At 36.2% G+C, this 60,948-nt stretch overlaps 2 protein-coding genes and 3 pseudogenes across 5 annotated transcripts; all 5 read left to right on the plus strand.

The window, feature by feature from the left end:
* Window positions 1-5,173: 5,173 nt before the first annotated feature.
* LOC309840103 (olfactory receptor 52N4-like) lies at window positions 5,174-6,139 on the plus strand (the record flags this gene model as incomplete). The annotated part of the gene is made up of 1 exon (XM_082682171.1): window positions 5,174-6,139. One exon carries the CDS (start codon window positions 5,174-5,176, stop codon window positions 6,137-6,139), a length of 966 nt encoding a protein of 321 aa, XP_082538297.1.
* Window positions 6,140-25,220: 19,081 nt separating this feature from the next.
* LOC309840117 (olfactory receptor 52N4-like) lies at window positions 25,221-26,177 on the plus strand (annotated as a pseudogene). The gene has a single exon. The product of its transcript is annotated as an olfactory receptor 52N4-like (transcript).
* Window positions 26,178-47,956: 21,779 nt separating this feature from the next.
* On the plus strand, window positions 47,957-48,916 carry LOC309840108 (olfactory receptor 56B2-like; the record flags this gene model as incomplete). The annotated part of the gene is made up of 1 exon (XM_082682176.1): window positions 47,957-48,916. One exon carries the CDS (start codon window positions 47,957-47,959, stop codon window positions 48,914-48,916), a length of 960 nt encoding a protein of 319 aa, XP_082538302.1.
* A 5,293-nt stretch (window positions 48,917-54,209) lies between these two features.
* LOC309840229 (protein DDI1 homolog 2 pseudogene) lies at window positions 54,210-55,388 on the plus strand (annotated as a pseudogene). The gene has a single exon. The product of its transcript is annotated as a protein DDI1 homolog 2 pseudogene (transcript).
* Window positions 55,387-57,314, plus strand: LOC309873699 (regulatory solute carrier protein family 1 member 1 pseudogene; annotated as a pseudogene). The gene has a single exon. The product of its transcript is annotated as a regulatory solute carrier protein family 1 member 1 pseudogene (transcript).
* The last annotated feature ends 3,634 nt before the right edge of the window (window positions 57,315-60,948 follow it).

Consider the following 60,948-nt stretch of genomic DNA (forward strand, 5'->3'; position numbering starts at 1 on the left):
GAGCCACCCAGGCACCCCGGACATTTTTCTTAAACACCCAGTACACTAGTACAGGTATCATGGGACTTAGAAATTAAGGGTTGTGCATGTACATATAGCCTATGCTTTTGAACTAAGATCCTGAACACCTGGACCAGATCGTATTCAGCTCACTGTCTGCTCTCCAGAAACCAAGGTATTAAAGGAACACAAAAGGGACACTAGACACAGAATTTTTTCTTTTCTTTTCTTTTCTTTTTTTTAGACATAAAGATAAAGTAGAGGCTTTGAATGTATATGAATTGTTTATGGCATTCTCAGAAATACAGACTTGAGTCCACTCACCATGTTTGAAGACAGGAGTGTTGTGGGAGGCTTGGAGGATACAAAATGCTTGTTTCCCCAATTCTCAGATTGCGGTTCAGTGTAACTTTCCATCATGATTATGAGTATCTGTGTCATTTCCCTAACAAAGTGGGAATCACTGGTTCTGTTGTACTGGAAGTCAGGTATGAATCATGCCCAGAATAAGAAGAAAAGGGGGAGAACTAGGTGAATAGTTCTCAGTCATGGCCAGAACACTCTTGATTCTTACCTGCCCTCCCCTTGTTCTCAGAAAGAGAACCCAATTTTTCTTGATTCATTTCTAGAGAGATTTAGTTAAGACTGTATTTAATCCATTTTAGATAACAGCCCTTGCCTGGAGGGACCCACTGCTATATAAGAGAAGACCATGGGTTTTAGAGATTTTGAACAGTCTAAGGAGAAAACAGGCTTGTTTTATGGGGTTTGGAAATGACAATAGACAAAATATGATATTAAATTGTGCTTTACAAATAATAGACATGTATTAATGTTACTATTCCAAAATACCTACCTACACCCCTGACATGATATTAGTTAATTTTCCTTGCTAGAACAATTAAGTTGTGATGTATTGAAATCACTTAAATCTATTTTGGAAATTTCCTTAGTTATTTTGTGGTTAGTACTATATTACCTCTGTATAAGCATGGACCCCTGAGAGCTTTGCAAATGTATTAAGGATGAGACCTGAAATTATTCTGTAACATGAAAGTTAGTTTTAGTAGTTAAAATATATATATAAAAAGAAGGCACAAGAGATATATGTAGGATATTTATTTCATATTTAGGAAAGATATTCTGTAGAACACAGCACAAGGAATCTCAGAAATATATTGCCTATTTTAAAATTATAGATACCTATATTTTTTTCTAAATTAATCTCCTTCTATTGTACAGATAAATAAAGACCTGAGTATTTTAATGTATTAAGGAGAACTGAGTAGTGATACTATTTTTTCTACAACATACGAAAATTTATTGTATACTAGCCAAATATTTATCAAAAGAATTTCAGTATCTATTTCATTTTAATAGAAAACATATATAGATGGATAGATGGATAAACATATATGCACTTATATAGATATATATTATTTTTATAGTTTAAAAATTTCCATTCATGGTATATCTGAAATTCATGAAAAATATTGTTGTATTCAAATATAAAGTACACACTTACAAGCCTGACAGAAGGAAACTTGATGGCATAATTATTCTTCATGAAAACACAACTCTTACTTTAGAAAACACATAGTGTTCTTTTTTGAAAATGCAAACTGTAATGCTTTTGTTAGCCTTGTGTTTCCAGTTGAAGGTCACACCAGTGACACTATAATAAGAAACTAAGAAGCAGTTAATAAGCTGTGATATAATTTCAGAATCTTGTTTGATTATTTACTTACTTACTTACTTACTATCTTACTTTTAAGTGTCTCATTTTAAAAATCTGTGCACTAACAAAGTGAGCCAGAGAATTATATCAACACTGTGCAATGTTTTGGTTGTGGAGAAACTTTGCCAAAACTACAGAGAAAGCAATGTGGTGTATCACCTCTCATTGCACTGTGTCAAGGCTTTCTTTGACTTTTGTTCAGTATGATCTTGATCCAATATTTGCTTGCTTTTATTTCTGCATTGTCTGAGTGTAATATTGTATCCAAAATTTTTGGTGTGTATTGTTATTTTGGTTATTTGATATGTTTTCTGTTTACAAAACAAAAGTCTCTGCATACTTTGAGTATGGTACACTTTCTAATACACTGCTTCTTAAAACAGTACTTTTAACAGATGCCCTTATAGGCAACTCTCTCAGGATCCCTCTCACTCCTGAGAGCTTTTTCTGTATACTTGCTTAATAAGCTTCTATTGTTTTACTCAATAAATATATATATACATATATAGATGTATGTATATATATATTCTTTTAAAAATCACTTTGAGCGGCGCCTGGGTGGCTCAGTGGGTTAAGCCTCTGCCTTTGGCTCAGGTCAGGGTCCTGGGATGGAGCCCTGCATCGGGCTCTCTCTGAGCCGGAAGCCTGCTTCCCTTCCTCTCTCCCTGCCTGCCTCTCTGCCTACTTGAGATCTCTGTCTGTAAAATAAATAAATAAAATCTTTTAAAGATTTTAAAAGGCAGGCAGGGAGAGAAGAAGGGAAGCAGGCTCCCTGCTCAGCAGAGAGCCCTGCTGCCTCTCTGCCTACTTGTGATCTCTGTCTGTCAAATAAATAAATAAAATCTTTTAAAGATTTTAGAAGGCAGGCAGGGAGAGAGGAAGGGAAGCAGGCTCCCTGCTCAGCAGAGAGCCCGAAGCAGGTCTCCATCCCAGGACCCTGAGACCATGACCTGAGCCGAAGGCAGAGGTTTAACCCACTGAGCCATCCAGGTGCCCCTAAATAAATAAAATCTTTAAAAAAAAATCACTTTGAGACCAATTTGTAGTGTGGTTTACATAGCTGATCTTTATTTCCCAGACCAATATATTTACTTTTCCTAGCACATAACTTTTTTCTGCTTCCTTGGATATCCTTTGTTTTCTCTATTTCAGGATTTTTTTGAAATTTGTAATTTCTGGTGATTTATGAAGTAAACAATCTGGTTTTGTTTCTTCTGGTGGTTCATTTGTGCTCTCCAAGCAATAATATTTATACTACAGCATTTAATTTAATCTATGATTTTTGTAATGCCATAGAAGGAATATTTGAAGAGCACTGTTCTAAACATGCTCATCCTATGTCACTTTATTATTTCCAAAAAAGTTGTCTTTTGAAGTACCTAATCTGCCATCCCATGGTGCAGATATATAAAGATAAAACATAGGTGTAGGTAGAAAAACTGAATGAAGAACAACTTGATATCTCTAATTCTTCCACTATCCTAAATAATGTTAATTATCCTCTTATGTGACTAGAAGTATATTCTAGAAAGAAACTGCAACTAATAATATGAATGTGTATAAAAGGTGTGATGAAGGCCAAGGATGAAGATTCATAAAAAAAAAAAAAATGAGATAATTGAATTGAGTAGTCTTATTTTAATGTGAGTTCCTCAGTACCCTTCTACTCCTTAACTCCAAGACCATTGGCAGCCAACCATGAAATCCTCCAGGATATAGACTTTCTGCAAAAATCAGAAGTCCCTGAGGAAAAAAGCTATGAACAGTGATTACTAAGAATGCCTCCAAGGGAGTAGAGATCCCTGCTAGAGCACTCTAAGTAAATCCTACCGATTGATGAAATTCACTCATCACCTGGTATTTCAAATCAGCTCTCTATAGCCTCTTTCTTAAGTGTGAACTAACATTAAAAAATTACCAGATATATGAGAAACTCCTCCAAAGTAAAAGACGAAAGCTACAAAAATAAATAACTGAAACTTAGATGATAACAGAAATTATATATGAAGCATTACCTATGTACACATGTATATTACTGTCAGAGTCACAAGATTTGGAAGAAACTGGGTTGTTGGAAATTTGTAATATTAGACAACAAAAAATGCCGAGACACCTGGGTTATAGAATTCAGGAATTTTTATAGAAAATAGATTAAAAAATCAAGAGATACAATATAAAATTTTTAAAAGAAAAAAATGAAAAGAAGGGAATTAGACCAGAGGATTCCATATGTAACTAAAAGTGATAGTAATAAAATAACAAGGACACAGTTAGGATGATATTATCAAAAGTTAATACAACACATAAAAAAAAAGAACTACAAAAAACAGAAATATATATATATATATATATATATATATATATAATTGTCTTCAATCTTTAAAATAAATATTAATACCAGAAAGTTTTTAAAACCAAAGGTCACAGATTTCCAGACCCAAGAAGACCCAATAAATGCCTGCACAATAAATGACATACATCCACACATACACCTCTATCATCACCATTACCAGCATTGAATGTGAAAGCATAGAAGTTTTAAAATGTTCTTAAGTATTTCAGGACCAGAAAACAAATAAATTAAGAAAAGCAAAGAAGAGTAGTTCATGTAAAAATTATCAACAATCCTCTTAATATCTATACCTTAAACTAAGAGGTTGAGAATGCCTTTGAAATTCAGACATAAGAAACCTCATCTACACGGAACCTCCATTTATTCAATAATAAAGTGTAGATTAATAAAAATGCATCCTGGGCATCTATCTAGTGAGGATGAGATGAGTTAACGTATATAAACTTCTTAGAACTTTACCTAGTACATGTTAAGTATAAATATGAATTATTATTAAAAATAAGAACAATAAAAAATAAAAATAAGAACAATAACAAATACATCCTAATTATATCTGTTGCACCACTGGTGAGGTAATCAATGAGTTCTACCTTAAGAAATACCCAAATGGAGAGGTCATAATAATTAATATTTAAATAAGATATTATAACAAGTATCAATTTGAGAGATCATAATGACACAAATCATAAGTGTAACACAATTATACTTGATTCTTAGTTTATGGGGATTGTATCTATATCTTTTTGTTTTAAAGTAATAGAGACAACAATATCTGTGATAAAACCTGACATAGAGTAGGTGTGAAGTATATATTATTAAAGGAACTGATAAATTAATGAATTAACAAACAATGGCTTAAACTTAGTTTAAACAATGTATAAATAAATATGCATGGGCATTTAAAATGTTTGTTTTCTTGTTATTACAATACAATATTTAACAGAGAGAAGAGACAGAGGGAGCACAACAAAGATTTTTTTTTCTTTTTTAATTTTTCTAAATCTCAGAGGGTCAAAAAATGAAACAAAACAAAAATAAAACTTCAACCCTTCAAGCTTTTTAATTTTTATACCAGCTTAATTATGGTAATTCTGAACCAAACAGATGTAACGCCAGCCTCATTCATTCTTAATGGGATCCCAGGACTAGAGAACATGCACATGTGGATTTCCTTCCCATTCTGCTCCATGTATGTGGTGGCCATGGTAGGGAATTGTGGACTCCTCTACCTCATCTGCTATGAGGACTCCTTGCACAGGTCCATGTATTATTTTTTGGCCATGCTTTCCCTTACTGACCTTGTCATGTGCTCTAGTACAATCCCTAAAGCTCTCTGCATCTTCTGGTTTCATCTCAAGGAAATTAGCTTTGAAGAATGCCTAGTCCAGATGTTCTTCATCCATACCTTCACAGGGATGGAGTCTGGGGTACTCATGCTTATGGCCCTAGACCGATATGTAGCCATCTGTTACCCTCTGCGCTACTCAACTATCCTCACCAATCCTGTCATTGCAAAGGTTGGGCTTGCTACTTTCCTGAGAGCAGTGTTGCTCATCATTCCCTTGATTTTCTTCACCAAGAGACTACCCTATTGCAAGGGCAATATAATCCACCATACCTATTGTGACCAGCTATCTGTAGCTAAGTTATCCTGTGGAAATATCAAGGCCAATGTTATCTATGGTCTGATGGCTGCCCTCCTGATTGGGGGCTTTGACATCCTGTGCATCACAGTCTCCTACACCATGATCCTCCGAGCAGTGATCAATCTCTCTTCTGCAGATGCTCGACAGAAGGCCTTCAGCACCTGCACTGCCCACATCTGTGCCATTGTTTTCTCCTACAGTCCAGCCTTCTTCTGCTTCTTTTTTAATCGTTTTGGGAGCCATGCAATCCCTCCATCTTGCCACATCATTGTGGCCAATATTTATCTGCTCTTGCCTCCCACTATGAACCCTATTGTGTATGGGGTGAAAACAAAGCAGATACGAGACTGTGTCATAAAGATCTTTTCAGTTTCTAAGAACATCAAATCACATAGCATATAAAGGAGACATTTTTCATGGAAGAGATGAAGGGGAAGGAAAATAATACTCCGTTGGCTATTTAGTCAGGCTGTTTAGTCTTAAAAAGATGCCTTTTTAAGATTTCTTTTCTGTTCTTGACAAGAGATGAATCTGAGGGGACATTAAATGTTTTCAGAATCCCAAAGCCACTGATATGGCCCCCACACACCCTGAGTTATTCACCTCCTCACCCCTGTGGAGAAAGAGTCTCATCATAAACCCAAGTTCCCATGAGCAAAACACAATGGGAAGTTGAGAAATTTATCAAAAAAATGAATAATTCAGAAAGTGATAATCTGCTGCTAGGTGCCAGTTTGTCTTGTTTTCAAGTAGTGGTTAGAATTTCTAGTTTGAAAAACAGTTGTTACTTACCTCTGGAAAATATGGTCTATATTTTTTACATCATTTCCAGAATTTCTCTATTTTCTCAATATCACCCTCTTGATGGAGAAACTAGTAAGTATACTATGGGGTCCTTAGTCTACTGGGATTTCAGCCTCTGTACTATAATTTGGGAGTAAGTTATCTGACTATGTATCCTCTAGAAGACTCCTAAATTGCCAAAGAAATTTATCTAGTAATTACATAAAATAAGAAACTCTGGAATCTGGAAAGAAGAAAAAATAAAGTAAGAAAAAAAATGATACATTAATCTTCTCATCTTTAATTTTCTAAACTATGTTTGACTATTGAAGGAAAACTTCTAACTATGTTGATGTGGTTCCCAATTTGTTTAAGCTAACTTACAAATGAGATAGGGTAAAGAGATTTAAAGGAAAGTGAAGTTTTATACTTCACTTGAACTGGCGAAATGATGACATCAGGAGACTATGATGCTATGTATATAAATATAAAACAAAATAACTACTAATGAATCATGCAAACAGATACAGTGTGAAAATACTATAAATAAATAATAAATGGGCTTCTAAAAATACAAAATGGACCTATGGAATGGCATAAATGTTACATCCTTCTGACTATTTGACCCTGTTATCATTGTCCAATGTCCGTCTTTGTCTCTTGTGATAGTTTGACTGAAAGTTTATTTTGTCAGATGGAAGTATGGACTTCCCTGCTCTTTTTTGGTTACCATTTGCAGAAATATTTTTTTCCATCCTTTTCCCTTCAACTTGTTTATATCTTTATATCTAAAATCTTTTGTAAACAGCATATAGTTGGATCTTACATTTTTAATCTACACAGTTACTCCATGTCTTTTTTTTTTTTTTTAAGATTTTATTTATTTATTTGTCAGAGAGAGGGAGGGAGCACAAGCAGAGAAAATGGCAAACAGAGGGAGAAACAGGCTCCCTGCTAAGAGGGAGCCTGATGTGGGACTCAATCCCAGTACCCTGGGATCATGACCTGAACCGAAGGCAAACACTTAACTGAGTGAGCCACCTGGGCGTCCCCACTCCATGTCTTTTGATTATGATGTATATTTAATCCATTTACATTTTAAGTATTAATGTTATGTAAGGACTTGCCATTCTTATTTTGTTCATTGTTTTCAGTTTGTCTCTTAATTATTTTGTCTTTTTCCTCTATTTCTGTTCTTTGTGTTTAATTAACTTCTTTGTTGTAACATGCTTTGATTTCTTTCTTATTTCTGTTATGTACCTTATATAGATATTTTCTTTGTGGCTACAGTGAGGACTGCATAAAATTTATAATTATTTATACTACATTATGACATAAACTATTTAAATGCTACTCCTGTACATGTCTTCTAACCTCACTTTCTGTTAGCAATGTCACAAATTACATTATTTTATATTTTGTACCATTAGCATAGTCTCATGGTTATTTTTTATGCCTTTATCTTTTAAATTTGACACTGGAATTAGGTGATTTATGTACGGCTATTACAATATTACATATGTTATATGTATTCTGTATATACCTGGTTTTTACCAAAAAGCTTTGTATTTTCATGATTCCATGTTGCCGTCTAATGTCCTCTTGTTTCAAACTCATGTCCCTGTAGCAATTCTTACAAGGTAGATCTAATATTGATGAATCCTTCAGTTTTTGTTTATCTGTAAAAGTCTTTATTTCTCCTTCATCTTTTTAAAAAGACTTATTCATTTGAAATATATATATATATATATAGAGAGAGAGAGAGAGAGAGAGAGAGCGCGCACACGTGCACGCAAGCATCATGTGCACATGAGATGGGGTGGACAGATGGAGAAGCATGCTCCATCCTGAGCAGGGAGCTTAGCATGGAGCTCAACTCCAGGACCCTGGAGTCCAAAGCACATGCTTAAGCCACACAGGCACCCCCTCCTTCATTTTTGATAGAAAGTTTTGCCAGATAGTAATCTTGGTCAGCAGCGTTTTTTGTTTTTGTTTTTGTTTTTGTTTTTTCCCTTTCAGCACTTTGAATATATCATCTAACAGTTTTATGGCCTATAAGCTTTCTGCTGAAAATTGACTGCTGATTTTGCAAGAGCTCATCTGTGTGCCATGAGTCGCTTTTCTCTTGCTTCTTTTGAGATTCTCTGTCTTCACTTCTGACAATTTGTTTATAATGCATTTCTAGACCTCTTTGGGTTTATTCTAGTTGGAATCCTTTAAGCTTTTTGAAGTTAGTGGTCTATTTTCCTCCTCAGATTTGGGAATTTGAGGTGATTATTTCTTCATATAAATTCACTGTCTCTTTCTCTTCTTCTTGTCCCTCTAAGACTCCCACAATGCATATGTTGATTTTTCTTGCTGATTTCCCATAAATATCTTAGGTTTTCTGTACTTTTTAAAAAAAAATATCCCTTTTTCCTTTTGTTCCTCTGGCTCAGTAATACCAAATGATATGTTTTAAGGTTCACTGTTTTTCTTTCTTACTTTTTCTACATGACCAAAACTGATGTTTATGCTTTATAGTAGATTTTTTTTTAAAACTGCATTATTGCATTCTTAAAATCCACAATATTTTGTGGTTCCCTTTTAAGTTTCTTTTTGTTGATATTCTCATTCTGTTCAAGCAGCTTTTCCCCAATTTTGTTTAGTTGCATCTTTGTGTTCTTTTCTAGTGCATAGAGCTTATTTATAATGATTATTTTGAATACTTTATCAGGTAATGCATAGATCTCCATTTCTTTACAGTCAGATTTTGCAGATTTATTTTGTTCTGGTGCCTTGTTATTTTTGTTGTTGTGATTTGCGCATCTGAGAAAACTTTTCCCACTGTTCATGAACTTTCTTTGTATAGTGAAGACCTTCACCAATCAGCCTGAAAAGAAATTCTGATGGTCTCTCAAACCTTTTACGGGAATGCATTTCCTGGGTTTGGGTATGTAATTTCTCAGTTATAGAGGTCAGATCGTCTCTTTTTCAAGAACTTGTAATTTCTTGCTCCCTCTGGTATCAGTCTGTGTGAGACATACTCAGACACTGCAATAAACAACCGAGTTCTCTTTTATTTTCAGAAGCCCCCAGAAATCCAAAGTATTCTGAATCTGTCAGTGTTCTAAGTCAGGAAAGAAATACCAGTCTCTTAGACAGCCTTCTGAAAAGCCAGACTATTTGACATACATTTCACTCTTTTTGTTTTCCTCCCAAAGAGGGAAGTTATGAACTGAACACTTTCTTATGATTGTGCTGACTAGTACTAGTTTTTGTCTACAGTATTACAAGTTTTCTGAAACTGCAACAAGAAATTGAGTTCTCTGTTGTTTTGGTTGCTCCCAGGCATCCAAAGTATGCTGGTTCTGACAAAAATACTGATTCAAAGGGACACATGCACCCCAATGTTTATAGTAACATTATCAACTAATAGCCACATCATAGAAAGAGTCCAAATGTCCGTTGACTGAAGAATGGATCATGAAGATGTGACATGGGTTGATCTATAGTGGAATATTACTCAGTCATCAAAAAGAATAAAATCTTCCCATTTGCAATGATGTGGATGGAGCTAGATTGTATTATGTTAAACAAAACAAGAGAGTCAGAGAAACAAAAATACCATATAATTTCACTCACATGTGGAATTTAAGAAACAAAACAGATGAACATAGAGGAAGAGGGAATTTTTAAAAAGAGAGAGAAGGAGGCAAACCATAAGAGACTCTTAACTATAGAGAACAAGCTGAGGGGAGATAAGTGGATGATAAACTAAGTGGGCAATGGATATTAAGGAGGATACTTGTTGTGATGAGCACTGGGTGTTATATGTACATGATGAATCACTACATTCTATTCCTGAAAAAAATATTGCACTAAATATTAATTAACTCTAATTTAAATAAAAACTTGAAACAAAAAAATTAAAATTAAAAAGTAAAGAAACATAAAAGAAATAAAACATATTTTTATTTTTTGCAATGCAGCTGTTTTTGGCTTTGGGTTTCCATGGGGTATTGTGACATCTTAAGTAGATTCTAGAGTTCTTCTAGAACTTTTTGGGAACATATATTGTTGTCTAGTCATTGTATCTAGAAGCAAATGAAGTCTGGGCTTTCTATTTTTTTATCTTGCTGGTGTCCTTAGTATTTATTCATGATCCTTAAAAAAATCCCTTAATAATAAGAATAGAGTAAAATGTTCTCAATTTGATTAATATCATCTATGAGTCTCCTAAAACTAATATTATTCTTAACAATGAAAGGTAGGATGTTTTCCCCCAATACTGAGAACATAGCAAGGATATTTGGTCTCACCACTATTCAACATAGTGCTTGAAATTCTGACCAGTGCAATAAGGCAAGAAAAGAAAAGACACAAGTTAGAAAGCAGGAGATTATAATGTCCCTATTTGCAGATGTTATGATTCTCTATGAAGAAACTACCAATAACGTGGCAAATGGTATTTACACATGTGGTGAGCATAGCATAGCACATAGAATTGTTAAATCATTATGTTACAAACCTGAAACTAATGTAGCTTTGTGTGTCAACTATACTTTAATAAAAAACAAAAAGAAGAAGAAGAAGAAAGAAAGAAAGGACTCCTGGGTGGCCAGTCAGTTAAGCGTCTGCCTTCAATTCAGCTCAGGTCATGATCCCAGGACCCTGGGATTGAGTACCACTTTGGGCTCCTTGCTCAGGAGGGAGCCTTCCTCTCCCCCTGCCTGTCATTCCCACTGCTTGTGTGCATTTTCTCTCTCTCTGTGACAAATAAATAAATACAATCTTAAAAAAAAAAGAAAGAAAAGAAACCACCAAGGAATCCACACACAAAAAAATCAGTGTTTTTTCTCCAGGAAAGAAGATACATATACAAAATCAATTGTAGTTTTATAATCTAGTAATAAAAAATAAATTGAAAATTCAATTACAGTTGCTGAATAAAAGAAAATATTTAGAGGTAAACCTCAGAGACTTTTACAGGACATTTATACTAAACACTACAAAGTCTTGAGGAGAGAAATCAAAGAAAATCTAGGTAAATGGAGAGGTACACCATGTTTACTGATGTACAGACATTAATTCTTCCCACACTGACACAGAAGTTTAGTGTAATTCCTACAAAAAGTCAAACAAGACTTTTTGTTTATATTGAACAAGATTATTTTAAAATGTGTATGTATCTATGTAATATATACATATAAAACATATATATAGTACATATAGTATATAAAGTATATATACAGATATATATATATAGAGAAAGAGAATATCAAATAACTATAATAACTAATTAAAAATAATGAAAACAAAAAAAGAACAGTCTTCTCAATTTCAAGATTTATTATATAGCCATTGTAATAAAGACAGTGTGGTATTGGCAGAGAATAGACACATAGATCAATGCAACAGAAAAGAGAACTCATAAATAGAAAAAAAAAAAAAACGAGAAACACCAAAAACTCTACCCAACTCTTACAGTTGTACTTACACAAAAATGAACTGAAAGTAGTTCATGTAATTAAAAAAAAAAAGCGTGGTTCATGTAAAATGTAAAGCTCAAGAACAGTTTTTTAAATTATGCGCAAAATCTTTAGGATCTAGAGCTAAGCAATGGACTTGACACCAAAATAACAATCCTTAAAAAAAAAAAACCTGATAAATATGTCTTCACAAAAATAAAAAGTTTGCTTTGCAAAGGTATATAGGCCAACCTATGTCTGGGAAATATATTTACAAATCACACACCTGAGAACAGGACTAGTCTGTGTGTGCATGTGTGTGTGTGTGTGTGTATTCAACACTGAAACAAAAAAATCCCAACCATGTAGAAAATAGACAAAAAATGTATTTCACTGAAAATGATGCGCATTTGAAAGAGATACATAAAAGAAAATTTAATATGGTTAGTCATTAGTTACATGAAAATTGAAATCATAATGGTATATTATTACATAACTACAACAATGGCTAAAATAAAAAATAGTCGTAATATTAATGCTAATAAGGATACAAAGTAACTGGGTAACTCATACACTGTTATTATTGCTGGTGGAAATTAAAAATTATATAGCCATGCTAGAAAATAATTTGATGGTTTCATAAAACCTAAATACACAATACCATAAAACATATCAATGGCATCCTTGAACATTTATCCCAGAAAAATGAATACTTATGTTCTCACAAAAACCTGTAAGCAGTCATGACAAGAGCCAAATGGCAAAGCTGAAACTGCAAAATTCTGTCTTTAACAAAAGCAATGAACAATTGTAATAATTTTCTCAGAACTCTCATTATTAATCAGAGGCTTACAGAAATTAGAAAAACACTTTTTTAATTTATTTTTACTTTTTATTTACTTTTTAAATTTCTTTTCAGTGTTCCAGAATTCATTGTTTGTGCACCACACCTAGTGCTCCATGCAATACATGCCTTCCACAATACCCACCACCAGGCTCACCCAACCTCCCACCCACCAGAAATTAGAAAAACACTTAAGAAAAAAGAGCTGAATCTCAATAAGTGATCTTTGTGATACTTTTTTAAAAATTTAAATTCAATTAGCCAACTTAAATAATACACCACTAGTTTTAGAGGCAGTGTTCAATAATTTATGTTTTGTATAACACCCGGTGCTTATCACATCACATGCCCTCCTTAATGATCATCAACCAATTACCCCATCCCCCCACCTGCCTCCTCTCCAGCAGCCCTCAGTTTGTTTCCTATAGTCAAGGATCTCTCATGGTTTTTCTCCTCTCTGATGACTTTCCATTCTGTTTTCCCTCTCCCATTTGGTCCTTTGCCCTGTTTCATATGCTTCACATATGAGAGAAACTGTATTTTTATTGTCTGTCTCTGACTGACTTATTTGGCTCAGCATAATAACCTCCAGTTCCTTTTTAATAGTGGTAAATTTCTCCCAACGTAAAACTATTTTAATAATTTCAAAGTGTACAATTGAATGCTGTTAGTACATTAACAATATTATACAACTATCACCACTTACCAGAGCATTTCCATTACCCCAAAAGGAAACCTTGAACCCATTAATCAGTTACTCCTGTTTTCTCCTCCATGATGTTTTCTCCTCCTCATGTTTTCCCCTAAGGTTTGACAACCATTAATTTGCCTTTTATTCTACAAATTTGCTTATTCTGAATATTTTATAAAAATAGGATGACACAGAGAAAGACAACTATCATATGATCTCCCTGATATGAGGAAGTGGTGATGCAACATGGAGGCTTAAGTGGGTAGTAGAAGAATAAATGAAACAAGATGGGATTGGGAGGGAGACAAACCATAAGTGACTCTTAATCTCACAAAACAAACTGAGGGTTGCTGGGGGGAGGGGGTTTGGGAGAAGGGGGTGGGATTATGGACATTGGGGAGGGTATGTGCTTTGGTGAGTGCTGTGAGGTGTGTAAACCTGGTGATTCACAGACCAGTACCCCTGGGGATAAAAATATATGTTTATAAAAGGCAAAAAAAAAAAAAAAAAGATTTTTAAATCAGCATTCTATTACAGCTGAAAACAGGAGTTTACATTTTTGTCTTTCATACTGAATTGAATGTCACTGTGTTTTTTAGATTTGTGATTCATATTAATTTCATTAAACAAATGTTTTATATAAAAAAAATAGGATGACACAATTCATGGTTGTTTGATTTCCTTGCATAACATTTTCAAAATGTATCCATGCTGTAGCTTGGATTAGTACTTCATTCCTTTTTGAGGTTAAATAATATCCCATTGTATGTATACCAGATTTTATTTATCAATTTATCCATTAGGTTGTTAATACATTTTGGCTCTCATGAATAGTATTGATATGAAAATCTATGCCCATATTTTTTGGGAAGATCTGATTTTAATTCTCTATACTTGTCAGAGGAGTTGATCAGTTATATTATAATTTTGTTTTACTTTTTGCAGAACTGCTAAACTGTTTTCCACAATGACTATATTATTTTACATCACCACTAGCAAAGTTTTTTACATTTTATATAAATCTTCACTGACACTAGTTATTTTCTGGTACTAGTCCATGCAGTAATGCATATGTATTTTGAAAACATGCAAAAGGGAAAAAGTCAGAAACAAAAAGACATATATTGTATGATTCCATTTATATGAAATGTGTAGAATAAGTAAGTCCATAGAAATAGACAGCAAATTACTTGTTGCCAGGGGCTGAGGGATGGGGTAATAATGAGTGACTACTTAATGATGGAGGGTGGTTCTTTTTGAGGTAGGGGAAATGTTCTGTAATTATATAGTGGTAATATTTGCACTGCATTGTTGATGTTCTAAAAGTCACTCAATTTCATGTTATCAAATGATTAAAGGGTTAACTGTATATCATGTGAAATTAACCTCAATTTTAAAAAACATCCGATGAAGTTAAAATATTCTCAACATACATACTATTGTATTTTTGTATAAAAAACTCTTATTCAATCATAATAACACTAAATCATCCTTGTTAGAATGGACTAATTATATAATGTCATTGAAAATACCAAATTTATGTTTTAATATGCTATAATCAATATTTTTGCCAAAAATACATATAGCTAGCATGGGTGTTATATGTAAATAAATATATATATATACATATATATATATGTATATACATATTCACACACAGTAGCTATATATGTGTGTGCAATCTATACTTTTAATGCCATTCTGATCAAAATTCCACCGTATTCTTCAAAGAGCTGAAGCAAATAATCCAAAATTTGTATGGAATCAGAAGAGATGCCGAATCACTAAGGAAATGTTGAAAAACAAAAATAAAACTGGGAGCATCACGTCACCTGATTTCAAGCTTTATTACAAAGCTGTGATCACCAAGACAGCATGGTACTGGCATAAAAACAGACACATAGACCAGTGGAACAGAGTAGAGAGCCCAGATATAAACCCTCAACTCTATGGGCAAATCATCTTCGACAAAACAGGAAAAAATATATGGTGGAAAAAAGTCTCTTCAATAAATGGTGCTGGGAAAACTGGGCAGCTATATGTAGAAAAATGAAACTCAACCATTCTCTTACACTGTACACAATGATAAACTCAAAATGCATAGAAGACCTCAACGTGAGACACGAATCCATCAGAATCCTAGAGGAGAACATAGACAGTAATCTCTTTGATATCAGCCACAGCAACTTCTTTCAAGATATGTCTCCAAAGGCAAAAGAAACAAAAGTGAAAATAAACTTTTGGGACTTTATCAAGATCAAAAGCTTCTGCACAGCAAAGGAAACAATAAAGAAAACAAAGAGGCAACCCACGGAATGGGAGAAGATGTTTGCAAATGACAGTACAGACAAAAGGTTGATATCCAGGATCTATAAAGAACTCCTCAAACTCAACACACACAAAACAGATAATCATATAAAAAAATGGGCAGATATGAACAGACACTTCTCCAATGAAGACATACAAATGGTTATAAGACACATGAAAAAATGTTCATCATCACTAGCCCTCAGGGAGATTCAAATTAAAACCACATTAAGATATCACCTTACACCAGTTAGAACGGCCAAAATTAGCAAGACAGGAAACAACATGTGTTGGAGGAGATGTGTAGAAAGGGGAATCCTCTTCCACTGTTGGTGGGAAGGCAAGTTGGTGCAGCTGCTTTGGGGAACAGTGTAGAGATTCCTCAAGAAATTAAAAATAGAACTTCCCTATGACCCTGCAATTGCACTCCTAGGTATTTACCCCCAAAATACAGATGTAGTAAAAAGAAGGGCCATCGGTACCTCAATGTTTATAGCAGCAATGGCCACAGTTGCCAAACTGCGGAAGGAACCAAGATGCCCTTCAATGGACGAATGATAAGGAAGATGTGGTCCATATACACTATGGAGTATTATGCCTCCATCAGAAAGGATGAATATCCAACTTTTGTAGCAACATGGATGGGACTGGAAGAGATTATGCTGAGTGAAATCAGTCAAGCAGAGAGAGTCAATTATCATATGGTTTCACTTATTTGTGGAGCATAACAAATAGCATGGAGGACTGGGGAGTTAGGAGAAGGGAGTTGGGGTAAATTGGAAGGGGAGGTGAATCATGAGAAACTATGGACTCTGAAAAACAATCTGAGGGGAGGGGTTTGAAGAGGCAGGGGTGGGAGGTTGGGGGAACCAGGTGGTGGGTATTATAGAGGGCACGGATTGCATGGAGCACTGGGTGTGGTGCAAAAATAATAAATACTTATGCTGAATTATGAATACTTATAAATTCTTATTGAAATTATGAATACTTATGCTGAAAATTAATAAAAAATAAGTTTAAAAATACATATAGCTAGCATGGGTGTATATATGTAAATGAATATATTTGTATTTATTCACACACAGTAGCTATATATGTGTGTGTATATATATCTATATCTATATATATATATATATATATAAATCAAATAAAGTATCATAAGTTAACTCTATATTAGCAATTTAAGAAAGCTATTTATCTCCTTCCAAATATTTGTTTTTCAAAATCAAGCAAAATAAACAACCATATTTTTTAAAAAATCAACTTTGTTAAATATGATTTATAGACAATAAACTGTATTCATTTAAAGTATGTAATTTTATGAATTTTGACATATGTATCCACTCATGGAACTACTATCAAAATCAAAATACAAAACATGTCCCTCACCTCAAAGATTTTTGTATAAAAAGTGAAATTTTTATACCAAGATTTTATTTAAAAAAATGAAATTGCAGTTCATGCCTCCTTTTACCCTGGATCCACACAACCACCAGTTTACTCTCTGTCACTATAGATTAAGTTGAATTTTCTAATGGATCAGTTCTGAGATTCATTTGAGTTTTATATATTAGTAGTTCCTTCCTTTTTATTACTGAATAGTATTCTATTATATGAATGTACAATATTTTGTTTATGAGTTCACCTGATAATGAGCATTTAGGTTTTTTCCAATTTTGCTATTTAAAGGAACATGAAACTAGAATCAGTAACCATTTTTTAATTGTTGCTACTCTTACCATCATCATTTTTATGTCAAAATGTAGGCAGCTAATTATTCCTAACATAATATGTATGCATAATAAACCTGAACTTTTGATGATTTTCTAGAATGCTATAATATTCACTATCTATGTTAGTAGAATGTAAAATTCTTTAAAACTATGACACCTCACCTATTATCTGATTTTTTTTATAGTTCTTAGCTTAACTTGGGAACTACTCAATATTCAATGATGTTATTTAATTACACACACAAAAATATAAACAAATAAAAGAAGTGGATGGATGTGTGTGAATGACTGAAACATTCTGCACTTAAGTGTTTTTAATTTGTGTCCTACAAATCTTGTACATAGAAAGAGACAACTCTGCAAAAAGTATTAAAATCACTAATATTAATTTTTAAAAGTTTATTTTCATCTCTACCCACATATACATGTTCACACAAACACACAACATATAAAATTATTCCTTATTTACCCAATATTATATAGTTAGTAAGCATGAAAAGTTTCCTTTACTTTTGATCTTCTCCAAGGGGTAGACTTGACTCTCACATCAGCACCTGTTGTCTCTAATGTTCTTAAATATTCTCTTGAGATATATACAATTTTCTCCCATTGAGAAAAACACAATGTTTCTTTAAATGCTCAGTTCAATAGTACAGATATCAAAGGATTTAGAATTTAGTGCTGTACATGTATATATAGTGTAGAATAGTGATGTTTTGTGACCAACATCCTGAACACCTGGAACAGATTGCATTCAGTTTATAAAAGCCAAGGTATTAAAGGAAATACAAAAATGGGAATAGAGGGGTGCCTGGGTGACTCACTCAGTTGAAGTATGACTGATTTAAGCTCAGGGTATGATCTCAGGTCATGAGATTGACCCCCCTCCCCTTGGGCTCTGTATTCAGCATAGAGTCTGCTTGAGATTCTCTCTTTCCCTCTCCCTCTGCCCCTGTCCCTGCTCACACATTCTCTCTCTAAATAAATAAAGAAAACCTTTTTTAAAAAGTGGAACTAGTGACAGGTTTTTAAAAAAATTTTATAGGCAGTAAATAAAGAAGAGAGAATATGTGTATGTGTGTGTGTGTGTGTGTGTGTGTGTGTGTGTGTGTATACCCAATTGATTATTATATTCCCAGCAACACAGGTTTGATTCCATCCACCCATTTGAAGGCAGAACTGTTGTGAAGAATTGGGTTTTCTTATAAAAAGGTTTATTTATCTATTTTTCAGATTGCAACTCAGTGTAACTTACCATCAGGATTATGAATATCTGTGTTATCTTCCTAACTAAATAGGAATCAGTGGTACTGTTCAGGTATGAGTCAGCCCCATCACAAGATGAAATGGCAGAGAGCTAGAGAATAGTTCTCAGTCCTGGTCAGAACACTCTTACTTTTCACCTGCTCTCATTATGTTCTCAGAATGAGAACCTAATTTCCTTGCTTTATTCCTAGAGGAATGTATTTATGACTGTATTCATTTCAGATGGCAAAACCTATTTAGAGAAACCCATCATCATATTGAGAGAAAAACTTTTTTTTTGTTGTTGTTGTTGTTGTTGTTGTTTGTTTGTTTTAATTGAGGACAGTCTAGTAAGGGAATGAATTTGTGATCTACGGGTTTGGGGAGTAAAAATAGACAACAGATGACATAAAAATGATCTTTATAAGTGGTGCTATTCTGGTGTTGATGTTACTACTTCAGTATAACCTGCCCATGCATAGCATGAGTCCATCTTCCCTGTAGGAAAAATTAGATTGTAAGGTATGAAAATAACTTTAAATTTGTTTTGGAGAAGTAATTTAAATTGTGATTAATATTATATCACTTGGTGGGTCTTTAAGAGTTTTGCAAATGCATAGGTGTAACATGTAGCAATAAAGCTAGTTTTATTAATTGACACTAGAATTACAAAAAGAAACACAAGGGGCATAAATATGATATTTGTCTCATATTTAGGATGTATGTTCTTAAATACAGAGCACAAATCTCTGAGTTATATTTCCCATTTTCAGTTTATGGGCCTCTGTGCTTTCCCTAATTTCTCTACTTGGTTTCTACTGCATGGATACATAAAATTAAGTTGATTCTTCAAATGTAATGAGATGAATAAATAAGTAGTGATACTATTTTTCAACAACCTGTGTGAGAATTTGGCATATACTGGCCAAATAAGTGAAATAAGTCAGTCAGAGAAAGACAAATACCATATGGTTTCACTCATGTGGAATTTAAGAAACAAATCTGATGACCATGGGGGAAACAAAAGAGAGAGAGAGACAAACCATAAAACAGACTCTATAGAGAACAAACAGAGTTGTTGGGGGAAAGGTGGGCAGTAGATGGGATAGATGGGTGATGTGTTTTAAGGAGGGCACTTGCTATGATGAGCACTGTGTGTTATATGTGATGAATCACTAAATTCTATTCCTGAAACTATTATTCTTTATGTTAACTAACTGAGATTTTAAAACCTTGAACCTAGTACACAGACACACACACACATACATATACATATATATCTCAAGGTTATCTTATTCTACAACAATCAATTGAGGTAAAACATATATAGACACATATTATATGTTTATGTTATAAGCATTAAAATATGTTTATATGTTTTATATATAGAGTGTTTATGTATGTGTATATATACATACATATAAATGTACATATATAAAATTGTTACAGCTTTTGTTATTTTTAATAATATCTGTAAAAGTAATCTGAAAAACATAATGCTGTGTGAAAAGCAGAATTTATACACTTTAAATTTATAAATATAAACAAATTTAAAATTTGTTACTTTAATAATATCTGTAAAAGTAATCTGAAAAACATAATGTTGTACAAAAAGTAGAATTTATACACATCAAGTTAGAAAAAAACTTGATGACAGTTTTGGTAATCAAGGAAATGCATTCTTGCATTATAAAAACATATTTTTTCTTTTATCCATAATACAAATTACAGGGCTCTTCTGTTAGCTTTGCAATTATTAGCTTAAGTTGATGTCAGTGATAATAACTAGGAAATTAAGGATTAGCTAATAGGTTGGCATTTAAGTGAATTCCCAAATTAAAAGTTTCTGCTCTGTAACAAATGGAGGAAAACAATTTCAGTGTTTCTATTATTTTGGTTGTGAAAAATCCTTGTCAAGCCTGGAGCTACAGTAATTTGGTATAAATTGGTCCAAATTTAATAGCTCTACTTTGAGGGGTGCCTGAGTGGTTCAATTGGTTAAATAGCTCTACTTCAAGTTTTTTTTTTTTTTTTTTTTTTTTAAAGATTTTATTTATTTATTTATTTGACAGGGAGAAATCACAAGTAGATGGAGAGGCAGGCAGAGAGAGAGAGAGGAGGAAGCAGGCTCCCTGCCAAGCAGAGAGCCCGATGCGGGACTCGATCCCAGGACCCTGAGATCATGACCTGAGCCGAAGGCAGCGGCTTAACCCACTGAGCCACCCAGGCGCCCCTACTTCAAGTTTTTTAATCTAATGTATCTCAAAAAGTCACTTTGACTCAACATTTAATAAAAATAAATGTAAATATGTATGTATATAAAATAAAAAGTTATATATATTCTTTATTTTTGATGGAGAATTTTATTTTTTAACTTTTAAAATATTTATTGTTTATTTGAGAGACAGAAAGAGAGAGTAAGAGATCATGGAGTGTGGCAGGAGGGGTAGGGTTAGAGAGAAAGGAAGAAAGTATCTCAAGCAGACACCGGACTGAACACAAAGCTTGACAGTGGGCTGAATCTCATGACTCTGAGTTCATGACCTGAGCCAAAAACCAAGAGTCATATGCTTAATTAACTGAGTCACCCAGGTGCCCAATGGAGAATTTTTTTGAAATGTATATATTTTGGTGACTGATGAATCAGATGTCATAGTTTTGTTTCTTCTGCTGGTTACTCATGCTTTCCAAGAAATAATATTTAGACTATAGTGCATTAACTCTTAAAGTCAAGTATGAAATTCCTCTTCCTTTATTCAAAACACTTATTGACATCTAAAATGTGCCTGGCATCTTGTTAGACACTTCAGATATGAAAATAAATACAGTCTGAGCAAATATTAAGAGTTTTATTACATTGAAGATGATTCAAGTATATAAATAAATTTTCAGAATACATGCTATTAAAATGATATAATAAATATATTCCATCAATAGTTTTTTTATTTATTTATTTTCAGCATAACAATATCATTATTTTTTCACCACACCCAGTGCTCCATGCAATCTGTGCCTTCTATAATACCCACCACCTGGTACCCCGACCTCCAACCTCCCCCCCGCCACTTCAAACCCATCAGATTGTTTTTCAGAGTCCATAGTCTCTCATGATTCACCTCCCCTTCCAATTTACCCCAACCCCCTTCTCTCTAACTCCCCCTTCTCTCTAACTCCCCATGTCCTCCATGCTTTTTGTTATGCTCCACAAATAAGTGAAACCATATGATAATTGATGCTCTCTGCTTGACTTATTTCACTCAGCATAATCTCTTCCAGTCCCATCCTGTTGCTACAAAAGTTGGGTATTCATCTTTTCTGATGGAGGCATAATACTCCATAGTGTATATGGACCACATCTTCCTTATCCATTCGTCCATTGAAGGGCATCTTGGTTCTTTCCACAGTTTGGCGACCGTGGCCATTGCTGCTATAAACATTGGGGTACAGATGGCCCTTCTCTTCACTACATCTATATCTTTAGGGTAAATACCCAGGAGTGCCATGGCAGGATCATAGAGAAGTTCTATTTTTAATTTCTTGAGGAATCTCCACACTGTTCTCCAAAGAGGCTGCACCAACTTGCATTCCCACCAACAGTGTGGAGAAAGGGGAACCCTCCATCAATAGTTTTATTCCTTACCTGTAAGCCTCCCACCTCTATAATTACTTCATATTAAAAGGACTTAGAGGATGGTGTTCTATCCTCTCCAAAAGAGAGTTGAATCAACCAGAAGAAATTGATAATTGAAGCTGGATTTGGTGGGAGGAATGGGACACAAATAGGATAAAAATTGTAAAATCACAAATCTAAAAATATCAGTATAATGGGAGTGAACAGCAACAGAATGGATCATGCTTCTGGTATAAGACAATTCACCTTTTCCTCTTTGAAAAATTTCCTGATCTCCTCCAAGATTTTGTTAAACTATGGTTTCTATCTACGCTTATGTGGCAGACACCAAGATTTTGTAAATATGTGAAAACCGGTCTTTGAAGAACACTTTTAATAACATACTCATCCCATGTTGCTTTGCTGTTTCTAAAAGAAGTTGCTTTTTATAGTATCTAATCTCTCATCCTTCAGTGAAAATACATAAAGATAAACATGGATGTAGATAGAAGAAAAATGGAATAAGGAACAACTTGATATCTTTGATTCATCCATCATCCTAAACAGTATTACCATTCCTATTACAATGACTGAAAATTTATTCTTAGAAGAAGCTAACAAATCCTACAAATGCTTAATGTCAGATGTGACAAAGGTCAAGCATGAGGAATCATAAAATATGTGAGGATTTAATCCATATTCATATTTAAGTGTGAGAACTGCAGTGTCCTTCTACTCAACTCCAAGAACACTGGTGGCCAATTAAATTTTTACTCCAAGAAATAGATTGGTGGCTTCTTTTGGAGAAATTGCAAGTCCCTGAAAAATACCTATAAATAATGACAACTAAGGATGTCAATAATGAAGCAAAGGGGTCCTAGAGAGGTTTTAAAGCAAATATTATCAATTGCTGAGACTCAATCATCACTAAGTCTAGAATTTAAAATTATAGATTAATAAAAGCATTTCTGTATTGATCTCCTAGCTTCTAGTGAGATATTAAGAGGACCATATCAGTTCTTGATCCTCTGTACATGAATTATTTACCACTGTCATTTTTTCATTTGTATTGCTTTTGCCCCTAAACTATTTAAGAACATTTAAAATTTTTTTATCATTGCCATTAAATTTCAGAACACAAAAATTTTAAAATGCTCTTAAATAGTTTAGGGCCAAAAGCAACACAAATGAAAAAATGTCAGTGGTAAAAGTCTGTAGGAATATAACAAGAAAAATGTTGGGAATAAATTATTAGAAGTTAAGAAAATTTCCAAAGTCAAAGGTGTTATATTTCCAGTGTCAGAAATCCCACGAATGCCTTCACAATTATTAATCTAGAATTTTAAATCTAGCCAAATGATTAATAGACTAAACTATATTCAGACAGTGATAGTCTCAAAAAATTTTTTTCCATGATATCCTGAAACATAGAATGAAGAAAAATGAGATCTACAAACCGATGTACAAAGAGTAGAGGAAGGGGAATTTCTGGATGAGAATTATGTGTCTGAGAAAAAACTATTTCAGAGAAACAGGACTTCTCAGAAACAGATCCTGTGAGAAGGACTAACATTGATAGATCATGTTTAACTATCAAGAAATAATAGTAAAAATATTTTATAGTTCTGAAAATAAGTATTTTTTTCAGATATCTACATCAAATACTAAGAAAAATTAAGTACTATCAAAATGAAAAATATTGAGTGGGGAAGAAAATATAGACATCATATCATGTGACCTAGCAAGGGATAATATCTATTTTATAATATAAATTAAACATGAAACAATAATTTTAACAAAAACAATTTCAAGAGAAATAGGACAAAAAAGCAGGCTAAACAAATTATTTAGAATTACAAAGGTCAATGTTAGTAGAGAACTAAAATAAGTAATTTTGACCAACTGTGGGAAGCTGGATTTCAACAGTTAGAAAGATGGATCTGGATATTTTTTAATTTCATTATTATCCTATAGTACTATTTCTAACACATATTTCTATGTTAAAATTTAGAAGAAATTTTTTTTTTTTAAATGGTCAGAGAAGGGCTCGGTTTTGGTATTGTATACCACCAACACAGATATGAAAAAGCCTCATCTAAATAGTGCCTCCATTTACTCAGTTAAAAAAGTGCAGATTAATACTTCCTGGGCTTGTAGTGAGGATCAAATTAGTCAATATTTGTAAAGTTCTTAGAACAGTATTTAGTATAGCACAAGTATGACTCAATAAACATAATAGCAACAATGAAAATTCCTAACCATATCTGTTAGGTCATTGGAGAAATGATCAGTGAAATTTTCCTTAAGAGAACATTAAAAGGGAGGTGTATATAGTAATTAACATTTAAATAAGATATTCTAACAAAAATATCATTAGAAATATCAAAAATTATTAGAAAAAAACATATAATTATCCTTCATTGTAAATTTATAAGTAATTTAATCTATTTCTTTCTGTTTCTATAGCGTAGACACAATATACATCATAGAACCTGGTAACTAGTGAGTGCTAAATATGTATTGTTGAATGATCAATAAATTAATGAATTAACAAATGACACATACTGGATTTGAACTATGTTTAAGTATTCTCTCATGTTTGAAATATTTGTTGTTTGATATTAAAATGCACACTTGACAGAGAGAGGGAGAATGAGAGGGAAAATATGGCTAAAATTTATCTTATTTTTTAAAAGATTTTTTCCATAATATTGGAGGATCAGAAAACAAAACAAACAAACAAACAAACAAAAAAAAAAAACAAGAAGTACACAAATATCAATAACCTGTCTTAACTATTATAAAAATCTGATCATACTAATGCTGAACCAAACAGACCTGACCCCAGTCTCATTCATTCTTAATGGGATCCCAGGACTGGAGAACATGCACATGTGGATTTCCTTCCCATTCTGCTCCATGTATGCTGTGGCTGTGATAGGTAATTGTGGTCTCCTCTACCTCATCTGCTGTGAAGACTCCTTGCACAGGTCCATGTACTACTTCTTGGCTATGCTTTCCCTAACTGACCTTGTCATGTGCACTACTACAATCCCTAAAGATCTCTGCCTCTTCTGGTTCTGTCTTAAGGAAATCAGCTTTAATGATTGCCTCGTCCAGATGTTCTTCATCTATACCTCAACAGGGATGGAATCTGGGGTTCTCATGCTTATGGCCCTAGACCGCTATGTGGCCATCTGCTACCCACTGCGCTACTCTACTATCCTCACTAATCCTGTCATTGCAAAAGTTGGGCTTGCTACTTTTCTGAGAGTTGTGTTGCTTGTCACTCCCTTGACTTTCATTATCAAGAGACTACCCTACTGTAGAGAGAATATATTATACCATACCTACTGTGACCACATGGCTGTAGCCAAGTTATCCTGTGGAAGTGTCAAAATCAATGTTATCTACGGTCTGACAGTTGCCCTCCTGATAGGGGGTTTTGACATCCTGTGCATCACAGTCTCCTACACCATGATCCTCTGAGCAGTGATCAATCTCTCTTCAGCAGATGCTCGACAGAAGGCCTTCAGTACCTGCATTGCCCACATCTGTGCCATTATTTTCTCCTACAGTCCAGCCTTCTGCTTCTTTTCCCACCGATTTGGGGGTCACAAGATCCCTCCATCTTGCCACATCATTGTGGCCAATATTTATCTGCTCTTGCCTCCCACTATGAACCCTATTGTGTATGGGGTGAAAACTAAGCAGATACGAGACTGTGTCATAAGGATCCTTTTGGGTTCTAAGGACATCAAATTCCACAGCATATGAAAAAGATATTTGTAAGGGAGGGGAAGAGAAGTGAAGGAGAAAACGAGTAAAGGGGAGAAAATGGGAAGAGAATCTATAGGAGGAAATAAAAGGAAAGGGATATTTCTGTTGACTAGTTAGAGTCTAATAGTGCCTTCCTGAGAGTGTTGGTTTTGTCCATGAAAAGGGATGGTGTTGAATGGTGCATTCCTGGTAAGTGTCTGCAGAATCCCAATATCACTGGCATCCCCACAACCTTTTCTGTGAGAATTTCATCTCCTCTATGAAAGATATCATTTACCAGGTTTCCACAAACAAAAGCGTAATGAGACTATTGAGGGACATGAAATCAGTTTGATGGATGCCTGATGGGAAGGCAATCATTTACAACCAGATGCCAGTTTGTCTTCTTTCCAAATGGTGACTGGAATGTCCAGTTTGAACAATTCTTTTACTTGTATTTGCTATATTTTAAATTAATTGTTATAATTTTTGCCATCATTACCAAAATTTCTCTACTTTCTCAATGTTGTCTTTCTGATGGAGAAGCTATGAAATGTCCATAAAGTGATTAGTTTGATGAAGTTTCAGCCTCCAAATTTCTAATTTGGAAATAAGTTAGGCAACACATCACATTTCTCCTAGCTCATCCCAACAAAACTGCTTCCCTACAGACTGGTGGAATATGCAGTTCTTTCCAAGATGGACTTCAAAAATACATCATCTGGACAGTTAGAAAAATCTGTTAATCAAATTAAGGAAGATAATAGTATGCATTATTTTATGAGCATAGGATTAGGGAAAAATAAAAATTACTTATTTTGTCTACTCTCCCTGTAGTTTGTCTTTCTTACCTATTATCCGAAATTAGTTTTGGTAATTCCACCACTGCATTCCAGGTTAAACTGAAAAGACCATTCTCTAATCTCGTCAAACATTACTTCTCAGAAATGTTGTAAATGTATAACCCAGAGTAGCTTAATTTTTCCTCATAACACTAAACAAAAACAAAAACAAATAATGACAACAACAACAAACACCTTGCTTTTACTCTACAAGCAGGGACACTCTTTGAGTTTCTACCTGAATCTGTGCTCCCTGAATTGCATTTCTTTGATCCAATATAAGTGCTTGTTTGCCTTTCAAAAACTATACATATTGAATTTAATTCATTTACTCCTGCTGTCCTGAAATACATTTTTTTTTTAAATTTCAGAAGGACAAAAAATTTCATGTTTTTCTCCACTTTGCTGAGCACTCTACAACCACTAGTATTATGGTGTGATACTGGATATCTTTGTCTTGCTCTTTCTTTTTCATATGAGGAGAGTGTTTATTTTGTTACCACAGGGAACAAACAAAACTACAAGAAATGTCTTCCAGATGATTGAGTTTACTGAATTTGGTAAAAACCTTATTCTGATGTGCTGATATGAAAATGATTCATCAGTAGCACTTAATGTTGGTAGGATGGAGTCTCTGTTGAGTATGAAATAAAGAAGGGTTGTTTTGTATGTATCTTTTATTAAGCCAGAAAGTTTTCATTTTTACTGTTTTATTATAACTTCATATAGAACCATATAAAATAATTTCCTATAATTTCTACAGATATTAAGATAATAATATGAACTTTCTTTTATCTTATAATAAGGTATATAATTTTGCTGAATCAAATCATTTATGTACCATGAGATAAACATTTCTTGATTATTATTTAGTTTTAATACACTATTATTAATTAACTAATCTCTTACTTACAATTTTTGTAAATAAATTCATGAAGAAACTATGTCTATAATTTTATGTCTTTATATTAACTCTATAGCACTTGCCTTTGAAATTAACATTATAAGTGTTTTGCAAAATGAATTGTACACCTTTACCTATGTTACTATTTTATGGTATACTTTGCATAATTAAAAAATAACCTGGGGCATTTGGGTGGCTCAGCTGTTAAGTATCCAACTCTTGATTTTGGCTCAGGACAGGATCCCTGATCTCAGGGTTATAAGAAGTTAATGAGATCAAACACCTGAGATTCTCTCTTTCTCTCTCCCTCTGCCTCTCCCCATTTTCACCCCCTTAAAAAACAAACAAACAAACAAACAAAAAAACCAGTCACTTGAAATTTGGGAAATTTGCTCTTCTGCTGTAAACAGAAAGAATATTGGCCTACTGTTTTATTTTTTTTTCAATTTATTTTTTATTTATTTACAGCATAACAGGATTCATTACTTTTGCACCACACCCAGTGCTCCATGCAATCCGTGCCCTCTATAATACCCACCACCTGGTACACCAACATCCCACCCCCCGCCACTTCAAACCCCTCAGATTGTTCTTCAGAGTCCATGGTCTCTCATGGTTCACCTCCGCTTCCAATTTCCACCAACTCCCTTCTCCTCTCTAACTCCCATGTCCTCCATGCTATTTGCTATGCTCCACAAATGAGTGAAACCATATGATAATTGACTCTCTTTGCTTGACTTATTTCACTCAGCATAATCTCTTCCAGTCCCGTCCATGTTGCTATAAAAGTTGGGTATCCGTCCTTTCTGGTGGAGGCATAATACTTCATAGTGTATATGGACCACATTTTCCTTGTCCATTCATCCGTTGAAAGGCATCTTGGTTCTTTCCACAGTTTGGCGACCGTGGCCATTGCTGCTATAAACATTGGAGTACAGATGGCCCTTCTTTTCATGACATCTGTATCTTTGGGGGTAAATACCGAGGAGTGAAATTGCAGGGTCATAGGGAAGTTCTATTTTTAATTTCTTGAGGAATCTCTACACTGTTCTCCAAAGAGGCTGCACCAACTTGCATTCCCACCAACAGTGGAAGAGGAATCCCCTTTCTCCACATCCCCTCCAACACATGTTGCTTCCTGTCTTGCTAATTTTGGCCATTCTAACTGGGGTAAGGTGATATCTCAATGTGGTTTTAATTTGAATCTCTCAAATAGCTAGTGATGATGAACATTTTTTCATGTGTCTGATAGCCATTTGTATGTCTTCATTGGAAAAGTGTCCATTCTTGTTTCATTTATTCTTCTCCTGATAGTTGTCTTTCTCTGCTTGACTTATTTCGCTAAGCATGATACACTCTAGTTCCATCAATGTTGTTGCAAATGGCAAGATTTCATTTCTTTTGATGGCTGCAAGATGGGATTGGGAGGGAGACAAACCATAAGTGACTCTTAATCTCACGAAACAAACTGAGGGTTGCTGGGGGGAGGGGGTTTGGGAGAAGGGGGTGGGATTATGGACATTGGGGAGGGTATGTGCTTTGGTGAGTGCTGTGAAGTGTGTAAGCCTGGTGATTCACAGACCTGTACCCCTGGGGATAAAAATATATGTTTATAAAAATAAAAAATTTAAAAAAAAGAAAGTTATATAAGTGGACTCATAACAACAACAACAAAAAGTGTCCGTTCATATATTCTGTCCATTTTTTGATATGATTATCTGTTTTGTGTGTGTTGAGTTTGTGGAGTTCTTTATAGATCCTGGATATCAACCTTTTGTCTGTACTGTCATTTGCAAACATCTTCTCCCATTCCGTGGGTTGCCTCTTTGTTTTCTTGGTTGTTTCCTTTGCTGTGCAGAAGCGTTTGATTTTGATGAAGTCCCACAAGTTTATTTTCGCTTTTGTTTCCTTTGCCTTTCAAGACAAATCTTGAAAGAAGTTGCTGTGGCTGATATCGAAGAGATTACTGCCTATGTTCTCCTCTAGGATTCTGATGGATTTGTGTTTTACCTTGAGGTCTTTTTTTTTTTTTTTTTAAGATTTTTATTTTTATTTTATTTTGTCAGAGAGAGAGGGAGAGAGAGCGAGTACAGGCGGACAGAATGGCAGGCAGAGGCAGAGGGAGAAGCAGGCTCCCTGCCAAGCAAGGAGCCCGATGCGGGACTCGATCCCAGGACGCTGGGATCATGACCTGAGCTGAAGGCAGCTGCTTAACCAACTGAGCCACCCAGGCGTCCCTACCTTGAGGTCTTTTATCCATTTTGAGTTTATCATTGTGTACGGTGTAAGAGAATGGTTGAGTTTCATTCTTCTACATATAGCTGTCCCGTTTTCCCAGCACCATTTCTTGAAGAGATTGTCTTTTTTCCACTGTATATCTTTTCCTGTTTTGTCGAAGATGATTTGCCCATAGAGTTGAGGGTCCATATCTGGGCTCTCTACTCTGTTCCAGTGGTCTATGTGTCTGTTTCTATGCCAGTACCATGCTGTCTTGGTGATCACAGCTTTGTAGTGAAGAGATACAGTAAAACAGATCAATGAAACTAGAAGCTGGTTTTTTGGGAGAATCAACAAGATCGATAAGCCATTGGCCACAGTAATCCAAAAGAAAAGAGAGAAAGCCCAAATTCATAAAATTATGAATGAAAAGGGAGAGATCACAACTAACACCAAGGAAGTAAAAGCAATCATCAGAAGTTATTATCAACAGTTATATGCCAATAAGCTTAGCAACCTAGATGAAATGGATGCATTCCTGGAAAACTATAAACTCCCAAAATTGAACCAGGAAGAAATCGACAACCTGAATAGATAGATATCTAGTAATGAGATTGAAGCAGTGATCAAAAACCTCCCAAAAAACAAGAGCCCAGGAGCTGATGGAGTCCCTGAGGAATTCTACCAAACTTTCAAAGAAGAAATAACACCTATTCTCCTGAAGCTGTTTCAAAAAATTGAAGCAATAGGAAAACTTCCAGACTCTTTCTATGAAGCCAACATTACCCTGATCCCCAAACCAGGCAAAGACCCTACCAAAAAGGAGAATTTCAGACCAATATCACTGATGAATATGGATGCTAAGTTTCTCAACAAGATCCTAGCAAACAGGATCCAACAGAACTTTAAAAAGATTATCCACCATGACCAGGTGGGATTCATCCCTGGGCTACAAGGATGGTTCAACATTTGCAAATCAATCAATGTGATAGAACAAATTAATAAGAGAAGAGAGAAGAACCACATGGTCCTCTCAATTGATGCAGAAAAAGCATTTGACAAAATCCAGCATCCCTTCCTGATTTTTTTTTAATTTATTTATTTTTTTATTTATATTTTTTTATTTTTTATAAACATATAATATATTTTTATGCCCGGGGTACAGGTCTGTGAATCGCCAGGTTTACACACTTCACAGCACTCACCAAAGCACATACCCTCCCCAATGTCCATAACCCCATCCCTCTTCTTCCAATCCCTCCCCCCAGCAGCCCTCAGTTTGTTTTATGAGATTAAGAATCACTAATGGTTTGCCTAAAGTATAGGGATAGAGGAAACATTCCTGAACTTCATCAAATCTATTTATGAAAGATCCACACAAATATCATCCTCAATGGGAAAAAGCTTGCAGCCTTCCCGTTGAGATCAGGAACATGACAAGGATGCCCACTTTCACCACTCTTGTTCAACATAGTGTTAGAAGTCCTAGCAACAGCAATCAGACAACAAAGGGAAATAAAAGGTATCGAAATTGGCAATGAAGAATTCAAACTCTCTCTCTTCACAAATGACATGATTCTTTATATGGAAAACCCAAAAGACTCCACCCCCAAACTACAAGAACTCATACAGCAATTCAGTAACATGGCTGGATACAAAGTCGATGTACAGAAATCAGTGGCTTTCTTATACACCAGCAATGAAAATACAGAAAGGGAAATTAGAGAATCAATTCCATTTACTATAGCACCAAGAACCATAAGATACCTCGTAATAAACCTAACAAAAGAGGTAAAGGATCTGTACTTGAGGAAATATTAATTTCTTTAATTTTGGGGTGCTTGGGTGCTTTAGTAGGCTAAAGTAGGCTAAAGCCTCTTCCTTTGGCTCAGGTCCCAGAGTCCTGTGCTTGAGCCCCACATCGGGCTCTCTGCTCAGTTGTGAGCCTGCTTCCTCCTCTCTCTGCCTGCCTCTCTGCCTACTTGTGATCTGTCAAATAAATAAACAAATAAAATCTTTTAAAAAAATTCTTTAATTTTGCCCTTTTACTTTTTTCAGTTCCTTTTTTTTTTCAAATTTGTTAGTATATAGTGTTTAAAATGTAAAAAGTATTTCAAATTGAGAGCATGTCACTTAGTTCTTGATCTCTTGGGGGGGTCCAAATTTGGCTTATTTGCATCTTATTTATAATTATTTTCCCTTAATCATATTTATAAGAAATGTATCTATCTCAATAATATTTTAGAATCATTTCTTCATTAATATTCTCTATTTTTCATAGTTTTTTCCTATTTTTATTGCATTAATTTCTTCCTTGGTCCTAATTATTTTCTTTTGTGACTTAATTCAGTTGCTCTTTATCTGTATTTCTGGTTTCCCTTTCTTTATTTTCATTGTTGATGTATAAGGAAGCAACTGATTTCTGTACATTGATTTTGTGTCCTGCCACCTTACTGAATTGCTGTATGAGTTCTAGTAGTTTGGGGGTGGAGTCTTTTGAGTTTTCCATATAAAGCATCACGTCATATGTGAAGAGAGAGTTTGACTTCTTCATTGCCAATTTGAATAGCTTTCATTTCCCTTTGTTGTCTGATTGCTGTTGCTAGGACTTCTAATACTATGTTGAACAAAAGTGGTGAGAGTAGGCATCCTTGTCATGTTCCTGATCTCAAAGGGAAGGCTGTCAGCTTTTTCTTATTGAGGATAATATTTGTTGTGGGTTTTTCATAGATAGATTTTATGAAGTTGAGGAATGTCCCCACTCTATACTTTGAAGCGTTTTAATCAGGAACGGACACTGTATTTTGTTGAATGTTTTTTCTTCATCAATTGAGAGGACCTTGTGGTTTTTCTCTCTTCTCTTATTGATTTATTCTATGACATTGATTGATTTGCAAATGTTGAGCCACCTCTGCATCCCATGAATAAATCCCACTTGGTCATGGTGGATAATCTTTTTAATGTGTTGTTGGATTCTGTTAGCTGGGATCTTGTTAAGAAGCTTAGCATCCATATTCATCAGGGATATTGGTCTGAAATTCTTTTTGGTGGGGTCTTTGCCTGAGTTGGGGATCACAGTAATTCTGTCTTCATAAAAAGAGTCTGGAAGTTTTCATTCTCTTTCTATTTTTTGAGATAGCTTCAGGAGAATAGGTATTATTTCTTCTTTGAATGTTTGGTAGAATTCTCCAAGGAATCTGTCAGGTCCTAGGACCTTGTTTTTTGGGAGGAAAACTGCTTGAAATCACTGCTTCAATCTTGTTACTAGATATTGGTCTATTCAAGTTGTCAATTTCTTCCTGATTCAGTTTTGGAAGTTTGTAGTTTTCCAGGAATGCATCCATTTCATCTAGGTTGCTTAACTTATTGGCATATAACTGTTGATAATAATTTCTGATGATTGTTTCTATTTCCTTGGTGTTAGTCATTATCTGTATTTCTGTACCAAATATCTACTTTGTCTTTGTTGGTATGTATTTTTCTTTTTGGTAGAGGTTAGATATATAAAAAAGAAAACTCATTTGGCTACAGGTTTTACATGTGTCATCCACATTTTATCATGAAGTTCTTTAAGTTTATTTGTTTTTATGAAATTTCTTTTTTTCCCTACAAGATATTTAGTAGCATGTGGTCTAGATTCTGGACAAACTGCCTTCTCATTTTTAAGTTCTTCTATAAGCTTTCTCTATAATAGATAAAATATTTTATAGATGTAATTTTTGAGGAGATTAAGACATTTTTAGAAACCCAATATATTGATTTATGTGTACACATCTTAGGGCCTCAATAATAGATGTGTGTTTGCTTTGCTTGTTGTAGGGTTCTGTACCTTTGTTCATACTGTTAATCACATTATGGCTTTTTTTATTCACATGTGTCAAGTTTAAGGTCTGGTGTCAGTAAAGGGGTTTCTCAAGTTACTATATCATCAAGGTTAATAAAAATTCCTATGTATATGCTTTTTAATTGATTTTTCTCTTTACCAAAATATCCCTGAAAGCAAGAATATTGTTCTTCTTGCTTGATGTAGTAACTACGGGCATGGTTCCTGCACATGTGCATACACACACAACATTCAAAACATATTTATTGAATATATAAATGCATTGGTGAAATTATCAAAAGGGATTCTAGGAAAAGGAGCTTCAATATAGATTCTGAAGGACAGTAATGTTTAAAGAATGGACATCAGAATAAAAGACCACCCAAGATTCTTGAAAGGAATGAATAAAGATATGAAAAGAATTATTGGTGTATATAATACCTCTGAATAGAAAGGAGGGCAGTGTTTTCTGATGAAGGACTGAATCAGTTAATAGTTTGCCACAGTAAACTGTGTAACAAGCAACCACAAAACTTCAGTGGCACACAATAAATAATTATTTTTGTACATAGGCCCAAGAATCACCCAGGGAGTTGTGTTAATTCATAGGTCAGAATTGTCTTGCTGTTCCTAACTGTGCTTGATCTTGTATCCAGCAGTTAGCTGGCTGGTTGACTTGAGGATGGCTGGAGGACAGCCTCGTTTGAGAGTACTCACTTCTACTACTCATGTCTACTACATCCTTTCAAGCCAGAAAGCTCAAGCTTGTTCATAGGTTGTTACTGATCAGGTTCCAAGAGAGGAGATGGGAGGTACATGTATTTTTTTAAGTCTGTAATTGTATCAAATTTGGCACTGATCCATGGACCAAAGTCAGTCATAGAGCCAATGCCAGGATATTAGACAGAGGACTGTACAAATTTATAGACCTAAGGGTATGGTTATAGAAAGAACATTCATTGGGGTCTCTACAAAGATTTCATTAGTAAGGGGGTTTATTGGCAAGAAGCTATATTACAATAGATTTAACAATATGTAGGAAGAGAAGAAAAGTAAATCAGAAAACTTATGAAACTTTATCTATGAAGCAAGTAGAGTATTAGAGTAGATTTTTTCTTAAAACGATTGAGTATTAAACATGCTTAAATGTTTGAGAGAGGAAGCACTAGAAATTGAAATACAGACCATAAAGACAAAATAGTAATAATAATAAAATAAGTATCTGAGACCAGGAACACAACTGGGGACAATAGCAGGAAGAGAAGAGATATTTTCCACCATCGCAGGCAGGGTGGTATAGAGGGGTAAGAATGAAACTGTACTTGTGACTTCTGTTGTAAGAAGTGGGCAAAATTTACAGAAAGTATTATCTTCCTTCTTCTGTCTCTCTCCTCACCCTTTGGTATATTTGTAGACCCTCCACTGAAATGGGGCATTCATCTCAAGTTGTTTTTTGGTTTTTTTTGGTAGGCTTTATTTATTTTTTTTCATTTATTTATTTTCAGCATAACAGTGTCATTATTTTTTCACCACACCCAGTGCTCCTGCAATCCGTGCCCTCTATAATACCCACCACTTGGTACCCCAACCTCCCACCCCTCTGCCACTTCAAACCCCTCAGATTGTTTTTCAGAGTCCATAGTCTCTCATGATTGCACCTCCCCTTCCGATTATTAGTTTTTTTTTAAAAATTGAACTCTTAGCTTGAGAAGGCATGTTGTTAAAACATGCCATTAAAACATGCATCTGTGTTGATATGGAATATTATAAAATTGTGTGCTTTTCTGATTTGTATATGTTTGTGTGAGGTGTTGGGGTGCTGATTATACTGAGTTGTTTTAACTCCTCTTGAAGACTACTGCTAGGGAACAATCTGGAGCGAACTAAGAGCATAGTCTTCTGTCCCTTGATATGGCATTCAGATTATATAAGCCAAGTACAACAAGGTATCTATTCTCTAGTGGTATATCAATAATTTAGTATTATTTGATATCTAGGGCTCACCAACCCAGTTACTTTCAAAGTGCCTCCTCTTACTCAAAATTAGTCAAGTCCTAGAGACAAAAATTGGGAGAAAAATCTGGCTGCATTTTCTGTCTATACAAAACATTAAAAATATAGGGAGAGACTGTTGGATCCTACATGAAAATAAAAAGCTCTTGCACATCAAAGGAAACCACCAACAAAACAAAAAGGAAACTTACTGAATAGGGGCAGATATATGCAAATGAGATATCTGATGGTAGGTAGGGTAATATGCAAAATAGACAAAGAACTTGTACAACTCAACACCAAAAACACAAATAATTCTATAAAAAAAAAAATAGGCAGAGGACCTGAACAGGCATTTTTTTCCAAAGAAGACATATGGATTGCTAACAGACACATGAAACATACTCAACAACACTTACCATCAGGAAAATTCAAATTAAATTTACAATGAAAGCTACGCTGTTATCTCCTTCCATCCTGGTCTCACATCCCAAGTATTAGATCTAGAGCATCTTTAGACGCTCCCTCTGTCAGCGCTGTTCCCTCTCTCCTTTATACTTCCTCCAGTACATCTCTTGTACTTCTGATGCTGTCTCAGCATCTACATCCAGCAGACCTGAACTGACATGGCATATTGGTAGTTTTGAACACATTTTTTTTTTAATTTATTTAGTCAGAGAGAGAGAGCGAGAGCGAGCACAGGCAGACAGAGTGGCAGGCAGAGTCAGAGGGAGAAGCAGGCTCCCCGTGGAGCAAGGAGCCCGATGTGGGACTCGATCCCAGGACGCCGGGATCATGACCCGAGCCGAAGGCAGCTGCTTAACCAACTGAGCCACCCAGGCGTCCCAGTTTTGAACACATTTTTAGGATAGCCTACAGTAACCATTACAGCAAATCTTGAAAATCTCTTTATGTTAAGTACTGTTGAAAATAACTACAGATTTTTGGTTAGTCACTTTTACATTATCTTCCCTTGATGTCAAGCCAAAATGAAAAGAAATACAATCAGGGAGTTGATGGGGAGTGCGGCTGCCATCAAGAGATGGGTCCCAAAGGAGCACCTGGGTGGCTCAATGGGTTAATCCTCTGTCTTTGGCTCAGGTCATGATCTCAGGGTCCTGGGATCGAGCCCCACATCGGGCTCCCTGCTCGGCAGGGGGCCTGCTTCCTCCTCTCTGCCTACTCTCTGCCTGTGTCTCTGCCTACTTGTGATCTCTGTCTGTCAAATAAATAAATAAAATCTTAAAAAAAAAAAAAAAGATGGGTCCCAGAGCCAACTCTGTCCCTGACTTTAAGGATTCCCTTAGTCAACAAGGAGCTTGGAGCTTTGCTTGCTTCCTGATACGTGAGCTGGATGATCTGTGTGGGTTTTGTTTTGTTTTGTTTTATTTGTTTGCTTTTCCAGCTGGAAACATGAAATAGATTATTTTTTTAAATTTTTAATTATTTTTTAAATTTCTTTTCAGTGTTCCAGAATTCATTGTTTAGGCACCACACCCAGTGCTCCATGCAGTACATGCCCTCCATAATGGCCACCACCAGGCTCACCCAACCTCCCACTCCTATCTCTTCCAAAACCCTCAAATTGTTTCTCAGAGTCCACAGTCTCCCATGGTTCTTCTCCCCATTAAATTTCCCCCAACTCCCTTCTCCTCTCCAGCTCCCCATGTCCTCCATGTTGAAATAGATTCTAAGAGGAGAGGTTGACTCTAGCCAGTTGGTCCTAATCGTGTACACATCATATCTAAGTTTAAATTGAACAAACACAAGTTAATACAAAGAAAAGGAAGCCAGAAGTTGTGCAGGTATAATACTTTAGGTATAATACTTTATACCTATAATAATGGCTAAAATAAAAACACAAGAAGTAAAAAGTGTTGGTGAAGATGTAAAGGAAAAGAGAGTCCTCATGCCTTTTTTCTGAGAATGCAAATTTGTGCAGCCACTGTGGAAAACAGTATAGTTTCCTTAAATTAAAAATAGAATGGGGGCGCCTGGGTGGCTCAGTGGGTTAAGCCGCTGCCTTCAGCTCAGGTCATGATCTCAGGGTCCTGGATCGAGTCCCACATCGGGCTCTCTGCTCAGCAGGGAGCCTGCTTCCCTCTCTCTCTCTCTCTGCCTGCCTCTCCATCCACTTGTGATTTCTCTCTGTCAAATAAATAAATAAAATCTTTAAAAAAAAATAGAATGGCCAATTATCACATGGTTTTGGTTATTTGTGGAGAATAAGGAATAACACAGAGAACATGGGGACATGGAGAGGAGAAGAGAGTTGGGGGAAATTGGAGGGGGAGATGAACCATGGTAGACTGGACTCTGAGGAACTAACTGAGGGTTTTGGAGGGGAGGAGGGTGGGAGGTTGGGGAAGCCTGGTGGTGGGTATTGTGGAGGGCACCTATTGCATGGAGCACTGGGTGTGGTGCCTAAACAATGAATTCTGGAACACTGAAAAGAAATTTTAAAAATTAATAAAAATTTTTAATTTCTTGCGGAATCTCTACACTGTTCTCCAAAGAGGCTACACCAACTTGCATTCCCACCAACAGTGTAAGAGGGCTCCCCTTTCTCCACATCCTCTTCAACACATGTTTCCTGTTTTGTTAATTTTGGCCATTCTAACTGGTGTAAGGTGATATCTCAATGTGGTTTTAATTTGAATCTCCCTGAGGGCTAGTGATGATGAACATTTTTTCATGTGTCTGATAGCCATTTGTATGTCTTGATTGGAAAAGTATCTGTTCATATCTTCTGCCCATTTTTTGATATGATTGTCTGTTTAATGTGTGTTGAGTTTGAGGAGTTCATTATAGATCCTAGATATCAACCTTTTATCTGTACTGTCATTTGCAAATAGTGTGGAGATTCCTCAAGAAATTAAAAATAGAACTTCCCTATGACCCTGCCATTGCACTCCTGGGTATTTACCCCAAAGATACAGATGTCGTGAAAAGAAGGGCCATCTGTACCCCAATGTTTATAGCAGCAATGGCCACGGTCGCCAAACTATGGAAAGAACCAAGATGCCCTTCAACGGACGAATGGATAAGGAAGATGTGGTCCATATACACTATGGAGTATTATGCCTCCATCAGAAAGGACAGATACCCAACTTTTGTAGCAACATGGACGGGACTGGAAGAGATTATGCTGAGTGAAATAAGTCAAGCAGAGAGAGTCAATTATTATATGGTTTCACTTATTTGTGGAGCATAACAAATATCATGGAGGACAAGGGGTGTTAGGAGAAAGGAGTTGGGGTAAATTGGAAGGGGAGGTGAATCATGAGAGACTATGGACTCTGAAAAACAATCTGAGGGGTTTGAAGAGATGGGGTGGTGGGAGGTTGGAGTACCAGGTGGTGGATATTATAGAGGGCACGGATTGCATGGAGCACTGGGTGTGGTTAAAAAATAATGAATACTGTTTTTTTCTGAAAATAAATAAATTAATTTAAAAAATAAAATAAAAATAAAAATTAATAAAAATTAAAAAAAATAAAATGGAAGAAGGCAAAAAAAAAAATAGAATGACCACATGATTCAGTAATTCCAGTACTTAGATTTACCCAAAGAAAACAAAAATACTAATTCAAAAAGATATATGCACCCCTATATTTACTGCAATACTATTTTTTTTTTATTTATTTGACAGAGATCACAAGTAGGCAGAGAGAGAGGCGGAAGCAGACTCCCTGTGGAGCAGAGAACTTGATGTGGGGTTCAATCTCAGGACCCTGAGACCATGACCTGAGCCAAAGGCAGAGGCTTAATCCATTGAGCCACTCAGGCACCCCTGCAGTACTATTTACAATAGCCAAATTATGGAAGCAACCCAAGTGTCCATTGATAGAAGAATGGATAAAGATGTGGTGTTCATTATATATATGGATGTTATGGAATCTTTGCCAACCATAAAAAAGCATAAAATCTTGCCCTGTTTAGCAACATGAATGGATCTAGAGTATAATACTAAGTGAAATAAGTCATTAGAGAAAGACAAATACCATTTTATTTCACTCATATGCAGAATTTAAGAAACAAAATAAATGAACAAAAAAGGAAAAAAAAAAAAAAGAAACAACGGGCAAACAAACAAAACCAGATTCATAGAGAACAGAGGGGAGGTCACTGTGGTGGGTATGTGAAATGGTAAGGGAATCAAGAGGACACTTATTTTGATGAGCACTGAGAAATGTATAGAATTGTTGAATCTCTTCATTGTACATCTGAAACTCATATAACACTGCATGTTAATTATACTTGAATCAAAACCAAAATTAAATTATTCAAACACAGAAAAAAAAGGAAGATTTTATATTCTGCTTTCCCTTAAAAACAAAACCTTTTCAAAAGACTTTCTTTAAAAAGAAAGTTGTCCTAAAATGTAGACATTTAAATACATTTATGCTTGTATTTAAGAAACGCTTAGCTCCATCAAGGCCAAATTCAGATGTTAGCTAAATGATGTGATTTCAATACTTGCCCCTAATTACATTGTTGGATTTGACTGACTTCAGACTGACTTGGGATTTACAGCTCTAGGGAACTGGCTTTCTCTCAAAGTGTTCCCCTGAGTTTCTCTTCACTGATCATAAAATCCTCAACTCCATCTGTAATACCTGTACACCATCTCTGATTATGTTGAAGTCCACTACTTAAAACAAGGCAAGTACAGCACTCCCACAGTAAGTACCTGGTCTGAGACAGAGCCAGTCTTTTCATTTTTTGCAGATTTGGGGATGCCTTCTACAGAAGAAAATGACCCATCTGTGGTAAGCACAGCTGCATAATAATAGTGACTCTACAGGAGTCTCTGGGCCAAATTAGCTTAAATCCTGGAAAATTTTACCAAACTTGATGGGACAAAATGCCCTAATATGTAAAAAAAAAAAAAAAAAATCCAGTAAAGTTTATTAGTACTGGTATTCTTTAGAATCATATTCACTGTTCTGTTAATGTTTTTTTATTAGATGCTTCATAGCTTTACAATTCCTCAGAAATTTTTCAAGCCCAAGATTTAGTTGACTGTATCAGCATTCATCACTCTCGTTTGGGTTTCTATACATATTCATACTCATGGTTTTCTTAACTTTCTGACTTTTAATATTCTGTCTCATGGTATCAGGCTCTGCTGGCTGCTGTCCTGACTGAGGAAAGAGCCAGCCATCCAGGATCTCATTTAAATTGACCACATAAATATTAATTATCCTTGTATTTTGCAAGAATTTTTTTTATAATCAACACATAGTGTTTTATTAATTTCAGGGATACAATATAGCGATTCAACAATTTTACACATTTCTCAGTGCTCAAGATACTTGTACTCTTTTTAATTTTTTTATTTTTTTATTAACATATAATGTATTATTAGCCCCATGGGCACAGGTCTGTGAATGGCCAGGTTTACACACTTGACAGCACTCACCATAGCACATACCTCCCCCAATGTGCAAGGATTTTAATAGAATTTAATTCTTAACCCATAATCAGGAGTTAGAAATGAATTATTTTATAGATTAGAACAGAGGATCCTATGAGCTAAGGTAATTTTTCAAGTTCATAGGCCACACAGAGCTGCATTTTCACTCAAAATAGTTGAATGTTAGTTGAACAATAAGAGCAAGACATTTAGGTGTGTTGCTTTCAATGGGAAACCTTGTAACTGAAAGGATACTCAGTTTCTCTTAAATGTCTGGCAAGATATATTAATTTTTAGTACAGCAAATAAACATAATCTACTGTAAGAATATATTACACTGTATGTTAACTAACTGAAATTAAAATAAAAACTTAAAAAGAGGGTGCCTGGGTGGCTCAGTGGGTTAAGCCACTGCCTTTGGCTCAGTTCATGATCTCAGGGTCCTGGGATCGAGTCCCGCATCAGGCTCTCTGCTCAGCGGGGAGCCTACTTCCTCCTCTCTCTCTCTGCCTGCCTCTCTGCCTACTTGTGATCTCTCTCTCTGTCAAATAAATAAATAAAATCTTTAAAAAAAAAACTTAAAAAGAAAAGTCAACACAATGAAAAAATATATACAGCTGTCTTCCAAGTAATTTTTCACGTTTTAAAAGGTTTGTCTTACAAGATGGGATTGGGAGGGAGACAAACCATAAGTGACTCTTAATCTCACAAAACAAACTGAGGGTTGCTGGAGGGAGGGGGGCTGGGAGAAAGGCGGTGGGGTTATGGACATTGGGGAGAGTATGTGCTATGGTGAGTGCTGTGAAGTGTGTAAACCTGGCGATTCACAGACCTGTACCCCTGGGGATAAAAATATATGTTTATAAAAAATTAAAAATTTAAAATTAAAAAAAAAAGGTTTGTCTTAAAATTCCTGGTATTTCAATCTAGATAATTATATTATATTTTGAAGTCTATTTTTTTTTTTCCTTACTAACATATTAGCCTTTGGATCTCAGAATGCAAACTGAGATGGTGGGCACCTCTACCTTGATTAAATAAGTAATCTTTGAATTTTATTAGATAATACTTGTCATATTACAAAAGTTCATTTTAAAATACCTGTTAAATTTAAGTTTATTTTTTAGAAATATATAATTAGATAAAACCAAATACTTCTCTGACCTATCTGACCTACACTGTTTTTCCTTCAATTTTAAAATGTAAATAGTATTTATGTTTTGAAGCAACAAGATTCAAAGCAAAGTTGGACAGAAGGTAGGGGGCCAAAAATTTTTAAAAAAGAATGACCATATGATCCAACAATTCCTCTTCTAGGTATATAACTAAGCAAATAGAAAATAGGGTCTCACAGACGTGTTTATACACTCATGTATATAGCAGCATTATTCACAATAGCTAAAATAAGAGAAGCAACTCAAGGAAACATTGACAAGTGAATATATAGCAAAATGTGGTGTATGAGTGTGTGTGTGTGTGTGTACAGAATTCAACATTACTCAACCTTAAAAAGGCATGAGATTCTTCAATATGCTTCAATATGGATGGACCTTGAGGACATTTTGCTGAATGAAATAAACCATTCACAAAAAACAAAAGCTGTAGGACTCCACTTATATAATATATTTAGTAGTCAAAAACTGAAAAAATCAGAAAGTGTGGTGGTTAGGGGTGGGGGAGGAAAGAATAGAGAGTTATTGTTTAATAGTTATAGAATTTCAGTTTTACAAGATGAAAAGAGTTATGGGGATAGATAGAGGTGATGGCTGAGCAACAACAGGAATGTATTTAATGTCACTGAAATGTGCACTTAAAAATAAATTTTATGTTGTTTGGGTTTCACCACAATAAAAATATATATATATTGAGTAGAAGGTACAGAGATAGCCTATATAATTCCTGTTCCCATATGTGCATTTTTAAAATAACATTTTTAATGTAGTGAATTATTCCTAGTATATTCCTAATGCTAAATTATACTTGGTCTTGTAAATCTATTTTTATATGCTGCATAATTAGATTTGCAAATATTTGAAATTTATAATCAAAATAGTCCTAAAACATTTCTTTCTGAAATGTGTTTTCTAATTTGAAATTATCTTAGTTTAGCTGTAATTCCTTGAATTATTGTTACTATTTAGGTATATAATTCCTTGAATAAATATATAAGGTAATAATTATATCTTCTAAGAAGTAAATTTTGTTTAAGAGTTAATATTAAATTCTCTGGCAAATTCTTCTGGTATTATTTTACATTTCCAACTTCTACTACAATTTATTTACCTGCCATTAATTATTATATAATAATTATAATATATAATATTATTAAATATGAAACATAATTATATATTTTCTACAGAATTAACAATTATATCTTCTAAGAAGCAAATTTTGTTTAGAGTTAAATTAAATCCTCTGGCAAATTCTTCTGGTATTTTATACATTATCAACTTCTGCTGCAGTTTATCTGTTTAGTCAATTATAGATTTACACTCCTTAAAATATTGTACATTTCCAGCAGTGCCTGGGTGGCTCAGTTGTTTAAGCATCTGCCTTTGGCTCAAGTCATGATCGCAGGGTCCCTCTACCCCTCTCCTGGCTCCTCCTCTACTTCTCTCTCAATAAATAAATGAAATCTTAAAAGATATATTGTACAGTTTCTAAATTTTCAATTTTAATTCATAAAGTAACTCACTATATCCTTTAAGATTTTAAAATAATTCTTCCAAATGCCATGTCTCAACTTTTTGTTTTCTATTGAATAATTTCTTAGATTGTCTCTATTATTTCATTGAAGTACAGTTATCATCCAATGTTATATTAGTTACAGATGTACAATACAGTCATTTGAAAAGTCTGTATGTTATACTCCCTCACCACAAGTGTAACTACCATCTATCACCATACAATGCTATTACAATACTACTGAATATATTCCTTCTGTTGTGCTTTTCATCCTAGTGACTTATTTGAATATTCCATAACTGGAAGCTTTTATCTCCCAGTCCCTTTTACTCATTTTGCCCATTCCCTTACCCTCAAGATTGTGCCTATTTTATGATTATTTAAATAATATCTTTAATTTTTTGAAAAATTTTTGAAAATTCTTGTATTTTGATTCCACTACTGTGCTCCTATTTTTTTATTGTTTTCTTTGTTAAATCTGAAGTTAATTACTATAATGCCTTGTATTAATTCATTGGTCTTCTATTTTTTTGTAATGTGTTCATTTAAAGTTACAGATTGACAAATGTTTATTAAATTTACAAATTTATTAACCATACTTCCAAAGTTTTAACTTTCTCATTATTTTTCTATTCTATTTTCTATTGCCATTTTCATTATTCTATTATATTTGGAACATTACTGCTTCATACTATTATGGAATCTTTTCAAATATATGCACTTCTTTTGTTTCTTTTATGGTCTGTAGTATATTAATTTTTTGTTAATTCTCATTTTTATCTAGAACATGACTTATACTGTGTGTTTAAAATGGTCTATAATCTCCTATTTTTTGCATATAGGTTTACACTTATATATTCTTAAACCCTTTGATACACCATTGCTAATACTGCTATCAGATCTATGTCATTATCAACTTTTGTTTATGTATTTGTTTCAAGAAATATATTTAAAAATTTCTCACCCTAACTTCATATTTGCAATTTCCTACTCAAATTTCTTTCAAGTTAAGGTTAGGTGTTAAGATTCAAGTGAGTCACAAATATTATATTATCCTATAAATTGTTCCATGTATCACTATATAATTATTTTCAACTGTATTAGTGCTTTAAAAATATAGAATACTGATGTTGTTAAATTGTTTGTTTAAGAACAACTGATTCAGTCTTCATATTTTAGTGTTCCTTAGAAATAGTATGTAATTTTAAAAATTTAATCTGAAAATTCCTTTTTAATATGCAAATGTACTATATAATAATTATTGCATTTATGGATGTATATGCATTGTCTTTTTCATGCCAGTATCTATTATTTTTTTAACTTTATTTTGGTTTTGATAAAATATCTGTTATTCTCTTCTAACTCTTTATGTTTTTTTTTTAAATAATATCACATTTTATTTTTATTTTTATTTTTTTAAATTTTTTATTTTTTATAAACATATATTTTTATCCCCAGGGGTACAGGTCTGTGAATCACCAGGTTTACACACTTCACAGCACTCACCAAATCACATACCCTCCCCAATGTCCATAATCCCACCCCCTTCTCCCAAACCCCCTCCCCCCAGCAATCCTCAGTTTGTTTTGTGAGATTAAGAGTCACTTATGGTTTGTCTCTTTATGTTTTGACATGATTCTCCATTACCATGGTTCCTATACATTTTTAATACAAATGCATATGTTAATATGTGTGTTAATAGCTCAAACTTCTTCATGAATAATGAAGGAATCATGGGCATATAAACTGTTTAATCTTCCTCCAGTATTATTTCATATAACACATATGTACTGAGGGCATTTAAGTTCCAATCTCTTGGGATAAACCATGATATAAATGACCCAAATACCATGCCTTTGATTTTTTTTTTCAGTGTAATAGTATTCATTGTTTTTGCACCACACCCAGTGCTCCATGCAATCTGTGCCCTCTCCAATACCCACCACCTGGTTCCCACAAACTCCCACCCTCCGCCCCTTCAAAACTGTCAGATTGTTTTTCAGAGTCCATTGTCTCTCATGGATCAACCCCCCTTCCAATATCCTTCAACTCTTTTCTCCTCTCCATCTCCCCTTGTCCTCCATGCTAGTTGTTATGCTCCACAAATAAGTGAAACCATATGATAATTGACTCTCTGTTTGATTTATTTCACTCAGCATAATCTCTTCCTATCCCGCCCATGTTGATACAGAAATTGGGTATACATTCTTTCTGATGGAGGCATAATACTCCATAGTGTATATGGACTACATCTTCCTTATCCATTCGTCCATTGAAGGGCATCTTGGTTATTTCCACAGTTTGGCGACCGTGGCCATTGCTGCTATAAACATTGGGGTACAGATGGCCCTTCTTTTCATGACATCTGTATCTTTGGGGTAAATACCCAGTAGTGCAATTGCAGGGTCATAGGGAAGTTCTATTTTTAATTTCTTGAGGAATCTCCACACTGTTCTCCAAAGAGGCTGCACAAACTTGCATTCCCACCAACAGTGGAAGAGGGTTCCCCTTTCTTCACATCCCCTCCAACACATGTTGTTTCCGGTCGTGCTAATTTTGTCCTTTCTAATTAATGTAAGGTGGTATCTCAATGTGGTTTTAATTTGAATCTCCCTGATAGCTAGTGATGATGAACATTTTTTCATGTGTCTGATAGCCATTTGTATGTCTTCATTGAAGAAGTGTCTGTTCATATCTTCTGCCCATTTTTTTTATATGATTGTCTATTTTGTGTGTGTAGAGTTTGAGGAGTTCTTTATAGATCCTGGATATCAATCTTTTGTCTGTACTGTCATTTGCAAATATCTTCTCCCATTCCATAGATTGTCTCTTTGTTTTGTTGACTGTTTCCTTTTCTTTTTGGGTAGATATGTATATTGACTTAATGAACTAAACACTAATATACATCCTCAGTTCTTTGGAAAATTAGAAACAGCCTTTCTATTTGTCTTTAAAGTTGAAGCTATTCCATTGATCTGAACTGATGAAGGACTCTCAGTATTAGTACTAAAAATAGCATGACCAAAGCTATATCACTATTCAGGTTTGGATGTAAAAATGCCAAATCATAGACACTAGAGTTTCTATCCTATGCAGTATATCTTCAAACTACTATAGTATCAGTTTGCAGTTTTAAGGATCTTGATATCATTTATCTCTTTCATTCTCAGGTGTTTTTTTAAAAATATTTAATTCATTTATTTGACAGAGAGAGACACAGTGAGAGAGGGACCACAAGTAGGGGGGGAAGGAGAGGGGGAAGCAGGCTTCAGTCCAAGCAAGGAGCCAGATGTGGGGCTCGATCCCAGGATTCTGGGATCATGACCTGAGCTGAAGGCAGACACTTAATGACTGAGCCACTCAGGCATCCCTCATTCTCAGGTATTTTTAATTTGAAATTTAGCATTTTGTTAAAAATATTGTTACATTTTATTAATTAAAAATTCATAGTTACATCTTTTTTCATTTACTTAGTTCATTATGTTATAAGGAGTATAGAGAGAGAGAGAAAGAGAAAGAGAAAACAAGCAGGGGAAACGGCAGAGGGAGAGGAAGAAGCAGGCTCAACGCTGAGCAAGGAGTCTGATGCAGGACTTGATCTCAGGATCCTGAAATCATGACCTGAGCTGAAGGCAGTTGCTTAATAGACTAAACCACTTCAGTGGCCCCACGTAGCAATCTTATGTCCCACCTTATAGAGTGCTTTTGAGATTAAATGACTTATAATATGAAATGCACTATCACAGTTCCAGTTTTTTAATAGTATACCATTAATGTTAGTAGTGGAATGAGAATAATAAACACAAATCCCCATTTGGTATCATGAACCTAGGTAACTCTATTTCAAGTACTATCTGAGAGTTACTAAAATAGAATAGTAACTTTGAATATATATATTTTTTTCTCTTAGTGAAAATGTTCCAGGATCCCAGAGATTCCAACATCTCTAAGTTTCAAGTCTCTGAGTTTATTCTGATGGGATTCCCAGGCATTCATACCTGGCAACACTGGATCTCCCTGCCCCTGGCTCTGCTCTACCTCTTAGCTCTCACTGCCAACATCCTTATCCTGATCACCATCAAACAAGAGGCCACACTACACCAGCCTATGTACTCTTTCCTGGGGATCCTGGCTGTGGTAGACATGGGACTGGCCACCACCATCATGCCCAAGATTTTGGCGATCTTATGGTTCAGTGCTAAGGCCATCAGTCTCCCAGAATGCTTTGCTCAGATGTATGTCATACACTGTTTTGTGGGCATGGAATCAGGTATCTTTGTCTGTATGGCTATAGACAGATATGTTGCCATTTGTAGACCACTACGCTATCCATCAATAGTTACTGAATCTTTTGTGGTCAAAGCAACCATGCTCATGGCACTCAGAATTAGCCTGGTTGCCATCCCAGTGCCAGTGTTGGCTTCTCAGAGACACTACTGCTCACAGAACAAAATTGAGCATTGCCTGTGCTCTAATCTTGGAGTCATCAGCTTATCCTGTGATGACAGAACCATCAATAGCATATACCAGGTACTTCTGGCCTGGGCATTGATGGGGAGTGATCTGGGTTTGATTTTCTTATCATATGCTTTGATACTTCACTCAGTGCTGAAGCTGAACTCAGCAGAAGCTGCATCCAAAGCCCTAAGTACCTGCACTTCTCACCTCATCCTAATCTTGTTCTTTTACACTGTCATTGTAGTAATTTCCATCACCCATAGTGTAACAATGACAGTTCCCCTCATCCCAGTTCTACTTAATGTATTACACAATGTCATTCCTCCTGCCCTCAACCCCATGGTGTATGCACTCAAGAACAAGGAGCTCAGGCAGGGCTTATATAAGGTTCTGAAGCTGGACATCAAGGGCAACTAAGACAGTGGTGAAGTTCGTTTCTAATTTGCATATTATTCATTGATTATATTCTCAAACACTGCATATGTCAGAACTAAGGAACATAAACACTAATACTAATTTTCACTTAGTATAAATGAATCTGGAAAAAATGAAACTTCAAAATAAAAAGTGATGAAACTATAATTGAAATCTTGGATTCAAGAATGATTTCCAGCTGAAAAAATGATGCTGATTATCTCAAGGAATCCAAGGGAAGGACAAGTGGAATGTTCTTCTCATTTTCTTACCTAGTTGTCCTGTCTAGAACACCTAGACAGTGTCAAATTGAGGTGGTCAGCAGATATTTGCCAATCTTTGTTTTGTTTTTGTTTTTTGGGGGGGGGGGGTTCTTTTTGGCATTTATTTTTATTTAAATTTTTTCAATGTATTTATTTTCAGAAAAACAGTATTCATTATCTTTTCACCACACCCAGTGCTCCATGCAATCCATGCCCTCTATAATACCCACCACCTGGTACCCTGACCTCCTACCCCCCCGCCACATCAAACCCCTCAGATTGTTTTTCAGAGTCCATAGTCTCTCATGATTCACCTCCCCTTCCAATTTACCCCAACTCCCTTCTCCTCTCTAACACACCTTGTCCTCCATGATATTTCTTATGCTCCACAAATAAGTGAAACCATATGATAATTGACTCTCTCTGCTTGACTTATTTCACTCAGCATAATCTCTTCCAGTCCCGTCCATGTTGCTACAAAAGTTGGGTATTCATCCTTTCTGATGGAGGCATAATACTCCATAGTGTATATGGACCACATCTTTTTTATCCATTCGTCCGTTGAAGGGCATCTTGGTTCTTTCCATAGTTTGGTGACGGTGGCCATTGCTGCTATAAACATTGGGGTACAGACAGCCCTTCTTTTCACGACATCTGTATCTTTGGGGTAAATACCCAGTAGTGCAATTGCAGGGTCATAGGGAAGTTCTATTTTTAATTTCTTGAGGAATCTCCACACTGTTCTCCAAAGAGGTTGCACCAACTTGCATTCTCACCAACAGTGGAAGAGGGTTCCCCTTTCTCCACATCCTCTCCAACACATGTTGTTTCCTGTTTTGTTAATTTTGGCCATTCTAACTGGTGTAAGGTGGTATCTCAATGTGGTTTTAATTTGAATCTCCCTGAGGGCTAGTGATGATGAACATTTTTTCATGTGTCTGATAGCCATTTGTATGTCTTGATGGGAGAAGTGTCTGTTCATATCTTCTGCCCATTTTTTGATATGTTTGCCTGTTTCATGTGTGTGGAGTTTGAGGAGTTCATTATAGATCCTGGATATCAACCTTTTGTCTGTACTGTCATTTGCAAATATCTTCTCCCATTCCGTGGGTTGCCTCTTTGTTTTCTTGGTTGTTTCTTTTGCTGTGCAGAAGCTTTTGATTTTGATGAAGTCCAAAAAGTTTATTTTTGCTTTTGTTTCCTGTCTCACATTGAGGTCTTTTATCCATTTTGAGTTTATCTTTGTGTACGGTGTAAGAGAATGGTCGAGTTTCATTCTTCTATATATAGCTGTCCAGTTTTTCCAGCACCATTTATTGAAGAGACTGTCTTTTTCCACTGTATATTTTTTCCTGCTTTGTTGAAGATTAATTGACCATAGAGTTGAAGGTCCATATCTGGGCTCTCTACTCTCAAAGAAGAACTGAAACAATTCATGGAAACCAATGAAAATGAAGACACTTCGATTCAAAACCTATGGGATACAGCAAAGGCTGTCCTAAGGGGGAAATACATAGCCATCCAAGCATCCCTCAAAAAAATTGTAAAATCCAGAATACACCAGCTGTCTCTACACCTTAAAGAACTGGAGAATCAACAAAACATCAAACCAACTCCACACATAAGAAAAGAAATCATCAAGATTAGAGCTGAGATCAATGAGGTAGAAACCAGAGATACAGTAGAGCATATCAATGAAACTAGAAGCTGGTTTTTTGAAAGAATCAATAAGATCGATAAACCATTGGCCACACTAATCCAAAAGAAAAGAGAGAAAGCCCGAATATATAAAATTGTGAATGAAAAGGGACAGATCACAACGACCACCAAGGAAGTAGAAACAATCATCAGAAGTTATTATCAACAGTTATATGCCAATAAGCTTAGCAACCTAGATGAAATGGATGCATTCCTGGAAAACTATAAACTACCAAAATTGAACCAGGAAGAAATCGACAACCTGAATAGACCGATATCTAATAACGAGATTGAAGCAGTGATCAAAAACCTCCCAAAAAACAAGAGCCCAGGTCCTGACGGATTCCCTGGGAAATTCTACCAAACCTTCAAAGAAGAAATAACACCTATTCTCCTGAAGCTGTTTCAAAAAATTGAAGCAGAAGGAAAACTTCCAGACTCTTTCTATGAAGCCAGCATTACCTGATCCCCAAACCAGGCAAAGACCCTACCAAAAAGGAGAATTTTAGACCAATATCACTGATGAATATGGATGCTAAGATTCTCAACAAGATCCTAGCCAACAGGATCCAACAGCACATTAAAAAGATTATCCACCATGATCAGGTGGGATTCATCCCCGGCTACAAGGATGGTTCAACATTCGCAAATCAATCAATGTGATACAACAAATTAATATGAGAAGAGAGAAGAACCACATCATCCTCTCAATTGATGCAGAAAAAGCACTTGACAAAATCCAGCATCCGTTCCTGATTAAAACGCTTCAAAGTATAGGGATAGAGGGAACATTCCTGAGCTTCATCAAATCTATCTATGAAAGACCCACAGCAAACATCATCCTCAATGGGAAAAAGCTTGCAGCCTTCCCGTCGAGATCAGGAACAAGACAAGGATGCCCACTCTAACCACTCTTGTTCAACATAGTATTAGAAGTCCTAGCAACAGCAATCAGACACCAAAGAGAAATAAAAGGTATCCAAATTGGTAATGAAAAAGTCAAACTCTCTCTCTTCGCAGATGACATGATTCTTTATATGGAAAACCCAAAAGACTCCACCCCCAAACTACTAGAACTCATACAGCAATTCAGCAACGTGGCAAGATACAAAGTCAATGTGCAGAAATCAGTTGCCTTCTTATACAATAACAATGAAAATACAGAAAGGGAAATTAGAGAATCGATTCCATTGACTATAGCACCAAGAACCATAAGATACCTGGGAATAAACCTAACCAAAGAGGTAAAGGATCTGTACTCGAGGAACTACAGAACACTCATGAAAGAAATTGAAGAAGACACAAAAAGATGGAAGACCATTCCATGCTCTTGGATCGGCAGAATAAACATTGTTAAAATGTCTATACTGCCTAAAGCAATCTATACTTTTAATGCCATTCTGATCAAAATTCCACCGGTATTCTTCAAAGAGCTGGAGCAAACAATCCTAAAATTTGTATGGAATCAGCAGAGACCCCGAATTGCTAAGGAAATGTTGAAAAACAAAAATAAAACCGGGGCATCATATTACCTGATTTCAATCTTTATTACAAAGCTGTGATCACCAAGACAGCATGGTACTGGCATAAAACCAATCTTTGTTTTTTTTTAATTAGAGTTTAATCCACATGCATTAATAGAAGCACTGATAACATAGGACCTGCTCCTGTCATTTGTCTATTTGCTTTCTAATGTGTCTCATTTTTTTTTAATGGATGAAGGAGTTGAAAAAACATTTCTCTGAAGAAGATGTGCATTGGGGGCTCCTGGATGGCTCAGCTGTTTAAGGATCTGACTTCAGCTTGGGTCATGATCTCAGGGTTCTGGGATTGAGCCCCACATAATGCTCCATGCACAGCAGGAATCTGCTTCTCCCTCTCCATATCTATCTGCCCCTCTCCCCTCTCAGGCTCTCTCTCAAATAGATAAATAAAATAATTTTAGAAAGAAGATATGCAATTGTTATCAAGCACATGAAGACAAGAGCAATCTGTCATTAGACGAATAAAATCAAAACCACTATAAGACACCCTATATTCCTTAAAATGACTGTATTTTATTAATTAGCCAGTGTTGGAGATTTTGTATAAATACTGGAATCCTCATACATTCTTAGTGAGAATGTAAATCTATACATGAGATGTGGAAAACAGTTTGATATTTATTCACAAAATTGAACACAATTACCATGTGACTCCTAAAAACAATTTGTACACCAATGTTCACATTAGCAATATTAGCCAAGAAATAGAAAGAACAAAAATGTCCATCAGCGGCTTAATGGATGTACGAATTGAGACATATTCATATACAGCATTATTATTAATCCACAAAAAGGATAAAGTACCCATATGTGCTTTTACATAGATGAACTATGTAAATACTGTACTGAGTGAAATAAGCCAGACACAAAAACTATGTATTGTACAGGTATGTATGATTCCATTTATTTGGTATGTCCAGAATAAATACGTCCATTGAACCAAAAAGCTAATTAGCTGTTGTCTGGAGCTGGAAGGATGAATCAATATGGAGTGAGGTTAATGATTATGGAGGGGTTTATTTTTTGTTTGTTTGTTTTGTTTTTTCATTTTTTTGTTTTGTTTTTGCTTGGCATTGGAGATTTTCTGGAATTATATATTTTTGTTGGTGGCACAGCATTGTAAATGTACAAAGCCACTCAATCATAAATGTTGATTGATTTAAATGAGTAATTAGATGGTATGTGAATTTCACCTCAATAAAATAATAGTGGGAAACAGTGCAAAAATGCTATGTATTTGTTGTAGTAACATAGCTTGTGAAATAAAAAAATACATATACATGGGGGTGGGTTCTTAAGCTTTTTCTCTCCCTCTGCCCCTCCAGCCTCACTTGCACTCTTTCTCTTAAAAAAAAAAAAAAATTGGGGGCACCTGGGTGGCTCAGTCAGTTAAATGTCTGACTTGATTTCAGCTCAGGTCATGATCTTAGGATCATAAGATCAAGCCCCAAGTGGAGTCAGGTTCAGTACCAAGTCCCCTTGAGATTCTCTCTCTCTCTCTCTGGCCCTCCCCAAACTCATTTATGCATGCTCTCTCTCCTTCTCTAAACAAATAAAACCTTTAAAAATAAAAATATAGAAGCAGGCAGCCGGAGTCGCAGGCGAGTGGCGGCCGCCATGCTTGGTAGTGAGGGCGGGAGGGAGGGAGTCACTGAGCCTGTGTGAAGGAGGGAAGGAGCAAGCGGGCGAGCGAGCGAGGAGCTTCTGCCCTTCGCCCGCATCACCAGCCAGGCCCCGCCGCCGCCCCGCAGCCCAGCGCCGAGGCTGGGCCAAGCAGAGCTGGGTCGCGCCCGGGCCATGCTGCTCACCGTGTACTGTGTGCAGAGGGACCTCTCCGAGGTGACTTTCCCTCCAGGTTGAGGCGGACTTCCAGCTGCACAATTTCTGCGCGCTGTGCGAGCTCGAGTCCGGCATCCACGCAGAGGAGAGCCAGATTGTCTATGCTGAAAGACCTCTCACATACAACCACAGATTGCTGGCTTCCTAGGGCTTGAAAGATGGGGATGTGATTTTAGGACAGAAGGAGAACGCCGACCCTTGACCTCCAGTGCAGTTCCCAAACTTACCCCGCATAGACTTCCGTATAGCCTTACCTGGCAAGTCAGGCTCCCTGCAGCGCCAGCCACCAGCACAGCATTCCCACTCATCTACTGGAGACATAGCTTCATCTCCTCAGGGCTTGGCCTTGCTCCGAGACATGTTGCTGGCCAACCCCCATGAGCTGTCCTTGCTGAAGGAACACAACCTGCCCTTGGCAGATGCTCTGTTCAGTGGAAACCTTGAGAAATTTTCTAGGGTCCTGGTGGAGCAGCAGCAGGACAGAGCCCAGAGAGAGCAAAAAAGGATTCATTTCTTTTCTGCTGACCCTTTTGATTTTGAAGCTCAGGCAAAAAATAGAAGAAGATATAAGGCAACAGAACATTGAGGAAAACATGACAATAGCTATGGAAGAAGCTCCTGAAAGTTTTGGCCAAGTAAACGAACTGCAAAGTAAACGAACACCCTGTGAAAGCCTTCACTGACTCAGGTGCCCAGATGACTATTATGAGCCAAGCTTGTGCAGAAAGGTGTAACATAATGAGGCTGGTGAACCATCGGTGGGCAGGGATCGCCAAAGGAGTGGGCACCCAGAAAATTATTGGAAGGGTACATCAAGCTCAGGTTCAGATTGAAGGTGATTTCCTGGCGTGTTTGTTCTCTATACTTGAGGAGTAGCCCATGGACATACTTCTGGGTCTGGACATGCTAAAGCAGCATCAGTGTTCCATTGACCTCAAGAAAAATGTGCTCATGATCAGCACCACCGGCTCTCAGACCACCTTCCTCCCCAGACCACCACACTCCCCGGAGTGTGCCCGGTTGGCATATGGGGCTGGGTGAGAGGACATGCGGCCAGAGGAGATTGCAGACCAGGAACTAGCAGAAGCTCTTCAAAAGTCTGTAGAGGACGCAGAGCGTCAGAAGCTATGATGCATGGAGTGTGTGTATACTACAGCTGGAGTGGGCCCCAGGCCAGAGAAAAGTGGTAAAGAAACTACCTCACTGGGAATGTCATCATTACCAACTTCAGATGGATGTAAACATCCAGCCCATCCTTTAGGACAGAGTCCTGAGATTGGTAATCCTATGAGTCTTGCTCACTCTGTCTTTGCTTCAGTCTGCCCTATCAAGCCCAGTGACCCTGACAGCATCGAACCTAAAGCTGTGAAGGCTTTGAAGGCTTCAGCTGAATTCCAGATAACCTCTGAAAAGAAAGAATATCTTCCTCTCCAGGATCTTCCTGATAATGCTTCTTCAGCAGACCGCAGTCCAGTTCTGCCTTTGCAAAATTCCTCCGAAGAAGCCATTGTTGCTGATAACATGGAGAAATCTTCTGAAAGAAGCACCCAGGGCCCAAGATCTCATCTCCACACAAGACAGCAAGGTAGTGTACCTGTCATAACCACTAGGGTGCAAGAATCACCAGGGCTTTTAGGTGGGAAGAGTCGGCATCCAGAAAATCAGAACCTGCCTCAGGTGAGTGGCCTTCGGCAGCACAAGGAACCAGGGAATGAACAGCATGGGGTTAGACAACCGAATGCTCTAAATGACCAAGAACATCTCTGCAACATAGAGGACTCTGAGCTTTTTGGAGAAAGGCAACAGAATCAGCGAAGAAGTGTTGATTTGGAAATGGCAGTGAAAGGAGACAGGCTACAACAGAATGTGGACCTTTTGGGTACAGAAGAAAGTACTCAACCTTCAGGGTGCTTTGGCTGCTTGAATTCAGAAACACTTATGGAAGTAGATATGGTTGAAGAATCCCTCATTGCTCTGTGTAATTCCGCACATGGTCAGCACCAGTGTCAGGGACATCGGGGCATCTTCTCTCAACTTAGATAATCCCTTGATGGAAGTGGAACCATCAAAATGTAACCCTTCATCTGAAATTTTGAGTAATTCCATTTGCACACAGGATTTACAGCTCCCAGACAGTAACACTGAAATGTCTGGAACAGGTAAAGAAGATGGGGATTGCTCCCCCTCTTTAAGTCTTTGTGGCAGTTGTCAGCCCTCTGTGGAGTCAGTGGAGGAATCCTGCTCATCTCTAACAGTAGCCTTGAAGGAACTCCATGAACTTCTGGTATTAGTAATAAATCAGCTTCAGAAAATACATCTGGGGAAGTTACCTGTCAGTCTGAAATGGTAACCAAGGGCCAAATAGTTATTAAGGACCTTTCTGAAAGATGGACCCAAAGTGAGCATCTTACAGTTACCCAGAATGAAGAGAGTTCACAAGTCACCTTTCATCACACGATATCTGTATCGGTGAGAGCAGAGAAGTTACCAGATGCTTCAGATGGTGCTGGAGTAGATGCCGTCGAAAGTAGTACCATTGGGGATCCGGGCAATGGCCTAGTAATGGATAAGGAAAGTGACCCCGAGTCTAGGGAATCCAGAAGGGAGAGCAGCTCTGCCACTCTGGCCTCCACTAAAACATCTGATCAGTCACACTGCACCTTAGGTGTGGACATTCCCCCCAAACTCGTAGCAGGCAAGGAGGATACAGTCAGTCACACTTGCGAGCAAACGAAGTATGAAACCAGTTTCATACTCATACTGGTTGAAGATTTGGGTCAGGGCACACAGAAGCCAGTGCCAGACAGGCCAGAGACCAGAGAAGTTGTCTGTCCCAGAGCTGCAGAGTCACGTCTTGAATTTGAACCACCTCCCGGCCAGCCATCAGCAAGTCCCTCCATTCTTTCACCATTAATTTTTCCCGCCATAGACATTAACCGCATTCTCCATGCCAGCTTCACTTTGCAGGAAGCTCTTGGGGCTTTGCATCGAGTTGGTGCAAATGCAGACCTTGCACTTCTTGTTTTGCTAGCAAAGAACATTGTAGTTCCTACATAACCATGGAGCAGGGGGCTGACCATACTCCATTCCCTTCAAAAAAGCTATACTACACATGTACACACTCACCACATATACAGTATATGTAGAAACCTGCAAGCAGAATGTTGAGCCAGATTTTTTTTTTTAATTTTTTATAAACATATATTTTTATCCCCAGGGGTACAGGTCTGTGAATCACCAGGTTTACACACTTCACAGCACTCACCAAAGCACATACCCTCCCCAATGTCCATAATCCCACCCCCTTCTCCCAAACTTTTTTTTAAAGATTTTTTTCAGCCAAAGTAACTTGTCTCCTGTCTGATGAATTTGTCTATTCTCTTTGTTAAAATTTGGGCCTTTTAAAATGTATTGGCAGTATGTGCATACAAAAGCTTTTTATTATCATTAAGATGATGTATTCTGGAATAAAATTGATGGTTTTGTGTATAGCATACCATTTTAGAATAAGAGTGAATGCTTTAAAAAGCAGAAGTTAAGAGAAATCCCACCACCCGTGCAGCTAAAATGCAGATCAACTTCCCATTTTGGCTGTGTCTGTGCTGGAGGCAAGGTATGACTTATCTCAGTTGTCCATTTGCAAACTGGATCACATGGTTTGGTGTTTGGAATTACACTTAGTGCTCTGTGTATTGATGATTCATCAGTTATGACAGGAAATTGAAGGATAATTGAATAATATTTCCTAGAGTGGTATGTTTTTATTCGTGTGATTAGGATTTGACCTTTTTATGGAATGACGTGGGAGGGTTAGAACTTGGGCTGATTTGTGCATCATAGGCTGCTGCATGGATTGCCAAGTATTTGGGGTGGGACACTGCAGGGGGTGGGGGAGTCCGCATCAGAGTGAAACATGGTGCTACCCAGACAGGAAAGGGAAGAGTCTGTAATTTCATTTGCAAATATCTTGGTGATGCTTCAAGAATCACGAGTGAAAAATGGCCAAGAAACACTGGAATTGACTTGGGGTGGGGGGTTGTTAGCATCTTACTGATCACCCCTCAACCCTTAGTGATGCTGATGAACTTAAAGATCGCTAGTGGGTTGTTCGCCAGCAGTTGATTTCCTTTCAAAGCTCATCTACTAGGAACTTCTTCTAAAGCTCAGGTTGAGCTGTGATCTGAGTGGAATATTGTGAAGTGGGGATAACCTTGTCACTGGTTCACCTTGGTGCTTGGAATGGTAAGTCTCTGTGTTGATGTCCTTCATGGCACCGGAAATAGCAACTGCAGTTTCTGACTGAAGTGGCCTTGGTAGAGATTTCCATCCCTTTCTTTCCTCAGGAGTTTCTTTTTTAAAGCAAGACATGTCATATTTGTGTTTACGATGTCAAGGTAGAGTGGGGCATAGTATATAGACGTATTTATTGTGGCCTTTTTTTATATGAGGACTAGCCCTCAGAAACCATTGTCCTGTGGACCCCACTGTGCAATAATCCTACTGGATAGATTTAAGGTAGTTTTTCCTGGAAAAGAAACTCTCTTACATACCTAGCAGGAATCTGAAATCTTGGTTTTACTGAAAAGAATTTTGAGAACGACTCCTGATTCCAAGTTGTAGTTTGTAATGTGTTCAAAACAGATGTTTTGAAAGGGTGATTCGTGAACTCAGTGTTAAATGGTTTTGTCTAAATTCTTACTCTCTTTGGAAGTTTATTCTTTCCCTCAGAATTCGAGTCATTGAGCACAATCAGAGTAGAGACTCATATCTCAGGAGTTTTTGAAATTTTAATTTGGGGGGGCGCTTAGAGACGTTTCTCTTCTACCCTATTCCATCTTCTTTTCCTTTACTGCGATGTTTGTGTGTGTGTGATAAGACTTTAGTGATGTGATGGAAAGTCACACAGATTCATCATGACCCTCTGAGTTGAGGTGGTTGACAGAAGGAGTTGTGGTTTTACTGTTTCCCAGAGGGCGCTTAGAACAGGGGGTCAGCCAGGTGGTCTTGACGTGTTCTTATAGACAATTACATGTTGCAGACCCTTTTGTCTGCCCCACACCAAAGACATAAGATGCACTAGGAAACTGCATATAGGATTTCTGTCAACCAACCCTTAGAGCTGTGATTGTAATTAAGTAATTGGCGCTATGATTGAAGCAAAATCTAGTAGCAATGCAACAGCCCCTGTATTTGTTTTATGGGTGGTAATTGGGAATTTACTCTAAGCTTATAAATCTTTAAGTGGGATTGGTGAGAGGTAGGGGAAGTTATCGGTGACAACAGACTCCTCCTAAAAGGCCTCTACGTGAAGCTGGGCCTCCTAGTCTTCTGTCTGGGCAGTGGTGCACTGCTCAGAGGTAAGGCCACTCCGTTTTTACAGTGCAGAGATTTGGGTGGGATGTAGACTATCAGCCCAGAAAAGGTTTTATTATAACAGCTTTTTACATATGTATATTTATTTTTAGGAGAAAATTGAATAGGCCTATAGCTGTACATGTATTCTTGTTAGGATTCCTTTGAATGAATGAGCTGAACCCACTTGCCAAATATCCTTGTCCTTTGTCATCATTTACTTTTCAACGTATAATTGCTTTAGATTTTTCAAAACCATATTTCCTGCTCCATCATTTGTATGAAAGTGAAATCGTTGACATTGTTAGGATTTTGAATCATTTTTAAATTTTGCAGTGTTTATTGTTAGGATTTTGAATCATTTTTAAATTTTGCAGTTCTTAAAACACAAAGGGAATTAAGGAACATGACACTAGTGAACCTTCATGGTCAGTTTTACTGAAAGTGCAGAAATTCAGGGTGCCTGGCTGGCTCAGTCGGAAGAATGTGCAACTCTCGATCTCACGGTCATGAGTTAGAGCTTCAAATTGGGTGTAGAGATGACTTAAAAAAAAAAAAAAAAGTTAGACTTACTTTAAAAAGTGAATAAATTCAAGATTAACTTCTCTTAAAATAAGATAAAATCATCGTGAGCTCCTCAGGTTGCCAACAAGACTGATACTGGTCAGCCCTAGACAGTAATGGGCCACTTTACTGGACAGCTGCTTTGCCACGACCAGTCATGGACGCTTCTGTGGTCAGCGCTCACCTTCAACGGTGGTCTCTGTTTATTCACCAAAGAGAGAAGAAAATTATCCTATATGACTTTTCTGCGGTTTACCCTAAGTCGATTCGGGTGTGTAGCAGTGTGCTTGGTGACCAGACAGCTAATGGCTAGCCTGTAGGTTTTGCCCACTGGAGCTGATAAAAATGATTTCCAAACTTGTACCTGTGTAGGCCTCCTGACATCAGCCAGTTGCCTTCATCCTACATGTAGGGCCTTAGCCATTAACGTAAAAAGATAACCAGTTGCTTGGCAAAGAGAACTGGATAGATGGTGGGTGGTGGGTGTTAAAATTGTTTTGCCTTGGAGCCTCTGAAACCTCCCAGAGCTCCTTGCCTCCATATGTACTAAAGGAAGACACAACCCATGCGTTTTTCCCCCAAAGCATTTCTCCAGCGAGAGAAGGTTGCATAAAAATGGAAAGATACATGAGACTCTATCACCGATTTTATGATAACTAGTTAAAATGGAACCTGCCTGTTCTTCCTTAGCACAGCTTTCTATCTCTAGTAAAAGCCATAAAAACTTGGTTGGTTTAACCATCAGCTCATGTTTATATAGACATGTGTGACTGAC

Source organism: Mustela nivalis (genome assembly GCF_964662115.1).
Source record: "Mustela nivalis genome assembly, chromosome: 9".
Classification (NCBI taxonomy): Eukaryota; Metazoa; Chordata; class Mammalia; order Carnivora; family Mustelidae; genus Mustela; species Mustela nivalis.